The sequence below is a fragment of the Platalea leucorodia genome, assembly GCF_965183815.1.
Source record: "Platalea leucorodia genome assembly, chromosome: 1".
Taxonomy (NCBI): Eukaryota; Metazoa; Chordata; class Aves; order Pelecaniformes; family Threskiornithidae; genus Platalea; species Platalea leucorodia.
This window is the reverse complement of record NC_138823.1, coordinates 130,292,971-130,359,544: the sequence shown is the minus strand read 5'-3', so window position 1 is coordinate 130,359,544 and position 66,574 is coordinate 130,292,971. Positions and strand designations below refer to the sequence as shown.

General features: G+C 41.3%; 1 protein-coding gene across 1 annotated transcript; it reads right to left on the bottom strand.

Moving 5' to 3' along the window:
• Window positions 1-30,610: 30,610 nt before the first annotated feature.
• TRIL (TLR4 interactor with leucine rich repeats) lies at window positions 30,611-34,003 on the bottom strand. The gene has a single exon (XM_082310648.1). It carries the CDS (start codon window positions 33,986-33,988, stop codon window positions 31,655-31,657), a length of 2,334 nt encoding a protein of 777 aa, XP_082166774.1. The 5' UTR covers window positions 33,989-34,003; the 3' UTR covers window positions 30,611-31,654.
• Between the last annotated feature and the right edge of the window lie 32,571 nt (window positions 34,004-66,574).

The following is a 66,574-nucleotide window of genomic DNA, read 5'->3' as shown; positions in this document are numbered from 1 at the left end:
ATGCCACCATAGCTCCCCTCTATTCCCAGCACCATATCGCCAATTCGCTCCCCAGAACAGCATGTGGTTGCAGCTCAGCTGGGCTCCCAGACTTTCCAGGGTTGTTATCTTGGTACAAACGGCTTACAGCAGCCATCACCTTGCAGATGGACATGGTGGATTCAAAAGGCAGTATTTCTCCATTCCCCGTATAGTGAAGGAGGCAGCAATTGGCTGCTGCTGGCAGCTGGGATATAGTTCATCTAGCCACATGGAAATCAGTAGATAAAAGCACAAAAGAGACACACCTTAGTTCTCATGGTGTCCAGTGCAGCACTGTCATTGACTTCAGCATGGCTGTGAGGTCACCTCATACCTTTTACATGAGCTAAGTACATGGCATGATACCTCTGCTCCCTACGGACAATTTGTTGTGTATGTATGTTTCAAACTGTCAAAAAAGGACTTGATATGCTTTAATTTGGCAAGCAAAGGAGATGGGATTTTCAAAGGAAATTCCCCATCACAATTAAATAACAGAAGTCGAAAAAGGAAAAAAAAAAACCTGCAACAGACTTCTATTAGGAGAGTAAGAAGAGTAAGATCTAATGGGTTTCCACAATTTTATTTATAGTTAACTCAGTGTTTAGAGAAGTTGGATAAGGTGTCTAGATAAGATAATGTTCCATATGGTATCACAGAGATTCCACTACAAACGTCTTCAGTTTTACTGAACCACACTTTATTTAACCTCATTTGTATAAATAACACAAATGATTTAATTGCTTTCCATCAAGCAAAAGTTAGATAAATATTTCTGAAACACAACCTGACTTTTAGAGCTTTTATTTACACTGCCTTGACAGCAATGCACTCTTATAAACCAATGTTCCTCAGCACAGAGGCTGGATGTCTGAAGATGTATTTGATCATGAAGCTTCAAAGGCAACACAGGGAACAGAAATTCGAAAACATCTTTCACATTTAAAGAAACCATTGAATATGCTGTAATAATTCAGATCACACCAAACCTTGACCAGATGCTCACCAGGTCTCACCTGTGCTTCAGGATTAAGAGACTTGCTGCAATTTCACTGTAAGAAATGCCCAAGAAATCTCAAGACAAGACACCTATTATCCCAGTGGTACAATTATAAACCAACATAGAACCATCATAATAATTTATAAGGGTAATACCCATAAGGGTATTTTGTGTCTGAAGAGAAGGTTTTGAATACATCAAATGTATACAGGATGTGTGGATATGAAGTATTCCACTGAGCTTTTTGCAAGCGTATAAACCAAATTCTAATTGTAGCAATTATTTACTATTTCTTTGAAGAGTAACAATGGGATTCAACCAAAAATAACAGCAAATGATAACACAACCGCCCCAGGGTTGATCCAAACCATCTCACAGTTCCTGCTTATGACTGCTATCATAGAATTCATCAGTTTTCTACATTTCAAAGAGCAGTCCCAAACAACCCCTCAGTTTTGGAATTACCTAAATCCTGGTGAATTCCATTTGTGAAATTCACATGTTGTGAAATCAGATTTCCCAAACTGAGAGACTGTCACAATTGAAGAAAGTTAAACCAAAAAACTTTATTTGGTGGCCCAAGCTTTGGTGTGGTTTCTGTGAAGAGAAGCAATAGCTTCCCCAAAAAACACATGGCATGTTCAACTGACATTTTGGAGACTCTGCTAAAGAATGTAAATTTATTTATTGGAAAGAGCAAAATTACATTTTAATGATGCTTTAGTAGATAACTATACTATTCCTCACCTCACTGTCCCTGACTAGGGGTCCGACTCATAAGAAGCTTCTATTGGCCTCACTGAGGTTTTAAGGAAAGCCCAAGGATAAATTTATTGAGAGACCACGGTTAAAATAAGAGCTTTGTTTAGTAAATAGAAACGGGCTTTTCAAAGAGGCTTCTGATTCTGGGTGCACCATGCTGGCCTACTTTTCAAAAATGCCCAGCACCTGCAGTTCCTCCTGCAAAGGAGGCTGGAGAATGAGACATTCCACACCTCAATTAGTGTACTGAAGGCACAAAAGCTTTCATTAACATAAAATCCAATGCAGTGATTTATGCAGATTAACCTTATTTACGAAGTTGAGCTTTAACAGGTGTTTTGCTGTCCTCCCTCCAAATTTAAGTGTTTTAATTTTTCATTTAAGCAATCAAGCTCAAACAGAATCTAAGTTAAATAAATACATGACTCTGCTTTTGCCATTCTCACTTCACAAAGATCATTACATCACAGAAGACTGGACATCATCATAACAAGAAGAATGCCTTATAACAAAGTAGAAAAGAATTATGAACAATCCTGCATGTGTAAGACTGCCTTCCAAGAGAGACTGAATACTGAGCGAGTCCTTGCAGTCCTTGCTGTAAAGCTTCACGTATTGTACCTTCACTCTTGGATTGTCAGCATTATGCCTTGCCAATTCATAATTAACATCTGCTGTAGCTAAAGAACCCAATGCCAGATGCGAACTGCTAAGGTCCTTTTAAATCGTTGCACCACAAGTGCAAAGACCGATTTTCCAGTGAGGGAGAGAGAGGTTCAGGACGTGGTCTACAGAATTATTCACTTAGAAGTCATGTATGGCATTCTTTAGCTATGTTCTTTCTGTAGTTATCTGAAAAGCAGGGATACAGAGTCAGCTGGTGAGAAGATGCCAGACCCTCACGCCGTGTCACCATCACCTCAGAGGCCTGGCTTTGAGCCTCCACCTTCACCTGGCACCTTAAATCAGAGGGGTTGTTTTGTCCACACAGAGGAAAGGCTTCAACTCCATTTAGCCTATTTGACTGTTCAGGAAGGATTTTGTTAGGATCACCTGCAAACCTTTTTAGATGGTGACATGTAAACCCAAGAAACAGATGTAAGAAAATAACCTGGAGATTTCCAGTCAAAAATATCCTCATATCCAGTAAATGGGGGAGGTGAATTTAAGGGTGACAAGAACCAGAGCCTCCTCCAAAATTAAAATTCACTGTGGTATCAGCAAGCAAAGCTGTGTGTGTGCATACAAAATTAACACTGTCTGTGAAAATAAATAGCCTTGGCAGCAACACTCCAGAGCTAAAGCATAATTGGCCTGCATTTTACTCCCTTCTTTTTCCTTGTAATTTCTTTGTGTTGTGCTTCTTTGTGTAAAGAAACCCTCATTCAAGGGATTTATAGCCTTTCAGGGAGGAAATTAAAGATTCAGTGTCTCTCCATCACTCACGAAGAGAGAGATTTGATTTTTAAAATAAATTCTTGTTATTATTTGTGAACGCAGTTTATCTGCATATCTTCAGACAACTCTAGCTGTTCTTGCAAGGGAGTTTGAACTGCAGCAACTAGTGAGTGTGACAGGACGGAGGTTAAAATAGGAAGCCTTTTTCTTTTCCCTCCAAGGCATATTCAGAGCATGGGGTTCATCTGAACAACAAGGAGACAGCCCATATTTGTACCTTCCCCCTCACACTTGTGTGGATCAGCCTGATGAAGGGACCAGATTTAGGTTCATAGCATTCCTTCCCCCACTCCTCCTAACACGATAAAAATAAAACTCAGGCAACCGATTATAGATATTTACCCCCCACCCCCCAGACATTACATTGAAACTTCAGAAAAAAGCGTATTCTAAAGGGGGCCTTAAAGAGCAGGATGAGAGGTTATTCATTACCTCCTGCAAACCAGACTGCGTTAAGTGCCTGGTCCTCAAATAGATCTGATCCTGCAAGAGGGGGAAGGCCTGGGTCCCACAATGGGCTCAGTGTGGCAGCTCCCCCCGCCCGCACAGAATCCCATTGATGGCACTCAAACAATCTCGCCCGCTGACGGACGTTTAGAGGTCTACACTGGCCATGCCACAAGGTTTTTTCCAAGAATAGCTACAGTTATTCATCCTAAATGGCCCAGAAAGTCTGGAGACAGCTCACATATTTTTGTTGAACGTTATGCGCGCAAACATGAACTCACAAGGGTTAGCTGCAGACTTGAGGAGGGAAAGACGTTAAGTGCCTAGGTTTGTTCTACCCGTTTAGATCCATTTTCTCAGAAAAGTGTGAGAATTAGTCTGGCGATATATAACCGTAGTCTCTCCTCTGAAGATTGCAGCAAATGGAAACAATGAGAAGTGCTAAAGCTAAATCCGACCCCTGGGTAAATGACATAATCCTCCCCAGTGCCAAAACGTTGTCTGAGGAATTCCTCGGTTTTACACTAACCTGCTGTAATTCTTTTAGATGTCCCTTAGCTCTCATACCCCTCCCACAGGCATGTGAGACGTGGCCATTTTACTGGGCTCAAGTGTTGGGACTGCATAGACAGCAGAAAAGAATTTTATAGGGAAAAGGAGCAGGTATGTTATGAAAGACAACCAGGACAATTTTTCAATATGGATAGCTTAAAGGATGTCACTCCCTCATTTGTTGTACAAGCCTCACGCAGAATGAAAATAGCTGCTCTCCTGACGTTGTTGACCATGGCCAAATTTCACTCCTAGTTAATTTTGCCTCATTATTCCAGGACAGCCATCCAGTATTTCATCAATGGCCCTTTATCTTTTCATTAAAAAAAAAAAAAAAATCTAATTAGCAGAAAAAGTTCTCTTTGGTTTAAACTCAACTATAGACTGATCTGCTTGGTACCGCCTCACACTTTCAACCTAATATGCCTCTTTGGGAATATATATCTGCTCCATATAGCAACATCCCAAGTGCTACAGTAATAAGGAATTCTAGTAATAGGACACTTATGAGTTGAATCCAAAGGCAGTTTTCCTGGAGACACTCTGAAGAAGATCTGAGCAAGACTCTGAAGTACAGAATAATGCCCTGGCCAAGAGAGGAAGGGAACTCATCGCTTCTAAAGGAGAAGGAGAAACCTGAGTCTCCCAGCCAACAGCCATACATAGTACGTCCACAACATATTCCATACAGTGTCAATTTTGTGGCTTGAAGAAGTACGTAAAAGGCTTCAGTGAATAAATCCAGAGGGAACAGGGAAGAAGTCTCTGATACCTCACTAATATATTAGAGTTCATTAAACTAACTAGCCAGCCCACGGTCAAGGAAGGTACAGTTGATTGATTGCCTGAATTTCTGAAAGACATTAGGCAAGGTCTCTCACCAAAGACTGGAGAAGAAGCTAAACTGCCACAGAGCAAGAGGGAAGGTCTCTCCAGAGAGCAGGAAAAAATACTTAGGTTTCTCAACAGTAGGACACCATCAAATACTCCAGTAGAGCCTGGTGCTGGGAGCCACGCTGTTCAACAAATTCCTAAAAATGTAGAAATGGGGGTGGGTAGCGAGGCAACAAAATTGTTGGGAATCGAAAGAATAAAGGACAGCTGGGAAGAACCGCAGAAACATCAGCAGATACTAACTGGGTGAAGAAAACGGCAAGATGAAATCCACAGGGAATATAGCCAGGAAAACCAGACATCACTTGTGTATTATGTACATGGTGGAGGATTCTGAACAATTCATGACTACTCAGGAAAGAGATTTTGAAGTTAAAATAGCTCTATGAAAATGCATCAGTTAAGAAAGGCAGATCATATTACATAAAATAGTAGGACAGGGAGAAAGAATAAAATGGAGACCTCTGCGCCTACAAAATGGATATCATTGTGCCGTTCTGATTCTGCCCCACCTGAGAAGTTACAGAAGACCTAGAAAAGCTGTGGAAAAGGCAACAATGGTGATCAACGATAAGGTACAGCTGTCATATCAGGGATGATGAGGGAGGCAGATTCTCCAGACCTGACTGCAGGGTGGTATCCTACAGGCTAATGATATCATTAGTGATGAGAATAACGTAAATAGGGAAAGAAAGATTGTTCATTATCTTCCAATCCAAGAACTAAAAACCATCTAAAGATACAAGCAAGCAGCAGATTCAGATAAACAAGAGGAAATACTTCTTCATTCAATGTATTCTTAAGCCATCGGACTGTGTCAAAGGTCATTTTGGAGTTCAAATTTATGGAGACAAATCTACAGGCACCATCTTGGGTCCAGGCAGTCACTGAGCATGAAGAGCTGCAGGCTGGGAAAGTCTGTCAGGGAAGCATCACTACATGTTGTCCTCTCCTAAAACTCTGCCCCAGGCCTCTACTGTTGACCAGTGTCAGAGACTAATAGACTTGGCTCCTATATGTGAATTAAAACAAAAAAGCCTCATGTACTAGAGTGGCAGGAGAGTCAGGACTTAATGTTGTGAGGGAGCATCTTAGAAGACAAGTGAAAAAAGAGACATTGGAATGGTATATAAAATAATGCATTATTCATAAAACAGAGGCCAAAGAGAAGTTCCTAATCTCTTTCATAACATGAACTCAAGGAAGCATTCGAAGTTAAGTGTTGACAAAACTCCCAGCTGGATGAAGAAAACACCTTTCCACATGATGTGCAAACAGGTTTCAGCGTTCACCACAATGGGAAGCTGTCAAGGCCATGAACTTAGCAGGAGTCAAAAATGAATCAAATATTCATGCAGATAAATCATCATTAATGATGATAACTTTGGATGGGACATTAAAATTCACACTTCTGAGGTTAAGCCTATTCTTAGAGGCTAACTCTAGGGAGGGAGGCAAGTCATCCAACGCCTGCTGATGCAGGATTCTCACACCTTCCCTTCTTGTCAGGCAGGACCCCGGCGTACACAGCCCCTCGGATCAAATCACAAGCTCTACAATGGGAACAGGTTTGTATCTTTTTCTATTTTTGCACTAGTTGTAGTTTCAAAACTGATTTATTATGTACTTCTTCCTCTTTTTAATATGAATTACTAAGGATATTCATGATGTCTTTATGCCCTTTCTGTTCTTTGCGGAAAAAAGGGTGGGAGAGGCATGGAGGCTCCAAACGTACTGTCTGTGGCCATTTGCCTTGGCCAAGAACTTGATTTATTGACCACGTCACCACATCTTTGATAATAATCATAATAACCAACCTGTGAGAAAGAGATAGAAATGCCCAGCCATATCAAAAAGGAAAACACAGAAAAAACAGGTCAAAGCGATAAAGCATGGAGCTATTACCCAGAACCTACAAAGCAAGTACAGTTATGGTACTCATAGCGAGGACTGTAATGGTAACAGAAAAGAGCACCAAATGAATCCATCCAATTAACAAAGATCACACCAAAACAAAATCTAAAAAAGATAACATAATTAGCCCATTGAGTCTGTCACATATGAGCACAAGCCTGGATTATGATTCCTGGGCGATCAATAAACCCCCCAAGAAAGTTTCACCAGGCTGGGAATGGTGAGAATTATTTTAAAGCAAAACTAACAAGTTAAATTTACCCACAAACTATTTATTTTCATAAAATTGAAGCCAGTCTAAACCCATACCCCACAGAAATGTTTCCAAGTTAGAAATTAAAACAAAATCGATTTCTCCAGAAAGCAGTGCATGAAAAGTCTTTTGTGCCCCAGCAACACTGTATCATTCTGTCAGATGAACTGAAAAAGCAGCTAAAATAAACCCAATTAATATATTTGCATGTGTAAACAATGGAAAACCAGAATACAGTAAACCTAAGCAATGAAAAATATTTTCATATTTTAAGGTGTTTCAACAACCACTGTTACTGGTAACAACAGCCTAATTCGCATCTTTTTTTTCCCCACACACGTGAAACACTTACAACTACTAATTTAGTCCATGGCGTGACCTGTTGACCCAAAGCTACCATATTTCATTATCTACAAATTAGAGACAGTTTGACTCTGTGGCCGGAGACACCTGCATCACCCACACTGCCACCGGGTAGCCACCACCAAGGGCAGGGCTGGGAGAGTGAGCAAGCAGATGTGGGAGGTGAAAGGAGAAGGACATGGGTAACCCAGACAGGACACGGCAAAAGCAGGGAGGTGATTTCCTAGGAAGGACTATGGAAAAACACTTCTGGAGTAATAAACTTCAGTCCTGGTCCCTGTTCCCCACCCTTTCCCAAGTTATCACACCCATTAACTTCATAAAGGTGGCTGGAGGCTTCACTAACATCTGTGAAGTGCCTTAAAATTATGTCATGTTATTAAATGTGCATTGTACATGCCAAAAGGGCTCAAATCCTGCAGCTCTGACTTGCCCAAATGATTCAGCTAAAGCCAATGGGAATAGCAATATCTGGGTGAGCAGGAAAAAGTTCTCTTAAGGAATAACATGGATCAAACCCCAGGGCATTTATTGTGAGATGAAGGGGAAATGCGTATTTTATTCATTTTATGACAACTATGGCACAAAGCTGTCCTCACTTGCTTACCCCCAAGGGGTTATACCCTTTCCAGGGATAGTGGTCCTTGCCATTTGCATCAGCCATTTTAGTCCCAAGCTCTGTTCTCATCAAAGTTAAAAGAAATATCACAGGGGCCTCCCACAGCAGCCTTCCTAGCCTAGCCGTCGTCGTTGACGTTTAGTGCAATCAATCTTATTTCCATCACTGAAGTGAGGAACTGGGTAATCTTCTGTGCACATAGTTACCAAAATAAGCATTTATAAATGAATATACAAAGGACTTATTTAAAAGCAACACAAAGAGGACTTGAGAGGGTACTGGACATTATGACCCCAGTACACAGTTAAACTGGATGGACAAAGGAGTGGGGGAGACATGAAAGAGTTAAAGAGTTGTAAGGATGGAGCTTTAAGAAGTTTTTTTTGGCATGGAAATTAACATGAAAGGGAGACCCAAAAGATTTATTTTTTGGATGAAAACCTGTCCTGTGTATGTTTTAAGGCAGGGTTGTGATTCAGTATTTGCCTTAGTCCATCCTGCTGCAGAAAGATGTTTCCTTCCCTCACCCCTCTTTGTGTCGATTGCCCTCACCACCTCTCTCGTGCCAAGGTGGCTCTGTGGAACCGATCCAGCTGAAAGCAACGCCCCCCCAACATTTTTTCTTGGTTTACTCATCAGCCAGCTCAGTTCCCAGATCTGGCTTCCTCCACAGATATTGGTGGCACAAGGTGGCGCAGGCAAGGAAGGAGCTAAACCACAAATAAACAACAAAGGGACAGAAAGAGGGAAGGACTAATTTACAGCAACAGGTGAACTGATTTACTAGGAATTGCAAGAGATCCCTTCCCACTCAAAAAAAAAAAAAAAAAAATCCAGCTGTGGATTATTGTGAGCTAGCAATCTCAAAGGGAAAAAAAGATCCCCAAACAGTAAAATTATGAAATTTCACAGCCTTTCTAACTTGCTGGCCTTGAGAGCAATTTGTTACACAGCTTGCAAATGTACGTAGCTCCAAAAACAGCAGCATACAAAATATGTAGACTCCCATGTGCCCACATTCCTACTTCCCACCTCTTTAAAGGCTGAACAGGGTAATTCCACCTGGATTTATGCTACAGTAGTAGGACAAAAAAACCTACAAGAGTAACAAGAAAGCAGGTTTAAGCAAGTCTCTTACTAACTGCCTGTTTAACCTAGTTCTGGTGGGAATATGCTGCATGAAGCCTTTGTGAAGTGCTCTGTTCAGCACTGGTGGAAGTCCCCTGTAAAGCTTCGAGGTCCCCTGTGGTCAGCTGCTGAAATATCAGTCCAAGCTCTGAAATGAGTATCTCTTACCTATAGCACAAAAGTGGACATGCGTCAGCAAAATCAAAGGAGATTATTGCCATTCTTAGGGGAGTCAATAGTTTTGGTACATTGAAAGGAACAGGCTAATGTTAATTGCATACTTAAACATAAAATATTATCTGCAGCATATAATAATTTCAGCTCAACACTTCTATATTAAAATAAGTGGTTTACAGTTATCTTCTGTTCTGGTGTAGTGGATGAATCTCTCCTTCCCCTTAGCTTGATTTTTTTTGTTTTGGTTTGGTTTGGTTTGGTTTGTGGTTTTTTGGTTTGGTTTGGTTTGGTTTGGTTTGGGTTTTTTTGTTTGTTTTAGAGAGTTAAAGTATAGCACCACGGACCATGTTAAAATATTTCAGGACCAAGCCTGGTATTGAAATTTGGACTAAAAGCCCAATGAAAAGCACAGTGTCTTCCAGAACCCTACATGTCCACACACATCCCTAGTGACAAGTTAGGGTCATGAATAAGTTCTGATGTTTAATAAAAATAAAATCATAAAGCTGCTGAAAGTTATAGATGGAAAAACCCTATTAGATCATCTAAACCACCACCCTGCTGCCGCACAAAGATCTCAAGTGCGTTCTCTGGCACCCTCCAGACTCTACATCTTTAGTTTAAGTCTGAAATGGTTTAGATTGTAATGGAGGCCTTGCTGAAATAAAATAATTTTAATTGATTGTTTTTGTATGTGACTAGGAAGACTTCAGACTCTGCAAAATGAAGATACAAAAGGGGAAAAAAGCCATTATGTTAAGTATTTTTCACTGTCTATGCTACATTTCCCTTTTACTTCAGCTTTGTTTCTGGTTTCATTTTCACAGTTCGCACACACTAATCATACAATGAATACACGAGGCTGAAGGGGTTTTTTTTGTAATTTTTGCTGCCAGTTTTTTTAGAGTTTCATGAAAACCACCTGTTGGATTCAAGAATATTTTATTTTCACAATCTATATAGGAATTGAATAATTATACTTTTAAAATATGGTTTTTTTGCTCTGGCACATTTAAAAAAAGGGTCAAATAGATTCAGACTTGAAGGCTTCCTGTAAACATAATACTGAATTAAGCTCTGTGAATCTAATATCAACAGAATAATGCAGTTAATGATAATATGGCAACCACAACATATGATCTGTTACATCCTTTTTCATTCTTGCAATACTTAACAATCATTTTCTCCATTCTTTATAACTCCATGGGGAAAAAAAAGATTAAGAGGGTTTTACAGCACTTGAACAATCTTTGAAACCTCGATACAGCCTTCCATACATTAAATAATGTTTTCATTTCCCGTTTACAAAGAAGTTGTGATCACTGACAGCATTACAACTTGTTTGAAGCTGCATAAAATTTGAGGGTATCCAAACAGCTGTAGTTTGCAAGTAAGTATACACATGTTGCTTTGCAGAAGTATTGGCAGAACCAGAATAAAACAGCTTGGAACACCTCAAACACAAGCAATTCATTTGCATCCGAAGGAGGTAATGCCACATGTATTTGTGATGCTCTACTGCTTTCTTGCTTCCAGCCCCGGGAAGGACATTTCACAACAGCTAACTTGGACCAATTCTTTATAGATATTGTTGGCCTCATTTTTCGCTGCTTCTTCCACTACCAAGAAAAGCATTGCATTTTTACAAAATAGAAGCCAAATTATATGAAAACCTGTAATAATTTCCAGTACCACTGGGTGGTACTAGCTGTCTTCGGGTGAAAAGCCGAGCTGAGCCTAGAGGGGAGCCCGCGATGTGGGCCGGCAGCGTCTCCCGTCGTGTACAAACCACACGAGTAGTACGGAATCCACAATTTACGGCAGTCGCAGCTCGTTTAGGGGGCTGTGGATACCCCACAGATGCTCTCCTGCCCTCCGCGTAAGCTCTAGCTCCGCTCGAGATGGCAGAGCATGGCAATGCACAGGTACCGCTGCTTTCATGCCCCTTTGGTGGTGCCAGCACAGCTGAGAAAATCCTCTTCCAAATTAAAACGGAAAGTTTTGCTAGACACAAACGCTACCTGGAATCCAATGAACGAAGACGTTCTTATGCAGTAGTCCCAGTGAAATATGCAGCAAAGTATGTAGACACATACACTTTTATTCACATTTTTGCAACCTCAGTATTATATAATTGCAACCTCACATATATAATTGGCACTGCTCTTTAATCCCAAAGAAACTCTTTTTTAGGCAGTACATCTCTTCCCAAGCCAAAGAGCAATTTCTTCAGTTACTTTATCCACTGCTGAGTCTCGAGAGACAGCTCCTCAGCACTTGTAAGCAGACGATGTCACGTTAACGTTCACAAACAGAAATACCGAGTAAGCTGTTCTTGGCCCCAGTAGGGTCAATAAGGCTCCACAGGTATCTTTCAGCTCACAGATATCTTATTACTAGTGATAGATAAGCTGGAAAAACACAGCTTCCATCTCAAACTCAGCTAGAGTTTGAGACCTGAAGTTAAAAAGGCATCTTTCTACTTCTAAACTGAAGAAATAGTTACAGAGTTATTGGAGAAAGCTAAACATAAAAGTAATATACATCCTTTCAAGCCCTCTAGAACAGGCCAATGAGTCTTATTACAGCTTATAAAGATGCGCTGAGTGTTGTCAGTTCTTACCAAAGTACGGGACTTTAAAATCTTAACAGACTGAGGACATTTGTCTCAAAATCACGTATAATTCTTTCATGCTGCTGGAGCAGCCAGCGATTTCTATAAGCTTGACCACACTGTGGCTCAAGTGAGGGGTGTTTTTTTCTGCCAGAAGCAACACGCTAGGGGAAAAAAGTGAACTATATAAGGAGTGGTTTGTTTAGCAACTGGGAGATGCTGGATTAGCAGCCAGTGAACTGTTGTAATGATCCGTCGCAGCAGCAGCTCTGTGGCCTCACTATCTTGATCCATTAACTGCACCAAAGTTTCAGCATCCTCTCTAGCATAGGTGAGTTAGCTGATGCTTAAAGCACCATCTAATCATGCTGTGCAGGCTTATAGTTCAGGGCTGAAAGTCAGCATTGCAGCCGAAGATAGCACATTCAGGCTTTGGAAGTCTACGTGCTTTTGTTCTATACTGAAGAATGCATTCGTTTGACTATAAACCAAGCCAGAAGAAGCACAGGAAACCTGTGACCATCTCACCAATTTTGGCTTCCCCTTCATCTCTGGACATTGAGACTGTGAGCTGCACTTAAGGGAAGCTGACTATCAAGTTTGGTTATGGAGCAAAGTCATATCAAGTCAAGTTGTCTCATACAGCCGCTGCCTGCAATTCAAGCTTGGTCCAAGGACTTTTTTTTCAGTTCTTCCCCCCGAAGCACACAGGGTCAGCAGCAGGACTTTCCCTCCTGAGCTGCTATTAGAGCTGGAGTTGGTGGAGTTCCAGCACGTGTACTTAAAACACATTTATGTGATTTGGCTTCTGTGCATTTCCCCCCCTACACATGCACTCTCTGCAAAATGGGCTGTAATTAAAGCTACTCAGTGCACTGTGGATCTCTTTCTTTAATTAGCATTGTTAAATTACATGGCAAAAAGCAATTCCTCCTCTCCTTTCATGTGCATGAAGGGTCCCACAGACAGCAGAACCAGTATCTTCCTGGGAAGCAAACTTTTATGAGATGAGACAGGAATTGTACATTCCTTAACACACCACAGACGGTCTCTGCAGACCCTGTGTGTGACTGGAGATGAAGCAAGAGTCTGAAGAGCATTAAATTGCAGTTCCTCTTAGAGCAAGGTCTACTACATTGTTGATTTCTTTCAGCCCTATTGGTGGATCACTACTGTCTTGAACAAGGATTACTTTTTGCCCTATTTCTTTCCTCACTAAATTTATTTCCAAATAATAAGTTTGGACAATTTGCAGAGGAGTCATTGTCGAGTGTCCAGTTAGCATGACAACAGAGACCTATCATTCAAAATGATGAGTAGGAAATAACTTTTGGGCACATTTTAAGATTCCATGATCTTAAAACATGATCTCAAAACATGATCTCACTAACACATCCCACTTTCCAGGAATGTGGATTTCAGTATTGCATCAATGTTCCCGGTGTGCTTGGTACCTGAATAAAATAACTTTCCTGCAACCATTTAACTACTGAACCTGGATTTTTTATTACCTTTGTTTTCTTTACATCAAACTGATCTTCTCTAAGAGCTACATATCTTTCCCTGGTTTGAAAGTACTGGTTCTGCTCCAGCACATCAAGTCATTTTATTCTGTAACACAATTGCACAGTGCGAGGAAATGGGGGGGGGAGGGGCTTCTCCATCTGGAAGATGATCCTCAGAAGTGGAAAAGAAGATGTGCAGGCTTATGCTATTAAACTTTTTGAGTTCAAATGGAATCCAGCTGTTTGGGATCCACAACATTCTTGCAGTTTAACTGCTCACAGTATGTATACTTTCAATCCCTTTATTTTTGTTTTCTTTAATTGTTGGGGCCTGAGATCATAAACGCCTCAGTCTTTCAAATGTGAAGTGCAGCTCTTGGTAATTTGTTCTAATCAACTGCAGTAAGAAATGTCTGCTCCATAACCTTGAATGCTTTTTCTCTCCCCTGACAACAGAATAGACTTCTTGCAAAAAATAAACATCTGGTTTGAATTGAACATCAAATTGCAGTTACTTTAAGTGCCAACTATTAAATTACCTCAAATGTTTTATGTTTGAACATGATTTTTCAAGACAGCCAGATTTTTTAACTGTAGCACAAATGTACATGTAAAATTACTTTAGAAGGTTAATTCCCTTGAACACACTTTTTTTTTATCATGTGTAGCTTGGTCACTCTTTTTGCTTTCCGTTTACAGAAATTGTTATTCACAAAGGTTTTTATATACCCAAATATGCCTCATCAGATGGTAAGAGAAAGAAAAGCTCTATCTAGAACCCAGGGACTTGATTCTGAACTCTACAACATATGGAGGGATTGTCAAGACTGTCCAGAACCCATTAAATCAATCGAGCCAGAAAACCACATGGACCAAGATTACATCTGCATTTTGATGAGGATGCTAAACACTAAAATTCATATCTAAGACTTCCCTCATCTGAAAAACCAACCCCCTTTCTTTATCTAGCACTGTTTTCTGGTGATGAGTCTTACAGTCTGATTTGCATGACAGCATTTCAAATTTACAGCTCTACACAAATGTTGCTATTTTCCTTAAACTATCCAGCTCTTGATCCACCACATTTTTGCAAGACAGATTTTTCTTTTTTTTTTCCTTTAAGTATGTTTCCAGCCCTCTCAGTCGCAAGGAATTTTTTAAGATAGAAAACAGTACAATTTGAACTATTGAAAGCAAATTAAAATGAACACCAAATCCACTGTTTTGCTAATGCTTGCAATTTCTGTATGACTGGAATTGACAGTGTTGCTGAGGGTTCTTTATGCTGTTCTGGGGAGGGGAAAAAAAAAAGTGAATATTTTATTCACTGTGAGAGGGCTCTAAAAGGGCACAGAGGAAGTATAAATGAAAACCATTTTTGTATTCCCTTCAGTATTTCTGCAAAACCCTCCTCCAAAAGAAAACAGAGTAACTGCAAGTGCAGACCAATACTATCATTGTTTACTTCTTCTTCCCAGACACTGATCAAAGTGAAACTACAAGGAGAATTGATGCAAAAAAAAATTAGATTAAAAGCACAGATGACTGCAGCTGGGCAAATTGCTGGCAATTACTCTGGTGACTTCTAAATTGGACGTGACCCAGTGTCAGTGGTTGTCTATGCTTGTATTTTCAGCGAAGGTGATTGTAATTGTTGTGATGATATGATTACTCCAAGGAGGAACTAGTAATTATGCAGGTGGGGCCACCTGATCAGAAGTTTCCACGTTATTTAGATGGCTATATTTGTAATACTGACCGTGGTTTTAGCTATAACATTTGAATACTAAAACACAGATCAACCCTCAAATTTCACAAGATGAAAGCTTGATCATAACAAAAATCTACTGAATTGTTTCAGGTACTGCATGGGAAAAACAGTGACTGTTTATAGACAGTAGATAGATAGGAAGAATGACTTAATTTACCACATGTTGTTTGCTGAAAGTGATCTGAACCGGCTTAAGAGCCACAAAGCTGAAATCCATCAAAGACTATGTAGAGGACATTTTCATCCTGGGAAAAAAAAAGCCCTCACTAACCAACCCCACCATTGCTAGATGTTCAAAGTGTCTAGACAATGAACATATTTGATTTTCACCTAATAAACTTCAGCAGCGCACATACTTCAGTGCATGTGATTAGGGGAAAAAAAACTATATGTCTTCAACTGGCAGTTCTGCTTGTACCTTGGGTGAAAATAGCTTGTTACCACTTAAATAATGCAAATGGATATGGCTGAAAGTTAAGACACAGAATCACAGAACCCTAAGTGAAGAGGTGAGCTTGAAGAGACCTCTGAGGTCATCTGGCCCAACCCTTCGCTCAAGCAGGGCCCCTTAGAGCCAGTTCCCCAGGACCGTGTCTAGACAGTTTCTGATCGTGTCTAGATGGTTCTTGGAGTCAGCTCCTCACTAATTCTATTCTTTAACTTCTTTAGTTTGACAAAGTCATTTTGGTTTATGTTACTTATTAGCAAAACTTTGCTGATTGATAGAAAACATTTAATTTCTTTAAGTACTTTCAAAGAGGTGACACTGTTATTTATGTTCTAGAGGAAAACCGGGTCAGGAAGTAACATGAAAATTACTGCCGCAGACACACCACAACTGCAAGGGAAATATTAAGTGGGGAGGTAAGTCCTGGAGGCAGTGCCCCTTCTCATCAGAAGGGCCGTAGGGGTTTCAGCCTGAACTGAGCTGAAGAAGTGTTTCAGGACCAGATGTGGTGACTAGTATGTGAGTACTCAAACTGACAGGCAGTCAATACTGTTTGCACCTACATATCCTAACAAGAAGAAAAATGTATTCCCAAATACCTATTCAACTATCTATGCCAGTTTTAAAAACAGTATTAATAACTTTCCTTCCACTTTTCCTCCAAAATACATCTGCCTGGTTAATGTTAACAGTAAAAAACCAGAACAACTTTAAGCTCCTAGTTTTCTGCTTAGATGTGTTACTATTTATTGAAAGCTGTGCTGAAGTAAGTCCCGGGCTTCAGGGAAGCCTCTCTACTGCAGCTTCCTCGAGCAGTTTCCTCTCAACATAACTCATGAGGGCAGGCAGGCCCTAAGGATCTGAGGCATGTTAACATGTTAAAATGTTTTCCTGTTGAAATAATTTGTGGAAATCTATTCCGGTTGAAGTTATGACATAATTATGGAATAGCGTTCAATATCTGAGCAGGATTATTTCACGACTTTGCCACACAGGAGTCTATAGTCAGTCTTTAAATCAAATATCATCTGCTGAACTGGATATGCCTTGAGCAACAGGGAGGTTGAAACCTAATAAAGCAACTTTTTTTCTATGTCTGTGAAAGTGGTTGGAGACTGCAAATTACTAATTTCAGAATAAATATACTTCCAAATTTTATGAAGGAGACATATAAACTCATTCACCAAGTCAAACAAGGATGTTTGGACAAGGGAGAGAAAGACATAAGTGTGCTTTCATATTGGGAAAGAGGATCCAAGCAAAACAGGGAGAGAAGGGTCAAAGAAAACTAGCTGCCCTAGAAATGCTCCACAGTTTTCAGGAGGAACCATGTACAGTGAGAAAAGGCCTGGAGGCAAGGATGTTGCGGACTGCTAGGGCAACTCAGGCAGAGAATACCTGTGGCACGGTTTTTTGTGTCATCCAACTTTGTATATACATTCTCAAAAACTAGCCCGTTTATAATCCTAATATATCAACTCTGTAATAATGTGCGACAACTTCAAAATTCTGAGGATGTAAATTGCACATCCCCAAGGATGAACTTGTGAGGAAGCATGCTCGAACCACGACTTTTCAAGGGGCTTAAATGAGTTGATTTGTAAGCCTCACATTTTTATGAAGGCAGAAGAGAGAAGCTGTGCTCAGGAAACGGGTCACAGTTACCATGGGAAAATCTGTCATCAGAGATGCTGGGAATCTTCAAAATATAACTGATCTGTTTTCTTACTGCAATATAACATAAAAGGTTAATGAACACCCAGCCAGAAAGAACACTGTGAGGGTTATAACAGATGTGTGGGAACAACGTCAGTAGCAGGGAGTTACAGAAAAAGTAGAAGAAAAATACAGAAAAATGGGTGAATATAAAAATGTGAAGGAAAGAGAGAGAAGAAAAAAAACCCCAAAATGATACAAAGACAAAAATAACATGAGAGTTGCATTTTAAGAAATGTATATATGTTTGTGTCCTTTTTCCCCCCTTCTCTCTATCCCTAGTTCCAAAACTTCCAAAAATTCAGCTACTATTTTGGACATCCAGTAGGCTTTCTTTTTCAGTCAGCTTCTCTGGCCTCACAGAGTCTATAGGGGTTTTGGCTCATACTGATCTCTGACTCTTAGTGGAAAAGAAGAGAGGTTCGAGGAGGAGGATACATGCACAAAGGCAGAATGGAACAAAGTCTGCATAGTGCCTACAGTGAGTAGCCTGACTGTTTAAAAGGATGCGTAAATAACTGTGTGGTGTGCCTTGAGCCCTTCTCGGAACCGAGTCCGCCAGGTTCACCACGGGTATGTCACCACCAGCTGAACTCTCAGTCTAGGAAACTCCTTCTCCAGAGGCCAAATCTCACCTAAGAGCTCTTCTACCAGTCTGGCAAGTCAGCTGCAACAGGCAATTGCTCCACACCTCTGCACACTCTGCATGGGACCTCCAGTGAGAGCAGAGGAAGAAGATCCCATTTACTCCTGAAAAGTACCTACAGGACTCAATTACCTTTGTGTTTTGTGGCTGAAATAAGAACTGAGTTTAATTCTGTGTACCTGCCCATGTATCACCATCTGTCTTGTAAGTAGAAGAGCAACTCCATGCAAAGCCCACCTACATTTGCTAAACATTACCCTGCACCATCCAGCCAACACCACCATTACCCTGATGGGAGCTTACACATACACCTCATTCAGCAGTCCAAGTTGCCCGTGACTTTCAGCAGCTTTTAAAGAAATTACTTTTATTTCCAAGAAATGTGATATTTGCCATTACTTGTGATTTAACAGCATCAACCCACAGCTGTAAGCCTCATGCCAGGTGCCTGGCAGAGCGAGTGTGATGTACTGCAACTCGTGCAGGGAGAAACAGAGAAGCAGCAATGCTATTAGGCAAAGGTGGAAACTTGGCTGTGGTGCCTCTCCTTCCAGCTGGCCCAGAGCTAGGAAGAGTCTGTGATCCTATTGAAACTGCTTGTAGACCTGCTTACTGATAAACAACGAGACTGTGCTGCTGGAGGTAGCAGCCTACAGTGTGGATTGGCCATTTTTTTTAAGAAAAATTCTGTCACCAGTGATCTCTGACTACTCAGCGTGCAGTTGGGCAAAGAGTGGGGTGGGGAGAGCGTTGAAACACTCATATTCCTTTCTTCTAAAAAAACCCAAGTAAACAGGGAGGTCTGTCTCCTGGCTGTAAGACAAGGATGTAAGAGTGGAACAATTCAGCAGGCCAAAATAACCTTATGAGCACTTCTGGCCTTGAATTTTCATAACCCGGTCAAAGGTTCTGCATGCTGCAACCTCTTTTCCTCACCAAGCCCTTGCTTGGCCATCATCCTTGTTGTCACTGCAGTTTTCTCTCCAGGCTAAGTCTCCCTCTCTCTTTTTTCCCATCCCTGCCTTCTGGCTACACAACAGGTCTTGAATTCTGTCCTCCAGGCTTCTTGCCTGCATGGCCATGGTGGAAACCTCAGTGTCCTCATAACTTCCCACTCTCTTTGCAGCTGCTCCCTTCTGGAAGGCGGAGGGAGGCTGTCCTTTGCATCCCATCCAGTTAGGAGAAGCCTGCAGCGGTTGAGTGCTTGCACACTGGGAAGGACTCCAAGATCTGAGCATGAGCAACTGCTGTGGACAGAAAGCAGCAGCAGCAGCAAGGAGCAAGGCACGCTGGAGGCAGGCTGCAACAAACAGCTAGACAATCACTTGTGATATTGAACAACCAGTTCGAGCAAACCAAACCAAACTACCCCTAGTGCACTGAAGATCTAAAATTGAACCTACTTAGATAAAGCCTTGGAGTATAGACTTACTGCATCATAATCGCCATCATCATAACAGTTAAACATTTGCATTTATCCTCCCTTCCCTGATGGCTGCTTTATCAGTTCACCTTTTAGAGTGGGATGTCATTTGATCATAGATCTATCATTTGCTTAGTAGAGCTGACTGTTCCTATTATCATGCATTGTCATTGACAGATGCAAATAAACAATCCAGTGATCTTGCCAACAAGTGGCAAGGAGCGGCAATATATACTACCAGTAGCGCTATTACCCACCCTGTGCTGGAGGGACAGATGGAAGGAATGAGCATCCACCAACAAGCAGGACTATTATTTTAACAGCATTCTGGCTTTTGCTAGCTTAACCTCACTGGGAAACTAGTTTGTTTTCCTCCCCTGGCTTTGCTCAGCACACCAACAAGCAAGGGAGTCACAGATGTACACAGGCACAGGGAACCTTGAAATGCACAGTGTTTTAAAAAAATATTCAAAGCCAGTGTGTGTTAACATGCAACAAGAACACTGACACAAAACTGCAGTCCGCTGGGGATATTTTCTTCTTAAGAAACAGCTTTTGAAAGAAAACCATTTCCCACATAACGTTTTCTAGTCGTTTGTTTTTCTTTATCCTCTCCCATTTTATTGCTGCTTGAGATAGCCCTTGTCAGGAGAATCTAGTCAGACTTCAAGATGTGCCAGATTACAGAGACCTCAGGTTTTTCACAGTTAGTTGTTCTTTTCACTGCTGGACTCTTCTAAAGCAAATGAGATTGAATTAATATGTTTTTACTGTATCTGTTCCTCTGCTCTGCTGTTTCCCATGGCCTAGCAGAGGAAGTCTGATTGCCAAGTGTTTTCTCATTTTGTTTAATCTGATACAAAAGGTCACCTCAAGTGTCCTTTTGGTATTTGCTCTAGAGCTGAGTATAATAGGTGGCAGCCCCAAGAAGAATGCATGTTGCTAAACTTCACAAATGTTTGGGTTTTTAGATACAAACAGATGTTTCCTTTTGGTAGCTTCATTTTCCGTGTGATAGTCCAAGAAGTATAATGGGCGTAGCTGAATCACTGATGAACATGTTCCACAAATTAATTAGTTTCACATAGTGTCACAAATGATGAGAATATAACTTCACAGTTACATGAAAGCAATCAATAATTGATTTTTTAAAATCAGACTCCTGTTTAAATAGACCACCAATTCTTGTTAACATCCACAGCTAATTTTTGCAGCGGAAGCAGGAAAACAGAAAGACTGGCTCACATTCAGGTCTGATGTAGATCTACTGAAATTAGCCAAAATTGGGCTGCCTTGGGATCCATTGTGCTGCACCAGTTTGTCATAATGTATTTACACTGATAAAACAAATAATTCTAGGAATAAGAATTTAATCTGGAGGATTAGTAAACAACCGTGTTTTTATGATGTAATCCTGTAGTCTAAATTTGTTAGCGATACATAATAAATCTAGTTTTAGTTACATCCCTGCTGTTGTCCAAAACAAACCCTTTTGCAAAGCGATATTTAACTTTATGTAATTTTAAATGGATGGTTAATAAAGTCTTCCTGGATATACTGAGAGGGCTTCTGTCCCCTCAGGAAAATATATGCCATTCCGACCTTTTCAGATGCAAGGTATTTGCTCTTTGGAAGTTTATATTTATAGGTCAGGCATAACGATTTACATGGAAAAGATAAGGCAGAAAAACTCCACTTACTTACTTTTTTAGAAGAGTGAATTGAGAATTTGAGGACACAGAAAGGGCAGACAAATCATTAAAGATTGTTTAAAATATTTCAGCATTATAAAGCATTGATTCTAACTCCTGACTTCAAAACACACCGAGGTCATTACATTAGTTTCAGCAGCGCTGCTGTAATGGCCCAGTTGCCATAATCCTGACGTTTTATAAGCCTAATAAGGCAAAGAAAGAAGGGACACGGATAGGGCCTATTACACACCAGGAAACAAACAAAACAAGAAGCAAAAACCCCTTCACAGGCTTCTGAGAAATGCAGGCTAATCCCAGCAGCACACAGAGCAGTGGCATGGGAGAGAGGGACCGCTCCGCAGCGCAGCTCCCTTGGGGACCAGAAAGAGGAGGCTGCCTAAAATAAGATTAGTGCCTTTGAGAAGAATTATGCTGGATTTGGAATTCCTCTGTGTAATGTATGAAATACTTTTGGTTTGATTATTCAGATTCATGAATAAAAATTTGGTTTCTGACTGTTCCTGTCTGATTCTGACCACTTTAGGTCCAAAGGGCAATGTCTGAAATACAAGCAGCTACACAAGCTCTTTGATGTGAAAACATGTATGAGTGATAAAAGCTCTACCACTGGCCCGTATGTCAGGATTTTACCTCCTTCTGTAAAGAAACTTAGGAAACTAGTTTCATCCAAACCAGAAAGATCACAAATGCAGAACGGGAGAAGTCTGACAGCTTTTCCCCTCTCAGGAGAGAGGCAGCAGTCTTTCTGAAGAATCAGACCAAATTATAGATCACTGGGACTGTCTGCCTGGATTATCGTCAGCTGAATGGTAAAGCTTTAGGCAAGAAACACATTTTCTAAATCCATAATCCTTTTCCTTGTGTACTTTGTTGATACTACATAAAAACAATACACAATACATGTTCTGGACACTCTGGAGAGAAATGCAATCCAAGTGGCTACAGTAGTCGGGACTGGGTCAAAACAATGTAAAAGGTACAAAACTTGACACCTCATTACAGATCACAAAGAGAAACAAAAGGCAGCTAACCATGATAAGGGGATAAGCAGGGATGATAACACATGGATTTGGACAGCTATCCGTGTAATGACCACAATGTTGAACTTGAATGCCTCCCAAAGTCTGTATTTCACACATTTTCTAAGGCATCATATTTTCTAAGCACCTGCAGCTTCTCAGACACAGTGGATGCTCAGCATCCTTAAACACATATTCCAGTCACTTTTGCTGCATTAATCCAAAACCCTCCAGCCAGACGGAGAAGGAGGTAATAGAACAGGGGAGAAGAGAAAGACCATTTTAGAGGAAAAAAACCCACAATAACATAACAGTTATGTTAAGTCCTAAAGCTCTAAAATCAGTTCTAGTGATGTTTAGCATGTGCCCAAATTTTGCAGAGTTCCCAATCTGAACAGCCAAAAGATTCTTCCAGTGCGTACACATTTGGGTCCTGCCACTACTGGTAGACTTTGGCAACTGTAGTATATTTGCAAAGCTCTAATCCATCAGTTATTTAACCACAGCAAAAAAATATCCCTGAACCTGTTCTGGTTGTTAGAGTTTGGCTGTGTTTGGAAGGCTAGGAAAACTGTTCATTCTCCTGTTTCATAAGCAATTGCATATCTCAAGGCCTAGGAGCCCGTAGATTAAGATGATTTTCTACCATGGTATAAGTGAAAAGGCTGAAAGTAAAAACCTGTGAGAACGGCACCAGTTTTCCAGGTACAGTTGTGCTAATTGGAATGGTAGGCGATTTTAGCAGGTTGGATAAAAACATATGATCAGTCTGAAGTTCAGGAATGCCTCAGATGCACTTGCAAGTGCAAATTTAAACAACAAATGAATCCAAAATCTAAGTAGGTCAGCATGGTTACAAGCTAACTGTTTGGAATTCATTAGTATTTTCCACCTGAAACATATTCTAAATACCTCTAAATAAAATATATGAGAGACTATTTTAACTGAATAAAGTGTACCCAGTTGCGTATTACAGACACCTCAAAGAGCTGTTAACACCTTCAGCAGACTGCCAGTTACTTCAGACTGTGCTGACTTTGGTTTTACAGAGGAAAAGTAAGGAGGTTTTGTCTCCAAAAATGTAATTTTTTTGATGCTGCCTTTAGTGTGAAACCTATTTCTAACTCTCCAGTTACAAAATAAGCTTAGGTCAATATACATTTTATAGAATAAAGTTCTTAGCCATTCCAGTGAAAAAGATGCTGTCCCTGAATCTCTTTTCCATTTGAGCTTCCAGAAATGGAAGGAAGGGATGTCTTTAGTTCCCACTGGACCTCTGCAGTCTCAGGTTCTTAGGGATACATCCTGGCAGGAAAACCAAAAGCCTCTGCACTTCCCTTTGTGCCAGCAGAGTAGTATCAGTGGGATCCCAGTGAATCATTCCAATCACAAATCGTTCCTGAATAAAATAACTTCCGTTTAAGAGGATTTATTTAAAATTCATGTACTCCTTCCTTCCCTTTCTAAGAGCAGACTCTATTTTAAACGGCTGTTATCTCTATTTCAAACCAGATAAAACAAACCCAAACAAACTCCCATTATACAGAATTTTAAAAATGAGATAAGAAAAAAACAAATAAATGAATGGATACCAGGCTGAACAGAATGTCCCTAACCTGTTGGAGAAAACCCTGTGCCAATGAGTAAGATGTTCGAAGACGGTAGTATTGCAACAGTAAGAGCAGTCAGGTGGAAGGCACAAGCAGCACTGCAGAACTGTATGGCAAGGATCCCAGCACCTGCACCAGGCTTACGGGAACTACTGGCAAGTTCCAGATCTACTGGCATGTTTACTACTTTATTCATGTTCATATTGAACTCAGTGAGTACAGTTCTCTCTGAGTTACTTCTGCCACTCTTACATTATAAAGTTGCAACAGGTTGCAGAGTTTTATATTGTCAATACCTAATGCAGGAGTGCTGCTGAGAGAAAGAAAACTGAAGGTTTTAACAAAATATTTTAAATAATAAGTAGATCTTTTTAGGCAACGAGAGCAAGTGGAGAAGTTTGGTTTGGGGTAAAATGAGTTAAGTGGGTCCTTATGGTAATGTCATCAACAATGAAACAGTTGATGTTTGGTTTGGCATCATTAGGTTTCAGAGTTAACAACTTACTACAATGATCATGAAGGATTCACCCCCTTTGGTAATTATCAGCTGAGAAAGACATTTCCATGCCAGCTAACACTCAGATTCATCTCTCTAAGATGATCAGATCTGAGAACTATTTTTTTTTTCCTTTTAAAGATGAACACTGAATCTTAGAGCACAGTTCTGCAATACAATTAATTCCATTGTCACAGACCTGTTATCGATGGGTACCTACATTAAGAGTCTTGAAATCTTTTCACTCTCACAGAGCGAAAACAGAAGAAGGATCAAGCTGTGGCTGCAAAAAAATGGCGTACTAAAACATCTGCTATATGTACTGAGCAACACTCCAAATTGTCTCATGAGTCTAACATATGAGCCTTGTCTAGTAGTATATTAGTTCAAGATTTAGATCATGACATAGTAACAGCAAATAAACCATGTTATCCTTCAGTTATAAACAAAACTTTTTTTTTTTTTTCTGAAAGCATGCTTTTCCTGAGTGTGTTCCTCTAGAGTGAAATAATTTCTGACCTTTCCTCTGATGGGTATCACCACTAAATATTCTCCCTTATTTGAAATTGTTTTACAGTAGTCAGATAGGGGCTGCTACCATGCTAAGTAACTTCAGTATTTAAACTAAATTTTAGCTTTAATATTTAAACATTAAGCAAGATGGAAGGAAAACAAATATCAATGGTACAATGACAGATATGTCAGTGGTACAACGACAGATGAAGTTAACGATTGTACTAAAACATGGATTTGGACAGACCAAAAGAGGTCTTTCTCACTGTCAGGATGAACTACAGCAGTGTAACAGTGTTAATCTCTTAATCTCTTAGTTTAAAAGTGATAGTACAGACGTCATTTCAGTGAACTTTTCTGGATCCAGACAGGATACATGCATATCCCCATGTAATATAACTTGTTAACATAATGCAAATCTTTTCTCTTATTGGCAAGGAATTAAATAAGAGTCATGTAATTATTTACAACCTTCCTACCTTCTTCATGTTCCAAGGAAAGAGAATTCCTTTCTTGACTTAAAACTGGCATTCAGGTTTACTTTAACAACACCATCCCTGAAATATTTGTCCCTTATGAGATAAATCAGTCTCTCAATGAGAAAATTTGTCTCATTATCTTTCTGTGTATGATTTTTATCTATTATACATATCCAGGCCTTCAAATAACTCCTAAATATTTAGTACAACTAAGCAAACATATACTAAACTAATGACAATGAAACAAACTGCACACGTGAGAAGTTAATTAAATGAACCAGGCAAAAGTCTGGTTAACAGGATTTTTGCCAAGGACTTCACAAAAAGCTTTTCCACTCTGTTCCCTTGAGATTCAGGTCTCATAATCAAGTCTTTTTTCTAGTCTCACATGACAAAATAAAATGAACTAGACTAGACCAGACTGATGCATAAGGTGCTATATTACGGTAATATGTTTGCCATAGCTAGAGGGCACAGCCATGGCCCTACATTAATGTTTTGTTGGTCATTCATTCTCACAAAATTATAAAAAATAAAACCCTCACTTCACAACCTCTGAACACTTGCTACATTGCAAAGTAGTATATATATGTTGACTGGCAGATCGCTCTAATGTTTGTCCAGATTCTCTCTTGGTACAGGTTAGACATGGATGGATCTCCAAAGAGCAGTGAAGTATTTTGAAATACTGAATATACAAAAAATTGAAATATTTTGAAAAAAATATTAATGTGATTTGAGAATATGTTTGTCTGAACATTAAAAAAACTCTGGTAAAGTAAGGAATAGGATTACACCTATCTACTTGAAGCCAAGAGATGCCATTTAATGTATTAGCTAAGGACTGCTGTGCCTGACAGCAACTTCAAATGAGCTTTGCAATGAAATAAACAAGTAATACTTCAGTAAGAATTAATACTTTTAACAGTACCCCAATTTTCTTTGTAGCACTCAATAGCTTTTAAGATTTCTGTATGTGGGGACCTCCCCATCCCTGGACTAATAGCTTATTTCTATGACATAAAATTATTGTGCATAAATTTTCAAATTAAAAATAAAAGTACCTTTAAAAATCCAACAACAAATGAGATATGCATCACTATAAATATTCATAAATTCTCTTTAAAGTGTCAGATTCTTCTTCGTTAGTAAATACCTCTATTATGTTTTTAGGCAGTTTTCTTCCAGCTATTTATTCATACTGTATTATTCATCTTAATGCTTACAGCCATGTTTCTAAAAACAAATGAGATATAAGTTTATTTTAAAAAACATATCAAGGAGCATCTATATAAATAAATTCATGTACAATGATACTAAGATAAATATTTGTGTTCAAAGACAATTGGCTAATTTTCTATGGGAATTTAATTTCTATGGGAATTAAAGCACGCTCTTGAGAAAACTCAACTTTTTATGGAGAAAAACACAACAGCAGTATTTGGACAGCCTGCCAAAACTATGCTATATTTAGCATGGAGCAAAAAGAACAAATCCAGCGTCCAGCACACACACGGTTTCCTTACATTTATTCCCCATTTCACACTTAACAAATATCAGATTATAGATCAACATCTCTATAGCAACGCCTCTCAAAAGAGTTGCCCAGATGAAAAATCAAGTACATCACTGTGTACACACAATTTGGCTGATTTGATTTTAAAAATCATTTTTTACACCAAAGCTTCACTTGTGGACTTCACACAACATATGCACACCCTTGGTGGCCAGAGAAACATGCATTAGTGTAAGCAGCCAGGTTTTTGGAATTGAGGTAGTATTGCTCCTGCTCACTGAAGGAGTTTTCTGTAAATACATATACTGTCATGAAAACATGTTTTTTGTGGACTCATACACTACAATCTAAATGTATGTTTACTAGTTAAATAAATATCCTGATGGAACCGGAGTAGACTCTTTTTCTTCCTCTCAATTCCTCATTTTCCAAATCTCTCCCAGGAAAGAGCAGAAAGGAAAAGGTGCAAGAGACATATATCAAATTTACCAAATCCCTTCTTATAAGGGTAATAACATGGTTTAAATAATGATGGTGTTTTAAAATGTGGCATTCGCGGTGCATTGTGAAAACTAAAGATAGCACTGCCTAAAGAAATCAATATTTTTATAAATCCAACTGTGTTAAAACAGTCTCAGATAGTCAAGCAGAGTGCTTTTCAACAAGGGTTTTTCACACACATGTAAACCTTCACTGACACCATTATAGCCCTGCTCTCTTCAGATTATTTCTCTCTAGCCCTGTGCTGTAACTTCAATGTTTCTAGGATCTCATAAAGAAGGTTTAAGTGTTGTCAGTTTTGCAAATCATTAATGATTTTCCAGTAAAGGTATATACTCTACATAGGATTTTCATCTAATGTGAATAGTCTAGATTTTCTTGGACTGTGGACACGTTGGGCATCAAGACTACCTGAGATTGTTTAAGCAGCTTCCCATCTTTGACTGCTTTTTCCCGCCTCTGCACTGCACCCCCACATTTTGCCACTTCCAATACTTATACAAGTTGAACAGAATCGAAGAAACCGAGCTGCCTGAAAAACAGGGGAGATGAGAGGTACTAGGAAAGGTTATTTTCCAGGAGGATCAATTGCGCAGTTCACCTTCCAGCTGCACAAACAACCGTGCCAGCTGGCTGCAGCAAAGGGTCAGGGATCGTGGCGGGGAGCAGGAGGTGGGCAGAGGCTGCCGAACCAAGCGGCGCTGCCCCCAGGGAAGCCCAAGTACCTTTTGCGATCCCCCCCAGCAGTAGCCCGCTTAATTTGATGGGACAATATTTGCGTGATTTTCCATCTTTGATAGATAACATGCTCAGTAACTACTTAGCAGGAGAACAGCACTCAGTTCGCTCTTCCCCAAGCTGCACGGATTCCAGGAGCGGACAGGGCAGTAAAACTATTTCTGCTAGGAGGGCAAGCATTTTGAGCACAAATTGATGGCAGATTCATCCATTTAAAAAGGGTTGTTTTTACAGTCATTCTTTAGAAAGGACCTTACTTTAAAAAGGACACAATTATAAATACTTCACTGCTGGTAAAAATAGACCCATGTAATATTTACATCATTCAGTCACGGAATGTTGCTGACTTTTCTTTCCTCAACCACCCGCTAATACAGTTTCCCCCCCCTCCCAAAAAAGCTGTAAGTAACATCTGTACATAAAGCCTAAGTAATCCTACAGTTACAGTATGTGTGACTCTTAAGAAGTCACCAACTTCATTCTGTTAGCCATTTTTCTTGTGTTGATCTATGTATTTACTTCTCCCAGACTAGAGCAAAGAGCCGTTTCATTCTAGCAGTTCTCCAGACATTTGTATAAATTCAAAAAGCAGCAGTGAATTATTAATTAGAACAACACGTATATGCTAACTATGGTATGTTTATATCATTAGCCTGATAATACTGAAAAACCCTCAGACCTGTAACTTCCAATGAGTATAAAAAAAATGTATTAGCCCAAACAATCGCCATTTCTTATTTAGCTTAGAAAGGATCATTAGTTCACTGAGGTAACAGGACCTTATTAGTCTATCTTGGGACAGTGGTCTACCTGTTTCAGAACTGGCCGTTTTAATTATTTTAGTGTTTGCACTATCCAAACATATTACAACCAAAATAGAAAAGACAACGTATGGTGAAATACATGAAAGAATGAAGGATGAGGCACTCTCCGCAGTCCTAAAAACCAGCAGTGCCAGTAATACAAAAAAGTTACAGCCAGTCTATGATTGAAGAGTGATGCATTATGAGATACAATCTAAGACGCCAATTTTCTTTCAGCAAATGGATTTATTGACATAATTGATTATAACCATGTACAGCATCTATGCATCTCCCATTGGAAGAATATCCAGTGATAGAGCTAACGTTAGTGTGATACACAGCTTTACTCAATAATCCCCACTGCATTTCTAACAACGAACAGTGGCGTATTCCACAGTCAGCCACAAATGGCCAAAAGCACCCAGGGGTCCAACAGAGCAGAAATTTAAGATTCTTAACAAAAAATAAAACCTGATCCTGGATTCCTTCAGTTTTAATTCCGTTTAACATTGTATCTATAAGAGTCACAAATTTTAATCTATACACTGACAATCGAGTTTGGCCACTGATATTAATGAAAACTGCTGCCTGTCAAAATGAAATCCGAAAGGACTTTTTGCTACTGACTCAAGAATCAAGTCTTAAGTCTGATTTTTTTTCTCCATTTAAAAGGCAAAGATCAAGGCAAATGGTCCCTACACTCTCTCCTTTCCTCCCATTTGAATTTAAAGATTCAACAAAAATCCCTCAGGACATAAAGTCTTGTTCTCTCCATTCAGTCACTGAACTCCAATTGAAGGTACCAGTTACTATGGTGTCTTTTGTAAACACTTGTTCATCTGGGGAAAAACAAAAAAAAAGGAGAAAAAAAAGGGAAAAAAAGAAAAAAAAACCCAAATAGCCTACTTGCAATTATGGTAATAAACAACTTGTAGTCACGAAAACCTCAGGTCAGCAATGAATGCATGATATTGAGATGAATGTCTCCATAGTTCACTAACATTTCCTTCAAACCATTCAGTTCCACAAGAGTTCATCTGAGGTTGCACATTAAATTCAAAGGAGCAGAAGTAGAATCAATGGTCTCAACAATTTACCAAACTCCATCTAAAACATTTGCATTTAAAGTGTAACCACAGTTTGGACCTTTTTAATTAGCTCATTTCTAGACCACACAGAGAGAATTATTAATGTAAACTAAACCACCGTATTTCATAGTAACAGAACCGCATTCTGTAAATATTTAGGAAAGTAAAAGTCCGAGAAAGCAGAGAGCAACTGATCATAAAGTCATTAGTGTTGCTCAAAAAACAAAAGCAAAATTCTAATTAAAACAAAACAAAACCAAACAAACTCAAACATCATATACTACTGCAAAAGGGTTTAACTTCAGCACGACTCACTCAGCTACACAAAACACGGAATCTAGATTAATATACAAAAATGTTTTATTTCACAGTGAGGTACATAAAGCTTCTAACTTTAGTAGGCTACGGCTAAGAGAGAATTGCCTGTTAGGATAAAGACTGTTTCACATTCCTGAAATATTCTCACCTATTATTGCTTCTGAAGAAAGGCACCAATATGATTTATCCATCAACGGTTCACCTCTGCATTCACCCATTTAGAAATGAAGATGAACACTGTGAAGGTCAGTGATCTACTGACCATCACGGACCCAGACAACTACAGCACACATTAATGTGTACAAGTACCAAGCAGTATTTATTCAAAACCAATTTAAAAATAGCTCATTTGTAAACATATTACAAAACTCTGTTAGTTTTTCCTAGTGGTGTCAGCAATATATTCCTGTAAAACTAACCAGCTGCATTATTGTTTCCCGTTTACAAAAAAAAAGTATGAAAACACACTCACGCACATTAAATCGCCTCACATTCGCTTTGAGTCAAAATGGCACAGCCTTCAAACTGTCCAGCGCGAAACGTTAACATTTCCAGCCCTCCAGACGACTCGCTGGGCGCGCACGGTTCAACAGCAACATTAAAAGACGACCCTCAGTCCACATTTTTGATGAGGAAGGGCTGGTGCCTCGGAAAGGCCTGTTCGAGGCGGCCCCGCGCGGGGCCAGGCCGCTCGCTGTAACCGTTGTTCCCCACTGCAGTCCCAGAAAACCACCTGTAAACGAGCACGCTGAAATTTACGGCTCTGCGTCCGTGTAAGGGAGGCACCGGCTGCCCTTCGCGGTAGCTCCCGCCGGTTTGCTCTCCTCCTGGCACGGAACGGTCACCGCCAGTCGGGGCTTTTGCTTGGGTTAGTGGCGATTTCTGAGAAAACGGTGACCTCCCGGCAGAGGTGACCGAGTCAGCCCGTCTCACAGGTGGCGTCGGCCCCGGCCTGCGGTCAGAGCGGCTGAAGGCGGCGGCCGCACCACAGCTCGCCCCCCGGGAGGCCGCCACCCCGCCGCCATCCCCTCCCGGGCCGAGGCGGCCGCCTCCCCCCGCCGCGCTGACGGCAGCTGCCCGCGGGCCTCGCCGCGCGGCGGCGCCCGCCTCCCGCGCGGGGCCCGCCGGGAGCCGTAGCGTGGCGGGCTCAGTCGGCGAAGCGCTGCAGCAGGTGGTCGTCGCCGTGGCGGCCGCCGCCGCCGCTGTCCATGAAGCGCTCGCAGGGGAACTCGATGAGGTCGGCCTCGCTGAGGGCGCAGGCGGCGCCGCGGGGCGGCCGGTGGGACTGGAAGCCCGAGAAGTCGGCGGAGACGCCGGTGCCCATGGAGCGGAGGGGCCGGCGGGTGGAGTAGAGCTGGCGGACGTGGACGGGCGCCGCCTTCCGCCGCCGCCGCCCCAGCACCTTCTTGCGCAGCAGGCGGGAGGCCCAGGCGGCCAGCGCCGCCAGGAGCAGCAGCGCGTTCACCGCCAGCAGCACCAGGGTGAGGAGCTGCTGGTCGGGGCCGCGGGGCCCGCCCGCCGCCGCCGCCGCCGCGCCGCTCTCGGGCAGGGTGACCAGCCCGGCGCAGTGGTCCCGCGGCGCCACCGGGCACACGCGGCCGCCGAGGACGCCCTCGACGCAGACGAGGTAGGGGGTGTCCGGGCGGAGCTCCCGCAGGGTGGCGGCCGGCTCCCCGCGCTCCGGCAGGTAGACGAAGCGCTGGAACTTGACGGCGGCGCCGAAGCGGTCGAAGAGGAGGCGGAACCGCGCCGGCCCCAGCAGGCGGGGGCTGCGGTGCGGCCGCACGGCCCAGCGCACCGTCACCGAGCTGGAGCCCACCGCCTCCACCGACAGGTTGCAGAGGAACAGCTTGTTGAAGTCGCACGGGTCGGACACCAGCGGCGGGACCCCGGCGGCCGCCGCCGAGCGGGGCTTGCCGGCCCGCCGGGGCCACGCCGCGCTGGGCGGCGCCGGCCCGGAGGCCGCGGGGCGGGCGGGCGGCGGCGGCGTGGGGCTGGCCGCCTCCGCCGCGGCCACCGGCGGCCCGGCCGCGCCCTCGGGCGCCCCCAGCAGGCGGGCGGTGGAGGCGGAGGGCGCCGGCGGCCCCGGCGGCCCGCGGGGCAGCCCCGCGTCGCCGCCGCTGCTGTTGCTGCCGAGCCCCTCGGCGGAGGGCGGCGGCCGGCGCTGCTCCTCCGCTGCCGGCGGCGGGGAAGGGGAGGAGGGAGAGGCACCGTCGTGGCAGGGGCCGCCGTCTTGCGGCGGCGGCAGCTGGGCGTCCTGCAGGTAGTCGAGGTACTTGCCGGCCAGGGCGGGCGGCAGGCGGCACTGCACGAAGACGGTGAGCAGGCGGCCCTGGGAGTGCCAGGCCCCCAGCCAGTGCTTGAGGCCGCGGAGGCGGCAGTCGCAGCTCCAGGCGTTGCCCTCCAGCTCCAGGCGGTAGAGGGCCGGGCTGGAGGCAAAGAGCTCGCCGGGGAGGGTGGCCAGCGCGTTGTCTCGCAGGCTGAGCTCCCGCAAGCGGCCGAGGCGGCCGAAGGAGGCAGGGTGCAGGGCGGTCAGCGCGTTGCGGCTCAGATCCAGCGCCTCCAGGCTGCTCAGCGGCTCCAGCAGGGCGGCGGGCAGGTGGCTCAGCAGGTTTCCCTCCAGGCGCAGCTCCTTCAGCGAACCCAGCCCCGTGAAGGCGTCCGGGGCCAGGTGGGCCAGGCGGTTTCCGCTGAGCGAGAGCTTCGCCAAGCCGGGCAGGTGCTGGAAGAGCCCCCCTGTCAGCTGCTGCAGGCTGTTGCTGGCTAGCAGCAGGGTGTGGAGGGAGCGCAGCGGCCCGAAGATGTCCGGGTGGCGAAGGGAGCTTTGCTGGTTCCCTGAGAGGTCGAGGAAGCGCAGCTTAGCCAGGCCGGTGAAGGCACCGCGGCTCAGCCAGCGGATGCGGTTGGACTCCAGGTGCAGGTAGAGTAAGTTCGGCAGCCCTGAGAAAGTGGAGTCGCCTAGTGAGCCCAGCTCGTTGCCATCTAGGCGCAGCTTGACAAGGCTGCCGAGGCCGGAGAAGGAGGCGGCGCTGAGGCGGCCGATCTCGTTGGCGTTCACGTAGAGGATGCGCAGCTTGGCCAGGGCGCTGAGGGTGCCGGGGGCCAGCGCCGGCAGCAGGTTGTTGCCCAGGTAGAGCTCTTCCAGCCGACCCAGGCGCTCAAAGGCCTTGGGATGCAGCGAGCGGATCCGGTTGTACTGCAGGTCCAGGCGCTGGAGCCCTGCCAGGCGGTGGAAGTCGAAGGCAGAGATGTTGGCGATGAAGTTGCCCCCGAGGCTGTAGGTGAGGATGTCCTGGGGCTCGGCAGCCTTGGGCACGGAGCGCAGGCCCCGGTTGGTGCAGAGGAGGTGCTGGTGCTGCTGGCAGTCGCATGGCTCGGGGCAGATGGGCTCGGCCGCGGGCAGCAGCAGGAGGAAGAGGGGCACGGAGCCCCAGAGTACCCGCGGCAGCACCATCAGGCGGACCCGGCGCGGCGCCCCCATCCCGGGACGAGCCGTGGGCTGCTTCCCCCGCCGGCTTTGTGTCTCTCCGGCATCCCCCCCGCCTCCTCCGCGGCTGCTAATCGGCCCCTCCTCTGCTCCGCGCCGGGCTGAGCTCCGCGCCGGGCAGGCGGGCGCGGCGGCGGCTGCTGCAGGTCGCGGTGCCCGGCACCATGGGCTCGCCCGGGCCGGCCCGGGGCGCGGAGCGGCCGGGAGGGCTGGGGGCCGCCGCCGCCCCTCGCGGCCCGCGGGCTGCGGTTCGGCGGTCGCGGGGCCGGGGCTGCCGCGGGGGGCGGGCGGGCGGCGGAGCGGAGCGGAGCGGCGCGGCCGGCCGCTGCTCCGCCGGCTCTCCCAGGAGCGGAGGGGGCGGGCGGAGCGGGGAGGGCGAGGGCGGGGGGGGACGGCGGCGGGCGGAGCGGGGAGCAGGAGAAAGACGAGCTCCGAAACTTGCCGAGAAAAGTCAGCGGAAATTCGTACTTCCCACACTGTGCCCTGGGGGACCGGAGGATCGGATGGAGCGGGGGAGAGGGAGGACGGCGCGGCGGGGGGGGAAGGAAGCCCGCGGCCGGTCCTGGCTCGGCTCAGCCCCGGCAGCGAGCAGGGGCGCAAAGTGGGAAAGTAGGAATTGGAACCGGCTGTGGCTGCCTCCCAGCCACATGGGCTGCGCATCGGGGAGGGGGAAGGGAACAGAAGTAAACTAGTCGTCGTCTGCCTCCCCCCCCCCCCTTTTTTTTTTGCTTTTATTTAGAAACCTGCCAAAAAGCAATAGTTACGGTTTACCACGGGTTAAGGACTTTGTTTTAAGCAAACGGCAATCGGAGGACTAAGCCACCTATAGTACATCAAAGAATGAATTTTCATTCTTTCTCTGCGCCATCCTGCCCAGTGGGTTCCTGACAAAGCTGCCAGTGAAGATGCAGCTGAACATAGCTCCAGCTCCACGAGGCTCATCAAAGTGACTGAGATGCGCTTTAGAAATAATTCCCCTTTTAAAGATTCTTCTCTCTCAACAGCATACAAATTCAGAGTGGAAGGAAGGTATTGGGAAGCATACTGAAAGCAAAATAGATTGTGTACCCATCCATTCAATGGTTTGCCTTTCTTTCCTGTTGGCATTTTTTTTCCTAAGATGTTGCCAATGGGATAAATAAGTGTCTAAGGGCAGGAGGAAATGCCTGGATATGAAGGGTATATAAGGCCATCAAGAATGATGAGAGAAAGAAGATAATGCCCAAAATATTGTGTTGCAAATTTATTAAATACATCGTAAGCTGTGTTACCATGTGATGTTGTACCCAACTGCACACACTTTGCATACACTTCTGGACTAAAGGAGTGTACAAGCCATGCTCCTTTCTCTCACCAGAAGGCGGAATTTAGATAGCTTTTGTGGAAGTTTTGTTTTTAGTGGCTGCGTCAGCATGAGCAGGTAGCATGGTATGGTAGTTTGTGCTGAGTCCCTCTTGTCTGCTTTCATGGAGAGGTGTTACTTTGATCTAAATCTGATTTGGTCCTGCTTTTTAGCAGTTGGAAAACATGAAATGTGCTCCAAGCCTGCTCTGGAGCGTGAAGCACAGTGTTGTGCATGGAGGTAATCAGCAGATTTGCCTCAAAAGCACACTGGCAGTCTGAAGAAACCTTGAAGAGAAGGGATAAATCTTGGCTTGGTCAAAGAAACATCATTATGAGCATCTTAATTCCTGGCTCCTGTAGTTAGCTGAAGCTGGGCCTTATGAGGAATAATCTTTTTGTAGTGGTAACTGCATTGTGCTGGGAAGTCATATTTGGGGCAGGAGAGTGATATTTTAGATAATCTGAATGAATTTTGCAAATAGCTTGTAAAATCAAGCGAACAGGTCTGAATTACAACTTGCTCATTGGGAAAGTCTCATCTCCCAAGTAACAAGTGATAGGACAAGAGGAAATGGGCTCAAGTTGTGCCAGGGGAGATTTAGATTAGATATTAGGAGAAATTTCTTCATGGAGAGAGTGGTTAGGTATTGGAACAGACTGCCCAGGGAAGCGGTACAATCACAGTCCCTGGAAGTATTCAAAAAATGTGTGGATGTCGTGCTTAGGGACATGGTTTAGAGGTGGACCAGGTAGTTAGGTTAATAGGTTGGGCTTGATGATCTCAGAAGTCCTTTCCAACCTTAACGATTCTATGATTCTATGAACAATAATGTGCTAGAATACGGTTATGGCAAGGTAAGCTGGTGTTTCTGGTTTTCTTTTTTTGTGAGAAATGGCAGTTGCGTAGGCAGTCTTGATAAGCTAGAAAAGTAACTGAAAGATTAGGTACTTATACCTAAAAATCTACCTATAGGGGAAGGCGTCATAGTATACTAAATTAAAAATTTTGAAGCAAAAGTGGTGGAAATCAGAGTTGTCAGATTCTAGAACTTGCTGATTTCTGCAGACATGCACTATCTTGTCATCAGACAAGCGTGTTCTTAGATTAACTTGATTTAAAATTGTGTCCTAAATTGTCGTTGCATTGGTTTCTGAGGGTTGACAGAAGTTTGTCTTCTTCTTGAGTGAAGTGGAAAGTTTCTGTTTTGATTATTTGTAACTACTTTATTTCAAGCAGTATATGCTTGATTAGAAAGATATTTTTTTCCTGAAATAAATGTGAATAAGTTTCACAGGAGGAACTTTTTGCTAGCGTTTTTTCTTCTCTTCCCAAGTTACGAAAGAAGCCCATCCAGCATTTGTTCATGATTCAAATGTCCATGGGTTAAGAATCCAGACCTTTTAGCTCACTCTCTTCCTTACTGAACATGTTTTCACTTGCCAGCTTTTTCTTTTCAGTATCTAGCACATCATGTCTAATATTTAGGACAAAGTAGAGGGATTTTTTCACCCTACAATGGCTGTGTGTTTCTTTCCCCGTTCTCAAAGCCACTACAGGGCAAGGGAAGACATCCTGACTCTCAAAGTTTTCTTTAACTCTGAGCAAAGCCTAATTGATGAGTGACATTTTCTCCCAAGAAATTTGCTTCACTGTGGTGTACTTCAAGTAGTGAAATTTTAGAAAGCCATTCTGTATAATGGTATGCTTATTTTCTGTTCCTTTGGGTTTTTCTTTTGAAACATGCTCAGGCTTATAAGGGCAATTTATGAACTGTCCTTCCTGTAGAAGCACCGTAGATCTTTTTCTAGTCATGTGTCATTGCAAATACTAAAGGTTTAAGTCAGATTGTGTCTTATATATTGCTTTTCATTTATGCTTTCTGACACTTAGCCAACGTTATTATTTTCACTGGGTTTGGGGAGTTATAAGTGACAGGAATTTAATAAAAAAAATTTACTAGTAATTCTTAAGAAGAGAATTCATCACACACTTGTTCTCACACTGGGAAGATTTTATACCAGAAAAAAAATAAACAAATGCAATGGGTTTTTTGCTGATTTTTTTTTTTTTAATTCAAGTAGGAAGTTATTATTCAAAATACATTAGGAACACATCTGTTCGGATAAAAGATGCCACATTTGTTTTCCTACTTTGGAACAGGAACTTTCCAGCTGCAGTAGTTCTTGTTTCCTTATCCAAGCACACAATAAAATTTTTAATGCATGATTGAGAAATAGTAATCTTTTTTACCCCAAACTGAAAAAGCATAAATTTGACTAGGAAATGGGGGGCGGGGAGGGGATTAAAAAGTAGCCTATTCTTAAACGCTTTAAAGGTTATCTTAAAATATACCTTCATGGTTAAGATTGGAAGTATGAGGACTTCTAAGGGCCAAGAACAAATAGCAAAACCAGAAATACCATCTTTCCACTGATACATATCTATTCTTATGAAGATTATGAGAGAACTGACCTTAAATAAAGTATTGTTTCATGGCTAAATAGTATCCATATGTTTGTTATACCTAAGACCAAATACGTCTATGATTTTCTTTTTTTTGTTGCTTTTTTTTTTTCAAGAGGTGTTATCTAGGCACTAATCAGAGGACTGGTGGTTGAAAATGGTGAACACATCCTTGTAGGCAGAATGCAAAATGGAGCGAAAGAAGCAGCATGCTCAGTGTAGCCTATCCCAGAGTATACTGGGACTGTGGCAGTATCCCCATGAGAAGCTTCCATTGAACAAAATTACTCTTTCTTGATTACAGAAGAAGAGAACTGGTGCTGAACTGGTAAGTTGAAGGGCTGATATCTCATAGCTTTATGTAGTTACCAGGAATGGTAACTAATTATATGGAACTGGAGCTTTACCTCAAAAGAGGAAGTTTTCATTGGTCTGTACAGTTCTTCTGCCCACATCACAAGTGTTTTCGTCTGAATTTGTACAAAGTGTTTCTAGAAATGTTAGCTTTAAACTTTATTTCTCACTGAGCCAGCTGGCTTCATAGAAACTCTAAACCATTCAACTTTAGTGTGAGAATTCCCATTTAAAACAAGACAAAAAGCTTCCATAAGTTGATATATCAACGTGTTTAGTTGGTTACAATATAAACTTAATTTGGAGTTATTTGGCTTACACTGTCATTGAAGGTTGTGGTATTCATCATTACTCCATGAGTCATGCTAAGTTTCCCCCAAGTGAGCATAAAGAAAAACAGAAAGATACTACACCATTCCTGTTTTCTAGCTGATAAAGTGTCACTGTATGAATTTATACTTTTGTAGGTATCTTTGCTTTTTGAAGAGATAAAAATATTGTGGAGTACTGTAAAGTATTAACAAAACAGTTTGTATACCATCAGTGTCTTTGTTAGCGGCTCCTGCAGCTCATGGATTAAGTGGTCACCAGTTTCAGTGCTATTTTATATCTCGCTGCCAGTAAAGCAAATACCGTAGTGTAGGAAAACATGAGAATTCTAGTGCCAAATGTGCTAATTTTTTTCCTTTCAAATTGCACAAACAGTTCACCTATGTTGTATAATTTATGTTGGTTGCCCTTACTGTAGTAATTAACATGTTAAGTAAAAGTTATTCCTGATAATGATGGTTTCTGTTCATTTGTAATGCGATGTTGCTTGCCACGTCCAGTTCTTCAGAAATAAAGCGTGACTCCCAGGCCAGCAGTTAATATTACATGCCTGTTGTGCTCCATGGAACAAAAGGTACCAGATGTTTAATAGATATCTGGTCCCATCTTCCATAGAGGTCTGTGGCCTACAAGGCTCTGCTGGTTGCACATATCTTTAAATCTTTTCAGAATTAAACATCTGAGTAAAGTATTTGTGGGTTTTTGACATATGATTCCAGTCTAGACATGCTTTTACTGTCGCGTGCATGCTCTGTCAAACAATCAAACCCCACTGAATTTCACATAGCATAGATTGTGCCTCTTAGACTTCCTCTGGGCAGGTGGTTCCAGTACTTCATGTTGATTATAGCAATTGGTTCCTTTGTGCATATTAGTTTTCCGCCCAAGCAATTTCAAATCTGGTTTTTGGGTTTCCTGTGTAGATTGTGTGAAACAAATTGTAGCTGTATCCACAGGTAACAGTGTATTCCCATGTTCTGTCTGCAAGTGAAAATCAGCTAGCTCAATGTATACAATTAAATGCAAATCAAGTAATGGATGTTGTTGCTATAATATTAGTATTTCATAACAATAAATGGAGAGTTAGGTGTCTGCGTTCTTCTGTGTAGTGATCTCTGCCGGTATGGATCACTTACAAATTAGCTTTCGTCAGCTAGATTGGCTGAATCATACTTGCAAAAGTCTAACTGATTATTTAGCTGGTATATTTTCCTTTATCCAACGCACTTATCCTCAGGGAGAAACTCTTTTAACGGAAGTACATACTTTTTGTGTCATTCAGCATCTGGTGGCGGTAAGAAAGGAGAGAACCCTACTTGTGTCAGGATAAGAGTGGTGTAATTTATGTAAAACAAATGCTTTTGTAGCTTATGCAGGGCCAATTAGCTGTTGCAGTGTCTGCAATTCTTTCGCGTGATTATCTGTTTATATACTGAATCTTTGCAGTATTGTTAGACCAGTTTTTCCATAATGGGGTAACAAATCAGGCAAGTGTTCTTGCAAACATATTCTTCTCTTTCTCCATAAAAGGATATGTGTACTTACGGCAATCTCCTTCATAATGGGTAATGTTCTCTTGCCATGGTTTTAGTGTGATCGATCCTCTTTTCTATTCCTATCATCCTGTAATTTGGAGAGTCTGTAGCAGAAAAACCCTAAAATAAAATACCACTTGGACCAGGTTTTCTATTACTAATTGGTAAAACATGTTCTGATGATATGCAGAAAAAGAGAAAACAGTCACTGTTTGATGCAATTGACCTATATCAGGTTAGAAAGGATTGCTCAGTGCCATTTAGTCCAGCCTCCCAACTAGATCTGGTTGCTCAGGGCTCTGTTAACTCTCCGAGGATGGAGGTATCACAGTGCCTCCCATTAGGTGGCTGAAGACAGCTAAGCTGTCTTATGGCTAAACAAATCCTTTTCTTTCAGTCACTCCTCATACGTTGACATGCTTCAGCCTCATGATCATCTGGCCCTTCACTGGACTTGCTTCAATATGTCAATGCTGTTCTTGTATTGGGGCAGCCAAACCCTAATAGCTAAAACCCTGGTGTCACTAAGATGATCAAGTGACTGCAGCATCTGTCGTATGAGGAAAGTCTGAGAGAGCTGGGACAGTTTAGCCTAGAGAGAGAAGGTTCAGGAGGGATCTCATCAATGTATATTAATACCTGAGGGGAGGGTGCAAAGAGGACGGAGCCAGGCTCTTTTCAGTGGTGCGCAGTGACAGGACAAGAGGCAGTGAGTACAAACTAAAACACAGGAGGCTCTGTCTGAACAACAAGAAACACCTTTCCACTGCGAGGGTGACTGAGCACTGGCACAGCTTGCCCAAGGAGGTTGTGGAGTCTCCGTGCTTGGAGATATTCAAAAGCCGTCCAGACGTGGTCCTGGGCAGCCTGCTCTAGGTGACCCTGCTTGAGCCGGGGGGGTTGGACCAGATGACCTCCAGAGGTGCCTTCCACCCTCAGCCATTCTGGGATTCTAAAGCTGGGCACAGTACTTCCATGTGCTGACAAGTGCTTAATAAAGGGGAGTGATCGCTTTTTTTGACTTACTGGCTACACCCTTGCTAATCCAGCCCAGTATGCAGTTGGCCGCCTTGCTGGAAGGGCACACTGATAATGCATGTTCATTTTGTTGTCTGTGAGGTGTCCCGTGTCATTTACAGCAAAGCTGCTTTTTAGCCGTCTTATATTGTACTGCTGCAGGGTGGTTATACTGTCCCATGTGCAGGATTTTGCATTTGCCTTTGTTCAATTTCAAGAGATTTCAGTCGTCTCTTTTCGCCAGCCAGTTGAGGTCCTTCTGAAGATCAGTCTTCCCCTCCAGCATATCAGGTGCTTCCCCATGTGTTATCATCCATGAAGCTGCAGAGTGTGCACTCTGTCTCATTGTGCTGCTTGTGAATAAGGGTGTTAAAGAGTATTAAATTATGTTAAAGAGTGGGTAGAGACCCACTTTTGATACTTAGGGGATGCCCATAGAAACTGGCTGCCAGTTGGACTTAGTATTACTGATCAGAACCCAATGCGTCTGAGAGTTCAACTGATTTTCCATCCGTTTTATCCACTTATTTAGCCTGCGTCTCACCAATTTCGCCATGGTGATATTACAGGACACTCTTGAAGGCTTAGCTAAAATCAAAGTAAACATCATATTTTGCTCTCCCTTTGTGCACTGAGCCAGTCATGTTATCACCAAAGGCACTGAGGTTGGTTAGAGCCAGTTTGTCCTTGATGAATCAACACTGGGTGTTTTCAGTCATCTTTTTGTTCTTGATGTGCTCAGAAGTGACATCCCAGAGGACTTACTCCATAACCCTCCTGGGACCAGAGGCAAGGCTGAGTGGCCTGTAGTGGTCTGGATCCTCATTGCTGTCCTTGAAGATGGCCTTTTTCCAGTTATTGGGGACCTCCCACAATCCCCATGATCTTTTAAGGATAGTAGAGAGCAGCCTTGCAATGAAATCGGCCAGCTCAGATGCAGCCTATCTGGGCTTATGGACTTGTATATATCCAGTTAGCTTTAGCGGTTCCTGATTTGATCATCACTTGGGTAATGCTTCACTCCCACAGACTCTGCTACTAAGATGAAGGAGCTGGGACACCTAAGAAAGAAACCTTACCAATAAAAACAGAGGCACAAAGGCATTTAATACCTCAGACTTCTCCATTTCCTTTATCACTAGGTCCCCTGCCCTGTTCAGCAGTGGTCTCACCTCTTCTTTAGTCTTTTTTGCTGCAGATATCAAGCCTTCCTTGTTTTTGCTTTTCACGTCTCTGGTTAGTTTTAGCTTCAGCTGAGCTTTGGCTCTCATGTCGGCATCCCTGCATGCTGAGGCGATGTCTCCCTTTCTCCAAGTAGTCTGTTTCTGTGTCCATCTTCTGTGGTCTTCTGCCATACTTGCTTGTTTTCCTGAGTGTCAGAATGGACCATTCTTGTGCTTTGATAAGGTTGTCCTTGAAAATCAGCCAACTCTGGGCCCTGTTGTCTTTCACGGTAGTATCCCATGGGTCGTGCAAAGAAGATCCCTGAACAAGGCAAGATCTGCTTTCTTGAAGGCCAGATCGTAATTTTTATGATTTATCTTGCTCACTTGACTCAGGATTTTAAACTCCACAATGTTATGGTCATTGCAGCTAAGGTTCCCCGCAACTTTCACAACCCCAACTGGTTCTTGATTGTTCATGGAAGCAGGTCCAACAGAGCACCGACTTAGCTTGTCAGTCACCTGTATCAAAAAATTGTCATCAACACACTTCCTCAACATGTGCTCCCAACTCCTGTTTCATAATTACTGTCCACGAGTCTTAAATAATTGAAAACTACGTGCTAGACCCTGAACTGGAATGACTCAGCATACCTTTGATGTTACTGGAGCCATGTGCTCGTGTGCTTTCGCCCAAAGATCTGGCCTCAAGTCCTAGATGATTTTTAAGAAACCATTTAAGCACATGTCTACGTTTTGATTAGAAAGACTGACTGGATCATCAGGTTTAGTCATCTGCTATCAAAGTATGTCATATGAGTCCATTCACATCCTTTTGAGAAGTTATTTCAGGGTCTTTTGCTCCTTTTGCTGCTACTGGAAGCATCTTTGAGAACATTCTGGCTGTAGTAGGCAACCTTCCAATTTCTGACATAACTTCTTCCTGTTTAGCATGCATTTCTTCTTGGGGCTCTAAATTACTCTTTATTGTAAAAAACTCTACTTATCTTTCGGCATTTAGTGTTCTGATCTTTACAGAGAGTCCAGTCCTATCCCTTCAGGCTATTTTGCTGTGATAAACAATACAAGATGGTTTAAGCTGCCATAGACAGATAGACTCTTGATTCCCCTGTAGATACCAATGTGTCTCATCTCTGGTTTAATTACTCTTTCTTGGATATGAGTGATAGAAATCTACACTCAACTCCAGATAAAGTCTCTTTAGTGCCTGAAGAGAGTTTCATATGCTTAAAATTATGCTCGGTTTGAAATCACTTAAGGACATTTCATTCAACCCTCTTCACTAACTTGTACATTTGTGGTCATATGTCAACAGTGACACCTCTAGATTTAATTGAAAAATCTGTGAAATTCTGTCACTGCTTCTTAATACCACATTTTTGCCATATATGGTGATATGTGTTACCAAGAGTCATAGTTTTTAGTGAAAATGAGCAGTAAGGCAGGGTTATATAATCCTTCAGTCTTAAGCACTGAGCATTTCTATATAAATTGACCTGTGGATATATGTGTATTTAGGGGGGCAGACATAAACATTTTGTCTTTCTCTTAACACTGCAGACAGTGAGCCTTTGAAGCAGAGAAATACGTATTTTTAATCTTGTATTGGGAATTGGTCTGTGCAGCCACTTCATTTGTATAAGTACCTTGATAAAGTGTTTGTAGAATTTTTCAAAACATTTGCTAATTAAAATGAGAGGACCTAGAAGAATGAAGTAGAAGCAAAAACATTGTAGCCCTTGCATTCTTTTATTTTTATAAATATTTGCATTCTGATTACACTGTACTTAATACCACATGATGAAATGTGATATTGGATCAAAGCTGTTGCTCATGCTGTAGCTGAGACTTGTTTAAAATTGCTGATTTATTGGTAGTATTCCATTATACTTCATAGTATTGGGTTACAAATTACTTTAGTTGAATATGTTCCACTTAGCTCCAAAGAAGAGTACGTGATATTGTCTGGCATTGTGGACAAAAGAGAGGCTTGCTATGATACATAGCTTAATGTATAGAGCTGGTGAAGAAAGAGTTATAAGAAAACCTAACATAAGAAGTTACTCTGATATTCTCAGGGTCTAAGAACATGTAGGCTAGATGATAATACTGTAAGGTGGGGCTAAAAGTGGCTGGAAAGCTTACACCTGATCTGTGTTGGTAATTACTCTAAAACTTGTTGAGTTTATCAGCTTTGGTTCTGCAAGGATTTATGCTGTGTCTGCTGTGCATTATTAGCTGTCATTAAATATCTGGCTGATGTAATAGAATATGCTCATTTGGTTTGCTGGCAATGCTACACAGAGGAGGAGCTGCAGATATTGGAGGGTAGGGTCAGAGTTCAAAATTAACTTGACAATTAAATGGTCTGAGGAAAAAAAAAAATTAATAATCCCGAAAAGGGTATGGTGAAGGGGAGAATGTAGGCAGGGAGGGCAGCAAGGATGTTGAGTGTTACAGCAGTTTCAGTAGTAGGAGAGGATATATAGGCTGGTGTAATGTGCATGTCTGTTGTTTTCACCACTATAAGTAAGAAGTCTTATCTTAAAAACATGCTGGTGACACAAAGAAGTATTACTTTTAGTTTTGGGGTGGTTAACTGAGCAACAGAGCTCAATAATTTTTGAGTGTCTAATTTGAGAGGCTCATCGCCTGTTTTATAGTCATTAAAATTTATGTAGTATTTAAATATGTGGTATATAGCTTCTGCTAACTAAACTTGCACCTTTAATTTAGAGGTCACTTGTTTTGAAAATCAGACTTCGCACATGTTTCAAATTACACAGCCATGAAATAAAAGACTCCAAAGTTGTGGGGGTTGTGGGTTGATCTGTGATAGAGACAAAGATAGAATCTACGTCTCTGTGGCAGCATTTAAGTATTTGGACTAAAGAAATGCTTTTTCTCCTTAACCCTTCCAGTTCTTGTCTCCTGTACAATTTCACTCATGTCCTGCTGATAAAAACCTCCTCAAGCCATTGAGTTTCTATGCCACTACCCCAAGATCCCTGCTCATTCATAAAGAATTAGGCAGTACATAATATCAGAATGTATGTTAATATATAGGTACATAAATGCTGACAAGGTTTGATGGCAACCTAAATTCTGGAATTTCTTAATAGCTAAATGTTTAACTTTTAGAATCATAGTATATTTTAATGTGATTTTTATGTATTTTTAACTTAAGTTCTTAACATTTGACGTACTCTAATACTCCTGTGAACTATGATGGTACTATATTTTTCTTCATACATTATAAAAGAAGATATCTAAATATTAACTATTTTCCTTTTCCATATCAGATTGTGAAGAACAATCCTCACCTGCTCGCAGGTATCACCATAATATCTGATGGTCCTGCTTGAAAGTCACAATCTTCTGGGAAGTCTGAAGTTACTTGGACAGTGGATGCTGAGTTATGTCCTAAACTGAGTGTTTTCTTTGATTGAGAACTCTTACATATTTCTCATGTAGCACACTGGATTCAGAATGTAAATTTCTATAGTCATATATAATATAGTTTTTATTTCTGTAGCCTTGTATAATATTAATAGAATAACATCGTAGAGTCTTGAGAGGGCTTGTGCCTAGTCTTGTTGAAATTAAGTGTCAAAAAGAAACTTTTTCAGATTAATGCTGGATATTTAGATTATCTACATCAGCATTGTTCTGTCAGTGTTGTTTTAACTCACTCTTATTGTTTTTCCACCTCCCCGCCTCCATTTGTTTAACATGATGGGTAGTGTTTTTGCACAAAATTAGGAAAATAAGCCTGTACCAAAATTAACATCCTGAAAGTAATAAAACTTAATAGAAGCCACATTTGTGATGGACTGCTTGTTAAAAGCAATCTATAGGATCAGTGCAAATGTATCATGTTACAGGTAACTCATTCTTAATCAATGTAGGTTCAGAAAGTTGGTTTCAGAGGCAGAGGAATGGAATAGGGGCAGAAGGGAGAACTACAGACATAGGGGAAGAATCTTGTTGATTTATATTTTTTATGGTATTTTTCAGGTTACTTATTGAGGAATTCAGTCATTCTGATCTGTTGTTTATTACTGTAAATGGCTTATTTGATTGTCCTTATTCTTTCATAAATAATTTTATATTGCAGTGACTAGTTATCGCCGACCTACTGTTGATTGTACAGTCCACATGAGAAAAGAAAGTAAACGCTAATGCCACCAGGATACTTGCTTAACACAAACCAGTGCTATCTAGCCTGAAAGTATGGAGACTGGTCTTTAAAAAAATACTCATTTAGCTGGAATCTCTAATGAAACAATATACTTGTGTCTGTGGTATAACATACACATGCTTTTCTTAAGGGAAAATGCAGTAAGCACAGAATATTTGACTTGTACTGATTTCTCTGCCTCAGTGACTCCTCTGTTACGCTGAATATATGCTGTATTTTGGGCCAGATCTTCAGTTGGCCTTATTTGTTATACTATTACTGGCTTTTCCTTACACCAGTTAAAAGTGCTGGTCCATCAGCATGCTGCTATATTTTTACTCAATCCCTCCTGTAAACATTTTAAAATCTTCTATAACCTGGAGAGATTGAGTTACGTATGAGGCCAGATTACCATAAAAATGAAACGTGTCCAACAAAATAAGTCTTTTTTTCCCCAATGGTAATATTACTGTGTTCAAAGGTTGAAATATAATAAGAAATGTGCAGAAAGGATAGTTGCAACTTTTCAGTTGTAACATCCATGTTGTTCATGCTGTAGAACAAAAGAGTATCTGAAGCAGGTCATTCATTAAGACTTACTGAGGACTTCAGCCTCTATAATCATGATGCAAGGGGTTTAACATTCAGCATGAATTATAGTGATAGCATATATTATATATCTATACACAGTATATAGTGATAGAATTGTTTAAGCACATTATTAAAGTTTCTAATAAAAGATTAAGCAGTGTTAAACCTTTGTGAGGTAAAAAACCTTTTCTGATTACTCCTGTACTTCAAAATTAGGAGGAAAGAACTTCCTCCCCTCTTCTCCAGCGATATCTATGTTAAAAACAGCTTTGTGTTTTGGGGTTGTCCTCTCCGGCTTTCCTCCTTGCGACAGCTTTACTTGAAATAAGCAAAACCTTCCTCTGTGGACTGCTGCATGTTATTTTCATACTTGAAATATCACGTGAAATATAATTTGTGTGTTGAAGAACTGTTGTACCTTTGGGAAATGATCCTTCTGTTTTCCTGCTAGTAACAAACAATGCAATTTTATATTATGCCATAATTAATTGTGAATACAATAGATTTAGAAATTTACAAGTTAAAATTAGCAAACTCAGATATCAGTTCTCCAAAGAATAATTATTAATAGGTCAGGAAGTAAATAACTGAAGCAGAAGGAATGGAAGAATTCCCATCAGTTGCTACTTGGGCATAAAGGCTGTAACCTTTTTTGTCGTATCACGTAAGAAGCTTTCAGGCTTCCCCATCTCAATGAAAATTCATTTTTTCTCATTTCAGAGTTGTCAAGTCCACCAGCAGAATAAACACAAAATGGGATGCTTGGAAGGAAGCTTGGAGTACAGGTGGGACTCTTCCTTTGGCTTTAGGGATCTAAAGTAGGAAATGCCAGTGGCAGTGGGGTCAGTTCACCCTCTCTGGCTTAATAAAAGTGAGAGTCTCTGGTCTTGCTCCTATTGTAAAGGCATGCTTCTGGCAGCAAAACAAAAAAAGCCTTGGTAGGCTAGAGAATAAAATACACATTAAGCCTACTGCTATGTTTGTGTTTAAAATAGATGTATTTTAAAAAGTGGAATAAAGATATGCAGACCTTAGTCAATTGACAAACATGACAATAATGACCAAGTTTCTGAAAGAAAAAAAAATGCAAGGAATAAGATTGTAATTGTGCACAAAAAACTTTAGGTCATAATTTCAATTGAAATAGGTTATTAAAATTATGACATTTTAAAAACTGTACTTGGATAAGGAAATATGGGACTGAAGACTTCTGCTGTGGGCTAATCTGGCCTTAATTGTCCTTACGCATGACTGTGATGCCAGTATATAAGAAGAGAATGGTTTCCGAGGCCAATCCAAGGGTATGTGTACAGTGTTGTGGAGTAGGGTTGTTGCTCTGCTCTCCAACTTGCCTGGCAGTTGGAGTCAAAAGAGAATTTATTGTGTCAAAATACTGAGGTAACAATAACAAACTAAAAAGATTACAGAGGAAGATGTAGAATAACCTATCCTACCATATCCATGAATGTCTCCTCTTATTCACCAACCTACCTCTTTTTCTTTTTCCTTTTTTTCTTTTTCCTTTTTTTCTTTTTCCTTTTTTCTTTTTTTCTTTTTTCTTTTTTCTTTTTCCTTTTTCTTTTTTTTTTTTTTTTCTTTCTTTTTTCTTCTTTTCCTTTCTTGACATGATTTAGAGTTACCCATAAAAATGTCAGATATTCTTATTTTTGACACCCTTCTTAATTCTTTCCTTTGATTTAGATATAAATATCTGTTTTCTGGAACTGAAACTTGCTTCAACGGTAAAGGAAGATTAATAAGCTCTGTATGTATCGCTACTTGCAGTTCACTATGAAACTGCTCTTGTGCAGCCTGATCAGCTATTTCTGTTGGCACACAACAGAGCTGGAGTTTTGCCTAGAGTAGCACAATCTTTTTATTCGCTGGAGAAACAGCTAGTCACCACCTCAGCTATATGATACTCTGCCTACTGCTATGCAGGGACATAGTTACTCACTGTGCTAGTGCCCACACCTCTGAAGCTCTGTGATGTCCACACTTTATCATTTCTTTTCCTAGCACTTCTCTGTATTCCTGGTTTTTATATGTTTCTGTTGGTTTCTTTTGGCTTCTTACTCTGTCAGTGCCTGACTTGACTACTTGCTTACAGTTGTCATGCCAACTCTCAAGCCTGGAAACTCAAGTAGAGAGAGGATTTATCTTTTTTTTTTTTTCCTTTTTTTTTTGTCAAGTACTCACTTCACAGTTACCAAGCTGCATGAACTGAATGCATAAGTATGGCAAACAGCTCTGTGACTTTGGTCTGATGCTTACATTTCTAAGTATCCGTTTCTGCTTCATGAAGACTTTTTTCAGCCCTTCCTTAATCCTTGCTGCTTGTCCGTATGCTGAAAATCTGCAAAATTAGAAAGAGATCAGTGAAGTGAGGAAGAGATTTTATAGACTAGTTGTTGCATTTTTCTTATTTAAGCAGAACTGCAAACATATTTCAAATACCCTACATAGAAGTAATTTTTAAAAAATCCATGAGTCTGTTCAGTCTTTCTGAAAGTTAGATATTACTGAATTTGATTCGCTTTTCATGCCAAGTCATTCAATATTTATGTGTATCAGCTTTCCAAATAACCAAGTGAAACATACAAGAGAGGTACAGGAAATTAAAAATGCAAACTCTTAACTCCTTATACGGAGGTCATATGCAATCATTATGCCTTGTTAGTAATGTATGTAACAAAGACGTAGTTCTGTGAAATCACTGCTATCCAAAATAAACAGTAGTTTTAATAGGTTTGCTGTAATTGACAGCTACATTCACAGGTGAATTGCGTTGGAAAACATAACGTGTTTAAAGGGAATTGGTCTAAAGAGGAAGAAACATGGAAATTTCATCTCAGACAGTATTGCTCTTTGGAGATTCCTATAGGTAAGTTTGTTCTAGGTTTCACAGGAACCACCTGTATGATTTGTGTAATATTGCATCCAGCATGTATCTTGCTGTTCTCAAGTTCAAAAATGTGTGACTTACCATTGAAGATATTTCATGTATAAATACTTACTGTAATTCATTACAGTTCTTATTTGAAATTGAGCTTTTCTGGCTGCAAACTTTTATTGAGAACATGCATTTATTTTGCATGAAGGACTTTAGCAAATCAAATAAACTGGCTCAGCCTTTTCACAGTTGGTTAATAGTGATTTCCTTTTCTTCTACTGTATCAGACAAGTATGTTTGCTTTAACTGAGCCCACTCTGAAGTGGAAGGCTTTTATATATCGTTGAAAAAGGCAAGAAACCTCAGATATCTAAAGAAGCTTTAATCTAGGAGGCAGCTGTTGTGGATCAGGGTTCCAGAGCTATATTAAACATTGTCTTACACTTGGGCCACCTTGTCATAATCTCATATAGTTTCACTCCAAGTACTGGAGACTCTGCAATTTATCTAAAGCATTGGCATTTTCTTCTAGCTGCAGCCCTCTAAAAGAAGAGTCTATGACTTGCATTGGCTCTTTATAAGGACAGAAGAGTAGAGGTAATTGCATTGGGCAGCAACTCCAGGTCTTGGTGATTGTAGGGAACTGTGCAATAGATGTTTAATCTAAAAGGATCTAGAGACCACCTGTACCTCTTAGCACCACACGCTCTACAGAAGCCTGTAAAAAAGGCTGAGAGTTATAAAGTGCCATAAGAAGAAAGATGAAGCATTGCACATGTTTTGGGATCCTGTGGTAACACAATCTTTGATCAATAGTTTCGGCATGATCTTTATAAGTGTATATATATAGTGTATATATACATGCTACAGGCAAAAAATCCCTGACAGGACTTGTCTTTCTGATTCACCTAATTCAGGTGACTTGTTTAAATGGGCACGTGAGCAAGGTGAAACAGGCTGTCCTTGAGAGGTTTTAATACTTTGAGGAGCACCAGCACAGCCCAACTTGTTTATTTCTTCTTGTGCTTTCCATCCTAATACTTGCTAATGATGAGACAGGATATAAACCACATAAAAACAGATGATCAAGCTGTGAAATGACCAAGAAAGATCGTTTACATTCTACGTCTGCCAAGAGGAAATAAACTCTTGGTCTTCTATGCTAGGAATGTAGCTTGAAAAGCAATGTTACTTTCACATCATCTCACTGGTACTTCCTTGATACTGTGTTTTATGCAACTTTTCCTATCTAGATTTATTGTGAGAAGATCCTGGGATGGGAGGAGACAGAACCAATTAGAAGAGCTAATCTGCTGGAATGCTGAGAACCGTTGCTTTGGAGGCCTCCCATCTGCGTGGCACCATCAAATGCACTTTGCTTAGGAAACGACAACTTGTTTGTTTTGGCCATGGCTCATGTGAGCAGAGATAGTGAAAAGCTAGGGAATCCAACTGGATAAAGAACATCTGCAAATGATGTTCTCTTAATGCGTGTTCTATCCAAAGAAGCCTTGATGCTTGGTCTCAACTCTGATCTTGGCCACACATGTAGCTTTGTCAGGTTCATTCAGAATCAGCTTTTGTTTGTTTCTTGTAAATAAAGGGGGTGCAGAGTCTGTTTCATGCTATTCCACAATAACAGTGTAAACTATTTTAGCCAAAAAAATAAAAAATGTTGGGTATATGGAAATCCATTTTTGAACTAACTTAAAAAACTAATTGTGGATTCAGAAGCTTAGTCAAGTCTTTTGTTGTTTGTATCTTGCCTATATTTTTCTATGTTTTCTCTTACTTAAGGAACTAAAGAAGATGGACTAATTTGGCAATCCATCAATAAAGTGTGAGAAATAAGTTGCCTGATGCTGCTCCATGTTGGAGCCAGATTGGAGGCCAAAAAAAGATAAAATTTTGAAGAATGCTCTAGGTGACTTTAGAGAGGAAATTGGGTCATATTGCTGCAGGAGGGGCTATTTAGTGTTCTTTGTAAACTGTGATTTTGATCTGGACAGCTAGGAGGACTGATTCAGGTTGGACTTTTCACCGATCTTGTTTCTATGGCTATTTGCAAGGTAAAGACACCTAATTCAGTATTCATTACCAGTTATATGAACTAAGTTGCATTCTAGGACAAAGTAATTGGCCCTTCAGTCTGGTAATCTTTTTCTGAAGCAGAAACATCTCTTTAATTACTCACTTTCATGGTCCTAATGTATTAATAATCATGAATAACTGGTTATTACAGTTTTATGATTTCTTCGTTCAGCACGAGTGTTCATTCTGTTCAGTTCATTTCTAGTAAGGTGGGATGAGCACAAGTTGTTGCCAGTGAGAAAAATATATACTATTTCGAGAACATAGAGTTGGAGAAAATTTGTATTTGGGACAAACTCACATTTAGTTCAATTGCTTGAAACCACAGGCTGAATTTCATGTCCTGCACAGATACTTTGCATGGACTCACTGGAATTGATAGCTGTTATCGTGTCCAAGGAGGTATTGTTGCAATACCTTTTATGAATCTTCTGTCTCAGGGATTCAACCCTAGATTTAGGTTATCTTCTCTGGAGCCTTTTTTTAGTGAAGAGAAAAAAAGATTCATCATGGAGTGACTTGTGACACTTTATTTTTTATGGTGTAGTCTCCAACAAGGTAAGCAATAAGTTGATGGCCAGTGTTTCACTGTCTAACAACTGCAAACATTTGTATCTACAGTGTCCCCTTATAGGAATTGGATTGTTTGGTAAATTAAGATAAGACTAAGGCAATATAAGACAATATTAAATTAAGATTATAACCTTTATTTATTTTACTACAAATTGATTTACTTTTAAAGCTACTTAACATTTATACAGTTGTTTCAAACTTAATTATACAAATCAGAGGTTTAATATGAATTATTACTTGTGCAATAAACCATAATAAACCAATCAATTAAGCTTTCTTAATTGACTTTCTGAACTGACTGCTGTTGGGTTAATGCAAACATTTTTTCTCTCATTTGGTTGCTTATATGTTCTATGTAATGGATCTGTGTGACTTGGCTGACAGTGAGTGTTTCTTCGTTCTTTTTTGTCTCATCTGAAGTTCTTTGATGCTCTACTTTTATTAAATTGATTCTGTTAAACTGCTAGGGAAAGAACACACATGGTCTTTCTTGGCACTCAGCTGCTGTTAACTAGACCATGGTGCCGTGTTTCTAGATTATGAAGAACATATAAGAAGACAGTGAGATTTCCAATATCTTTTCATCTTTATGTGTAATTCCTGTTCTCCCCTCTGCTTTTTCAATACTAACATTATATTTAAATAATAAAAGGTCTTCTTTTTTTCTTCATGACTGTAGTGTATCAGACTGACTTTTCAGCAGCTTGGACACTTCAGGGAAAAGAAAGCTTAAAATTGAAGAGATTTAGCTCTTTATACATATATCACTATTCTAATCTATGAAAATTTCATTTTGTAACAACACAATTCTAAATCACCCTGCCAAAATTGTCAGATATCCTAAGGAGTAGCTGAATGGGAACCAACTGCACCGGTTCTCTGTCAGCTGGGAGCTCCAGTCGACCTAGGAAACATTTTACTCGAAAATGCCAGGCTGCTTTCCACTTGAGAAATGCAGAGAATCTGGAAGGCAGTGCAGAATGGACCTCATTCCACAATGACAGACAAAATAAAATAGTTTCTGGTGAGATATGCTGCCTCTCCCCTCATCACATGAATTACTTCAACCTATGAGGATCTTGGGGAGTTTGCGAATTCACTAATGAACTTTGCTAGTCTCTCTATCTGAAGATACATAAACTTGAGTCAAAATACATAGCCTGAAAATTTGCTGCTTTGTTGACAGAACAAGATTTTTTTAAAGCATTTTTGTGAATATATTAAATAGTGAGTCATAACAAGTCAGTTTATTGCAAACTTCAGCTTACAGACTCAGACTCAAAGTCCTAACTCTAGAACTAACTACATTGCCTTCAAGAGTTATCCATGCTTGATACCATACAACTGCAGGAATTAGGGCTCCTGTGCGTGTGTGTAATGTTAAGTAGTTTTTGTAAACTATTTTGTATCTTTTGGTAGATTCGCTTTTTTCAGATTTAAGCATTTTCATGATAAGTCTAGGCAACTTCAGAAAGTGAGATGCAGACATTGTTCTCGCTGGCATTTTATCAAAGTATAATTTTCATCAAAGAATAAAGAAAGAAAAAAGGGTTCTTCCATGCACTTAATTACTGTCGTTCTTATTTTAATGATATTTCCACATGACAGTGTTCTCTCTAAAGTTCAGTTATAATTTCTCTGAAACACTTGGAAGGGCAGCTGATTAATACTGTCTTTTTAATCTTCATTGCACTATCTTCTTCCAGGGCAAATCCATCCATCACATCCAGTGTTCTTTCAGGCTGGCCAGGGTAATGCATGTGCTCCATCTTGAACAAGTACCTTTGAGATGGTGGGGGATGGATTAACACTAATTCCTTAGCATCAGAAGGTACTTTTTCAAAGTTAATTACCGGTTTTAAGAATATAAATTTTGGATAGTTTGATAATTTGATGCTAAATAGTGACTCAGAGTAAATAATTTGCAATCACATCCACTTTTATTACAGTCATGGTACGCTACACCCAGTAACATTAGGATTGAAAAATGAAAAATTGCAACTGATAGTCTTTTGATGCATTGGACAAGGGTTAGACTTCAGATTAGGTTACCATGTCAGGCTAGGGAAGGTTATGATGTTGGCATTAATCTTGGGTTTGAAAAGAGCTTTTTGAGCTAGAGCTGGACCTGGTGCTGGTTGGCTTCCTGTAGATAGTGTTTTCATTTCAGATGTGCAAATTTAGTTCAAAGGGTAAAATATTTTTAAGGGCTAGAAGTCAAGCTGACGTGGTGGTTGAGTCCATGTTACTGTGGGATTTAAAAGGGAATATTAGAGTATTTTGAATGTGTTTTAAACAGGAGTTAGTAAGCCATGCTTAGCTTTTGGTGTGGCATGGGTTGCTTCTGAAGCGTAAGGAGCCGACATACAGAAAGGCCTCGTGTGGGGCAAGATCATCCTTCGATCGGGTGATATGAATCAGTGAGTCAGTGTTGCTGCGCAGATGTAGGTGTTGTTAACATGTCTTTTGATGTCATCACCAGCAGGAGCCATCAAGCTGTGCTTTAGCTCAGAGTTTGACAGGGGCTGCTAATCCAGGTGTATCTTTAATTTCAGCATTAGTGTTAATGTTAGGGTTCAGGCTGGCACAAGCAGGAAAGACTCTGCAGCTTCTTGGTCTAATCAGGTCAGTGAGATCAGATTTGTGTTTTTGATGGTGAGATGCGCACACTGTCCCTAAATGTAACAAAAGGCCCTTTCCTCACGCTCAGCCCTGTAACAAACCCGAGAGCCCTGCGTGTCCGAGCTGTAACCTTGTGCTTTCTGGCCCATTTCATGTGAGGGCAGCTCAGTGACAGAACTCCCTGGGAGATCCCTGCCATGTGAAGATGTAAATAGGAAGAATGGTTCCTGGTTACAAATGGTGTGCAAAGGATTTGTTGCTGCTCATAACAGCCAGCCCTTGTATTAACCTTTCAGGCTGAAGCTCAGGAAGAGTCTGCTGCTTCTCTCAAGCCTCACAGCTGAGGCATGGTTAGGTGATTTCTAAAATTCATAAGTTAGCTCATGGATCCTGTTAGCATTTTGGTTCACATTTGAAAGCAGTGCTGACCCCAGTCCTAAGATAAAAGCCATGACTCCTATCAAGTCCAGAAGTACTTACAGCTACATTGCCCTGGTCCTCAGCAGCTTTTTGTAGACTCAGCAAGAAATCAAGTTAATCGGGCAACCCTGATCCTTTCATTAACCCTAAAGTCTTCCTAAAACTCTGCTGTATTCAGAGGACAGTGGATTAGTGTCACTGTTAATCACTACTCCAAGCAGAGCTTGACAACTTTTCCAGGACCTGCAGCAACTCAGGTTTGTAAGCCAGTATCCCCTGCCTACCCAGGACTACGGTAAGGCAATCTGCAAAAAACAACTGTCCACCCACCCCAAATTAAGTTGAGCCTCTCCACCTGCAGGGATTGCAGCACACCAGTTTTTATCAGCCCAAATTCTAGTGCTGCACCCTCTCTGAAATTTATTTTTCAGCCTAAAATCTCTTACAAATGCTGCAATTACGTGCAGTCAGCTGGCAGTAGCAACTCTAAACACACCTTGATGGCCCCGTCTTTAGTAACCCAAACAAACTCTCCCATCCATCCTGGGCTGAAATCCAGTCCTCTCGTACAACCTCTCTGCTCAGGAGAGTAGTCACAAATCTTCCGCTGCATCTGGGAGGTGTTAGTAAGTAATTCAGTGCCTCCTCACATCATGCAGAGGCACTCCTTCAGTGTTAATCGGGGCCAGAATCCTTCTGATCCAATAGGTAATCCTTCCTGCTGAGCTGCTTTTTAATGCATAGTACTGAATATGTCTTTTGCAGCTTACTGAAGTACAGAGCAAATTTTGCTTACGTCCAAAACACCGTACAGCACAAAAAGGGTATGGGTTGAAGTTTCTGAATTTCTTTGATTGGCTAGTAGAGGATTTTGAAGTGGCAATTGGGAAAATGGTTTCAAATGCGTTTAAACAATATAAAGACTGAAATACTCTCTTTTTTTGTTTTGATGAGTGATTTATGCTATGCATCCAACTTGCTTTTGAAATAGATAGGATATTAGTGGCTTTTTAAAATTTCTCCTTACATTATTAAGATAATTTTTTTTAAAAAAACTACACTTTACCAAGTAGACATTTGCAAACTAATTATTCCTATACCATTTGCTGTGCTAAAAACATTTGAATGGATGAATCATGTCCAAAAATGAGTACAGTTAACTCGGTACATATTAGATTGCATACAGCTTCAGCACAGCTAGATACATCCAGTATCAAATGACATCTGAATGATTCTCCCAACTACATATAAACATGAGCAAGGAGGTCTATTAGCTAATTTTATTGTTTAAGGAAAAAGTAAACCCCACTAAAGTAAAATAAGGGAAAATCAGATTCACATTACAGAATGACAGCTTTTCTTTAACCTCTTCGCTATGTTCTTGTCCAACAGCATGTATGTTAAACCCCCTATCATTTACGTTTTGTTGTATTTTGGCACAAAAGACTTCAATCCAGAGTATTACTTTCAACTCATGAAGTTCACCTTTAAAAAAAATTTCTTCTATCCAACTCATTTTACCTGTTTAATAGAATTCCAAGAAGAAAATTTCTGTATCTGACTTTAAGGTATGAGATTCTCTTTTCTGGAGACGTGTTTAAAATGTATAATTATTCCCATGAGCAGAGTAGTAGATTTATTAAGAAATCTCTAGGTTCCAGGATTTCTGAAATTCACACGAAACAAGAAGAAAATGCAGGAGGAGCAACATTACTGCGTTAGTCTGTCCCTTCACCTTGACACTGAGTAGGAAAACCTGGACTTCAAAGGGTGAGAGAAAGTTCAGGCTTCATGCTAAATCAGTTTTGGGCCTCGCTCCCAGGATTTGCCAGCTATACCAATTTTTTTAGGACATAAACTGTAAGATAATGTTAACAGAAAGAAAACCACAGCCACCACGCTCATTTTCCTTTGGCTGGGGGATCAATTTAAATCCCCAGAGCAGCCAGTGCTGTATCCTTCCAGACAGTGCTCCCTCTCCTAATCCAATCATCACCATGACCAGAAGCTGCTAGCTGTGCTGTGGATTTCCAGATTTCTGCCTTAATTGCTGGCCTGCAGGAACTTGAGGCTTGAGACAATAGCTGGCTCAGTCAGATGGTTAAACATCTCCAGCCCCCCTGCTCCAGGCTCTGCTGCAAAGGACCGCCAGGAGAGGGTCCCCCAGCAGAGCCCATGTGCTTCAGCTGCAGTTGGCACCTTTATGAGAAATGAGGGTAGCGGTGGGATGCGGTGTCCCTGCTTAGATTGGCTGTGACCCAAGCATCCTCTTTGACCTTTGTGTTGCTGCTATGAAGGGCTCTGGCTGTAGGATGTAGCTACCCTGTGTGATTGTATTAGAAATAGTGTGGCCAGCAGGACCAGGGAAGTGATTGTCCCCCTGTGCTCAGCACTGGTGAGGCCCCACCTTGAATACTGTGTTCAGTTTTGGGCCCCTCACTACAAGAAGGACATTGAGGTGCTGGAGTGTGTCCAAAGAAGGGCAACAAAGCTGGTGAAGGGTCTAGAGCACAAGTCTTATGAGGAGTGGCTGAGGGAACTGGGGTTGTTTAGTGTGGAGAAGAGGAGGCTGAGGGGAGACCTTATCACTCTCTACAACTGCCTGAAAGGAGGTCGTAGCGAGGTGGGGGTCAGTCTCTTTTCCCAGGTAACAAGCGGTAGGACAAGAGGAAACTGCCTCAAGTTGTGCCAGGGGAGGTTTAGATTGGAAATTAAGAAAAACTTCTTCACCAAAAGGGTTATCAAGCACTGGAACAGGCTGCCTGGGGAAGTGGTTGAGTCTCCATCCCTGGAGGTATTTAAAAGATGGGTAGATGTGGTGCTTAGGGACATGGTTTAGTGGTGGTTGGCAGTGCTAGGTTAACAGTTGGACTTGATGATCTTAAAGGTCTTTTCCAACTTAAATGATTCTATAATTGGGGACAGTCAGGAATTTAAGTAAGACCCACAAACGTCAAGTTGGTTGAATGACATCATTGTGGTGTGTCTCAGTGGTTGTACTCTCATTATGCACAGTCCCAATTAAAATAATCCTGACTAAAATAGTCTGGTCTCTGTTTTTGGTTGTATTAAGACTTGCAGGAGAGATTGCATGCTCCCTTGCATGCGGCAAACCGTACATATGTCAGGCAGAGGGAAGTGCAGATAGGAATTGTTGGTTTCACCCCATGTCAGGTTTGCCACGTGCAAGGACAGACAACGGGTTTAGTATTGTCGGCCTCTCTGCGAAGGAAGCTACAGCAGCTGACTGACCTGGTGCCATGGTGGATCCCACGGGCCAGTGACGTGCTGTGCAGGGCAATGTTTCTTTCTGGCTTGTATTTACCTTCCGTTTACTTTAAGCCACCTTTTGCTCTTTTATAAATAACACAATTTAAAAGGAAACTGAATGTTTTTTTGCTGTAACCTGCCTTTTCCAGTAGCTGAAATAAGTGCCTCCAGCTATCTTTTTCACATCCATTCCTCTATCCCTTCCTTCCCCCCAATACTTCCGACAGCTATTATCTCCTGGCTGAACCTTTCCAATAGTTGTGATCAATGCTGCTCTAGTGAAGAGTGGTCAGGTCTCCATAACATCCCTCCTGCAGAGAAGCCAAGATCATTATGGACATAAATACTATTGTTATTTACTGTGCTCAGCTATGGACTGAATCCTACCAACTGTCTCTGGTGGCTTGCTGTCAGGAAGGCTTTGGAAAGTCCTTGGGAAACTTCTGCAGCACTGTGTATGAAAGAGCTGAAGGGAAAGTGTTTCCCAGCACTGGACTTTTCCAACACAGAGCAGCATTGTCCCACTTCTTAGATAAGCAACACAGTCAACGTCCCGCAAGTGATGACTTCTAAGGTTTAACCTAATTTGTTAAATGGGTAAGGCTGTTGTTTAGATTAAGTACTAAAACAATCAGTGGAAGTAGCCAGTCTCCCTAAAGGATATTATTAATGAAGTAATGGATTATTGAAGGGGCAGTATGTTAGTCTTGGGTCTCACCAAAAACAAGCTCTCGCTGACATCCATCCTTTTCTCCAAAAAAAGTCATTACTAAGGGCAAGTCACAGATTTGGAGAGAAGACTGCAGATTTTTTAAGTAAAGAAAAAAAGAATTAAACTTGTGTGTGTAATTAGCAACATCTGCAAAGAGAGAATTTATATTATATTTATTTCTGTGATGCAGAAATGAAGATGATTGCACATTTATTTTTGTTAAAATGCTGATATTTCTTTGTCTTTCTCTTCTCCTTTCTTCATTAGCTGGCTTTATACAAGTGGTTCCTTGTGGTTTGTCTAGGATATCGGTAAGCATGTACAATTAAGCCAGTGAGAGGAGTACTGCGAAACAGATGTGGATAGACCCCAGCATAACTGGGCGGGTGAACTGCTGGAAGCACCGAGCGGAGAAGGCCGAGTGTGTTCTTGTTTTCTGATCTCTGGCAAGGGAATGGAGTTGGCTGATGGTGGGTGTTTTGAACAGCCCTGTGGCTTTGTGGTAATACAGTGCAATATCATTCGGGAGAGCAGCTGGATTCCTGATATGGAATTATTGTTCCCTGGCTGGGATGTGCTGTGGAAGCAGCAAGCTCTGCTCCAAAACTCAAAGGGTAACCTGCCTTGCCTAGGGAAAACTGGAGAGCAGACTCTGATAAGAGGCAGCTTCACTCCTCACACAGATGGCTGGCAACTGCGGGAAATGGAGAAGCTCAATGTGAAGTGAAAGACAACCAAGAGCTGTGGGGTGGGTGGAGATCCAGAAGCCTCAGACCGATTTTGGAACAGCTTTGAATGAGTGGAATGGGTGTCTTGGCTTATGGTCTCATCTGCAGTTCCCAGTAGCTATAGAAAACCAAACTGGAGTACTGAATTAATAAATATTGACATACCATAATTCATATATTAAGGTTTTCACAACCAGATTTTGTGCAGATATTAAACATTATTTGCATACTGAAACTATGGAAACTTTGTATTTTTAGATAAAGCTGTATGAAGCAGAGACATGTTCAAGTTTTCTTCAATTTAAACTTTAAACTGAATATAACTACAGCAATTAATTCCTTTTCTTTTGAGTCTATATCCTGAACCTTCTACAATGGCTTCAGAGTAATAAAGATAATGAGAATTTAATGTGAACTGACTCACATACCCAACAGGCAAAGATAAAACAGCATCTTGAACAGTCAAACATCATTGTAAAATCTAAACCAATTGTACAGTTTAAAATAAGTCCATTTTTTTATGAACCAAACAAGTGCATTTCCTTTGTTGGCTCCCTACATCAGCACTGGAAAAGAACTGTTTATTGTCCTTTGCTCCTTTGCTTTTTGCAAGAGTTAATGCAATGGAAGAGGATCCCACTCTCCCTAAGGATAAGCGTGGAAGACAGATTCACTCCTCTCTCCACAGCACACCCCAGAGAAGTCACCACTGACTCGTAATCAGTGCTTGCAAAGGCAATATCTATTTTGTGTCAGCTGTGAACACTAGGCAATATAAAGACCCTTTTTATTTGCTGCTGCTTATTACTATGAGAAAGAAAATTGTGCTATTAAAAGCCCCTTTTTTCTCCGCCAGCACAAATGAAAGTGTCTTCTCAGCCATTTTCCATACACCAGTGGCTTGTGCCTGTCCAGTTTGACCCTCACCAGCCAAAATGAATGCAGCAGTTCTTCATTCTGCACATACTAATGGCAGCGTATGCCATGTTTTGAACGCGCTACATAGGCTGTTCATTGTGGCCACCCTTGTGTTGCATGCAGCGGTTGTGTCAGCTGCACCACTCGCAGTCTTGTTCCAAGACAGAAGAGTCCCTGGTGATTCAGCAACTAACTGGGGAATTTGGAACTTCAGAATAAAACTGAGGCCACCAAGAACTTGTTTGAAGTTAGTTATAACCATCAACTTTAAATAAATGCAATAACAGTCTTGGAGGGGGGGGGGGGGGGAGGAGTTGCTTGCTTGCTTGCTCTATGAAAAAAGCCCCATCGATGAACTAGAATGGAGTCAATCCTACTTTTTCATGTGAATGTCAGTCTGAACTGGATCATTTAATCATAAGATTATTTTACAGTAATGCCTATGAAACACCTAGTTAAGAATGCAGTTTTCTTGTGCTACAGATCTACAGGCATAGGTATTCATTTGGAGTCCAAGGCAGGTCCTTGGACTTAATTTGCAGTCCCATCTAAATGACTTACAGCAGGTCACTTCCATACGGTATGACAATATGGTGGGAAGATAATCAGTCCTGTCTCTTTTCAGGAAATTTTCAGCATTTGCTACATATTTGCTTGCACGTTTACCTCCATCAGAGACTGCAAAATAAGGACCATGCTATTTTTCTTGGTACATGTGAGTAACCTAATTGATTAAGTTGCATCTGTGTAGGTAGCTGAAGTGAGATGTTCACATCCACTTCACAGGGTGAAAGAAGGAGCGAGAAATGGACAGCAAAAAATTTGTAATTTTTATATTTTCATTCTATAAAGGTAAAAATTAAACTACTAAGTTGCACTTCAAAGTGTTAACCATGCAGGCATTTGCGCTACTCGGGCTGCTCTTGGAGGCCTCAGCTGCTGCTGCAGAGGTCCTGGAAGCACAGTAGGCAATCCAAGACAAGATTCAGTTACCATGTGTGGGCCTGCAGGCATATAATCCCAATTTCAAGAGCAACAGTTCAGGTGGAAAGCTACAACTCATTTGGCATGTTAGTTTTTTCAGTGGCTGGACAAGAAGTGTTTATTTAACACATTAGGATTACAAAGGCTGTGAAAATAAGCAGGGTCACAATAAAAAATAAAACACAGATTTTGACAGAATGGACAACCACCAAAGATATTTTAAAATCTAAATTTGAACAGTGATATCGTCGGCAATGGTAAGCTACTGTTCTGCCACTTCCTAATTCACAGACTTGTTCCCTATTTAAAATCACTGCTATCTTGAGAATGCAGAAGATGGGTTAATTTCTATTGTATTTGACTACCCAAACAAAATCCTAGTGTAGTTAAGCTTCTCTGAAGTCAGCCTGTGGTACACATGATTGAGTTTTTTGGTAGTGGAATTGCGAAAGAGGCATATGCCGAGGATTATATTTGAGGAAAAAAAGGAGAATCTAATGATGACAAAAGGTGTACCCATCCATCTATTACATTTGCACACACATGTATCTAGCAAGAACTGGTATCAAATACTCAGCGGGCCTATGCTGGCTATGTGTTATACCCAAACTGTCTACCAAGTTTTCTTTTCAAAAAGAGCTGTGCCTAAACAGCAAATATGAATCCAGTTCCATGCTTTGCAGAGCAGGCATCTGCATTTTTAATTTAACAATGACCACAATAAAAATCAAGGTTTTCTTCCTGAGAAAGAGCTGCTCCAGCAATAATTACCCAAATCTATTTAGCAGTTTGCAGATTGACTAATATGATGTAATACAATGGGGAAAAGCAGAAATATTTTATTAGGATTTGTCAGTTTGCTACCTGTATATTTTATCTTTAAAAGATCTTGCTTAGAAAGTTACTAAGCGTTTGCTTTTATTTATTCAATTGCTTTGGTTAAAATTCTGTACTACCTCCTCTGAGGTCATTACAAACAGTAATATTTAGGCTTTAAAAATTATGTTGGAAATACTAAAGCTTGATAAATATCACATTTGCTTCATTGAAATTAAACTAAACTCTCTAGGCAAAGGGATTTGGATTTGTTTGGGGGATTTTTGGTTTTGGTTTGCTGCCAAACCAATAAATCCAGACCCATTCTAGTTTGGTTTAATAAACTAGCACTTGGAAGGTTAATCAAAATCCCATTTTCAATGTACAAGTGTAGCAGCCTATTACTAAAATATGCTTTAACGTGACTTTACCTCAAATGCTTTGACATTCCAATATGTCCATCTTTGCAATGTGTAATCATTCTATGCGAGTTTTTTCTTATTTTACTAAGGTATCAGCATGCGACAGCTTTGCAAGTATTTTCCATCTCTGTCATGCATTTCCACAAAGGTTGAATACTGCATGAGGTTATCTTGCTACACTCCCTTCTCCACTCAAAAGGATTAAAGTAGAACTGGGAGAGGTGCAGAGAAGGGCAGGAAGAGCAATGAGGGGAACAGAGCAGCATCCACGTAAGGAATGGCTGAGAAAACCAGGTCTCAGTCAGAAAGAGGACAGTTGAAATAAGATATGCATCTAGTAAATCATGAGAGGCATGAAGAAGGTGGATAGCAATTGATTGTTCACTGTCTTCAATGCAAGCACTACAGAGTATCTAATAAAACTAACAGTAGGTAAAGTTTAAAAAAAAAGGAAGTTCTTCATCTAACTCATAGGCAGGCTATGAATCTCTTTTTCTTGCAATACTGTGAATACTGGAAACTGATAAGAAGTCAAAGGGAGACTATGCAGGGATTGCATAGATATCATGTTTGATTCAGACAGTCCCTGAGCGATCAATGGATGCAGGCTGGGACAGCCCTTGCTCAGCTCCTGGTCTTCCCTGGGAATCTGCTTTTGGCCAGTGTCAGCGGCGGGACATCAGGCTAGACCGACCTTTAGTTTTACCCAGTTCCTATAATGTCAGTTGATGTATGAACTGACAGGGTTTTCACTGAACGGGTTATCAAGCATTGGAACAGGCTGCCCAGGGAAGTGGTTGAGTTCCCATCCCTGGACATATTTAAAAGACGTGTAGGTGTGGTGCTTAGGGACATGGTTTAGTGGTGGACTTGGCAGTGTTAGGTTTATGGTTCCACTCGATGATCTTAAAGGTCTTTTCCAACATAAATGATTCTATGATTCTATGACTCTATTTCATCAGCTGTGCTAAGATTCGAATCATTGTCAGTACTAGCAACTTAAGACATGTGGTTGTAGCATGTCCTTAAATCTTCATGTTCTTCTTTCGTTGGCCTCACCTATACAAGAAGATTGTACCAGGTAAAATATATTGTAAAGTGAGTCAGCTAATTGTGCAAACTCCAAAAGCATTCTTACACTTAACTGTGTTAAATTTGACTTCTCTCAGTCCAGCTTAAGTTGGTAATATGCTAGCTTTGATTCATTTGCGTAAGGAGCTTGCACTGCATTGAAGATTAAAACTTAACTGTACCCAGTTTACTTGGACTCATGTTTCTTTGCTCTGAATTTTATGGCTTTTTAAAAAAGATAATATTTTCTCCCTTCTCTTTTAACACACTGAGCATAGACAGTAAGCATCTGTCATACTGTAGTTTGTTTTAAAGTTAAGAGCCAAAGGGTTTGGCAGAAAAAGTTTTCATTTTGGTCAACACAAGCTTACGCTTCTGTTTTATGTAACTAATGCTAAAATGAAAGTCTGCAGCAATTACAGCCCATTTTTCCATTACCACACGCTTACCAGTTGTGAAGTCTCTACAGATCCAAGTTTCATGGAGAATGCTTTTTTCTTACTGCTCAACAATCATATTTGATTTTTGAGCAGTGAGAAGACAGGATCTCTGCCAAAATTTTTAAATCACCTATATAAAAATGCAAAGGCCTGGATACAGAATTAAACACTTCTTACTTATCGCAAACACATGTAAATCTTACACACACACCCCTTCTGCATGTTATAAAATCTTAGAATCTCAACATATGTGTAGAGGCAGTGTGGTCTATTGGATAAATCACGAGGCTTAGACTTCTAAGACCTGGATATTCTACCCTTGACTTTGTGACAGGCACCAGAGAAAATCCTATCGCATCTTTCTGGACAAGCTTTTCACCAGAAAAATGTAATGACGATAGAGCCAGCTAGATGGTATTGTAATTATTTATGAATATGTGCTTTATTTTATGGAAAGAATTAATTGCACGCTGTAATTTGCCAGTAGTTTCTGATCAGGCTTTCAGTAAACTAACTTTGCTTGTCTTTTCACGTACCTGCAATTGCTTATTCTGATTTAAATTGGACCCACTTTACAGGCTGCTAAGTACTCCAAGAGCACAAGTTGTCACAAAACCAGGCAGAAATGTGGGAGGGTGTATACACAGAAAGAAAACACAAGAGAAAACCTGAAGGATTCCTAAGACCTCATTTTCGAAAGAGGAGCTTATTGTGCCTAGCATTTTTGTTCTACCTACTGTATATCTCCAGACACAAACCAGGAAAAAAAAAAAAACCACAAAACCAACTTTAAAATATATGGTTTACACTCACTGTGGTAGATTAAACTCCAGGAAAGCTTAGTGGTGTTTCACTCTAAAGTACGCAGCAACAGGGACATTCAGGCAGGCTAAATAGTTCAACTAATCCTCCAGCTGCTGACCCACAGTAAATCCACAGCCCTTCAAAGAATCACTGATGTGACTATGGAGACCCTCGGGGACAGCTGTAATAGAGATACGGAGCAATCCTGCAGGCTGCCCCGGGGCAATTTGGCGCAGCAAGGACAGAGATGCTTGAACCAGAGCAGAACGTGCATCTCTGCCTGCTGGTTGCTCCTCTCCCCCCGCTGCGGTGTGATGCTCTCCTAGGGCAGGAGCAGGGGCAGGAGCACCCTCTGCCAAAGGGTGATGGTGTGTGGCAATGCAGGGCAGCTGCTCAATGCGCTCTGTGCAATGGGCTGCCTAACAAATCTTTCCTCTTGGACAGGGTCTGTCATCAAACAAAATATTCCGAAGGCATTTCTGTGACTTCCCAGAGGCAAGGAACTGAACGGCCTTCAGCCAAGAGCTGCGCTTTCTCTAGGTGGCAAATTGAATAGGAGAAGAAGGATGCGTGGGTGGAGGGCAGAGGGGGCAAAAGGGGGAGCCGAGGCACATGGGAAGCCTGCAAGAGCAGAGCAGCACAGAAAGTTATGGACCTATTCTCAAAAGAGATTACTTCCATTTGCACAATAAAGAATTCAGGTACACCCTAAATTCAACCTGAAGCACTTACAAATCCGTAGGATGTCTGTGCTCTCAAGAGGCACCATTTTTATGCTTCTCTGAATTGGATCCTGAAGGTCACAGACAAAATTATT

What these genes read in the sequence shown, in the direction of transcription:
- TRIL (XM_082310648.1), bottom strand. Translation starts at nt 33,988, where the DNA reads ATGGGGGCGCCGCGCCGGGTCCGCCTGATGGTGCTGCCGCGGGTACTC.